Source organism: Etheostoma spectabile, unplaced genomic scaffold, assembly GCF_008692095.1.
Source record: "Etheostoma spectabile isolate EspeVRDwgs_2016 unplaced genomic scaffold, UIUC_Espe_1.0 scaffold00018922, whole genome shotgun sequence".
Lineage (NCBI taxonomy): Eukaryota > Metazoa > Chordata > Actinopteri > Perciformes > Percidae > Etheostoma > Etheostoma spectabile.
The window spans coordinates 872-72960 of record NW_022604570.1 but is presented as its reverse complement, the minus strand read 5'-3'; the positions used below and the strand labels follow the sequence as shown (position 1 = coordinate 72960).

Genomic DNA, 72089 nt, shown 5'->3' with positions numbered 1-72089 from the left:
AAATCATTATCCACTGTACAACAATTAACCAACGTCACCTAATCTGAGAATGCAAACTAGACTGCAAAGAACTCCCAATGCTGTAGGGGAGCAGTCAGCAGGGCTCTACTTATAGTTCCTGGCATCTTTGTAGTTCTCGCAGAGCGCTGCATGTCAGAGTGTGTTCTAGTGGTGTTGTGGGTGCACTTTGAGAACGGCCTTAGGTAGTAGACTGGATTCCATACTTGAATACCAAATGTGAGCATTATGGTATAAATTATGGCTTTCCAGCCTATTTACCATCCTTTTTTAATAAGCAGTTAGTTTGTAAACATTATGTTGGCTGATTAAGTTTAATGAGAATACTTTTCATGTTCCATCCCTTACTTAAAAGGAGAGGACAATTTTTATGTTAATTGTGATCTCTATAATATGCAAAAACTTTTGATTGAAACCCCCCCCCCCGACCTGAATTGGTGCAGGCAACACTGAGTAGCTACAGCTATGTGTACACGCTTCACTGAGCTAAAACAGAAGTTACGGGGCAAGTTTTAGAGCCTTTGTGCCTCTTAACAGACACACAATGCAATTTAATATTCAAACAACATTAACAATTAATATGTCTGTACAACATGACCAGGGCCCTTACGTAACATCCAGATACGTTTTAAACTCAGACATTGTTTTAAAAAGTCAAATTTATAGAAATGAAATGAGCAGTGAATCAGATAAATAGGGTTTTTCCCATAATCTTGGCTGTTGTCTATTCTTCATAGTGCATATTTTTTAAAAAGTTTCTATCCCGCTTAATCATGCTACTGAGTTACTGTTCACCTGATTTCCAAAAGAGCTAAAGAGCCAGGGCCCTACCCTCCTACACCCAGTTTTCTTATTAAAAAAACCTAAAGTGTAAGAGCCCCATTGAAAACAGGTGAATTTAATGTTTGTAGAATATTATATTACATTATTGTATCACATTTAAATTCCACCTTATTACCTGGCGTTGGGTTTAGTAGGTACTCCATGTTCCCAGGTAAGAGGCATTATGATGCCCCTCAGGCGGTTGGAAGCGTTCCTTCAGCCTGACATAGGCTGCACTCTACCTGCAAATGGTTAAACACAAACTTCATGTAACATCTGCATCCCATTGTTCTTTACATCATTTCATATGTCTAATTTGAAGGGTGCCCAGTAGTCGCTCTACAGTTAAGTTTTCATTGAGTAACAAATAACAAGGTTATGTTTGCAGCTTGTGGAGATAACAAATCAAGTCCATGCTTAAGAGAAAAATTCCTTTCTTAGAGATGGTTTAGAGATGATAATTAGGCTTGAATGACGTTTATGGACTCTTATGAGTCTGTTTACCTGCAGTTACTAACAGATTAAATGTGACCATGTCAGAACAGACAGCACGGCACATGTTGATGATGATGAAAGCAGAGATCTTTACAGAAGCAATGCCTCCTCAGATTTAAAATAACAGCAACCAGACTGAAACTTAACCCCACATCAGCCTGTAGAAGTCTAATAAGTCTGTTTCCACCACTTCACATTTGACTGACTGGTACATTCAGACACATGTTGCACTGAGTCTGTCTACCTAGCCCAGTCTTAATATTACCACAGCATCAATATTAACTCTAGTCCTGAACCCTCTGTGTCTACATCTATATAGTATAACTTAGAAAAGTTGAGACCAGCCAGTAACGCAGCAAAAGCAGTACATAACCAAAAACATGATGAAATACTAGCTCAAAAGTTTAAAATTTGCTATGCTAATACTGTAACACTAGCCCGTGAGAAGCTAACTAGCTATTGTTAGCACTGGCAAACCATGCTAGCTAATATAAAATGAGCTGCAAAAATAGACTGCAAACACGTTAACCAGTGCTTAGTCTAATTATAATGACTAAAACAGTGTTACCTTACTTACCTAACGTTAGTTTCCATCAGTTTCTTCGTCCATTAGCGTCTGTAGCTCCGTCTGTCTGTGCTGCTGCCAGCGTGTGCTCTGCTCGTTCCTACTAACTGCACGTGCAGGTTGACCCGCCCACTCAGCCACTCAGGCACCGTGTGGGTGGGGGATTGCACAGGTGAGGTGGGACCGGGGAGTCAGGAACAGTGTGTTCTAAGGATCGGCAGCTGAATCCCGTAGGCTGGGACAGGAGGGAGGCAGGCCCAGGGTACGCTGGGACCGGGGGAGTCAGGAAAGGTGTATTTCTCCCTTACCTCTTTGATCCACTGTGGGCTGGGTAGCAATCTATTTTATGGTATTGCTGGATTGTGTTCACTAAATTATAATTTCATCCAAAAGAAAAATAGTTGTATTCACTTTAAAAATCCTTAATTATAGGGTTAATGGTTTTGCCAGAGTTTACATTTAGGAATTTTGAATTGAGCGGTGTTGCATTCAGGCCCTGTTTTCTTATAATTTAAAGCTTTAGACCATAGTAACTATTCATTACCTTATACACAAAAGCCTGAAATAAAACTAATAAACTGATAGCTGGTGACACGGACGGAAGCCTTCATTTCAAACGCTGCCATGACACAGAGCAGATTTTAAAATCAGCTATGTATCCCCACTATACTTAGAATATTTTCAGCACTTGATGCCAGACAACCGTTTACAACAAGAGCTGACGCCGTTATCTCTGCTCTCTTTCAAGCCAGTAGTCTCTTTTGACAAAAACTGTAATTTTACATCACAAAACACGAGTTGCAGCTTTATCTCTGCCTCAAGTGGTTAGTTTGTTTTATTGTGTGGCTTTCTTAACTGTTAAGCAAAAGTAATGTGATTATCTGAGCTAGCTGCTGGTAAAGGATAACGTGTCCTGTGCTGTGCTCCATCACAACTGCCTTGATATGTGCAGGCAATCAGCCCTGGAGGGCCTATTTTATTGAGGGTATTATTATTATTTAAATAATAAATTAGAATGTGACGATTTGGTCATTTGTCACCACCACTTCTCTTCTGTCATATTACAGTCTAATTGAGTCTGACCAACGTTACCCTTAGACGATGCAAGCTTTTCATGTCGTTGCTACTGTGAGTTATACTGCTGCACCAGAACACTGCCTTGGGTCGTAAAGTTGGTGCTGGGGTAATAGGATTGGTGGGGTACTGCTGGTTTGGGCAACTGTGCTACGAGGCAACTGGCATAGGAGGTACTGGGACGAGGAGCAGGCCCGTGAGACCCCATGGAGCTTGCCCTTATTGACTGCTGCTCCTAAACAGTGACATTGAGGTTGCAAAGTTTAACAACCAGAAGTCTGTGCATGACAGAGAGGACAAAACCTGGCAAAATAAACTAAAACTGTGAAAAATCTTGAACTAGAGTTATAGTATAGAAACTTGCAGCTAGCTGAGAGCAGCTACCTGTCTCTGTCAGCTAACGAATGTTAGCCACAAAGTACTGGATGCAACTTGCAAGTAATGTTATTGCTGGCATTAACGGATTTTATAACAATTAAATCTCAGTGCGAGAGAAAAGAAGCAAAGCACAGAGAGAGAAACCAATAAAAGTGTGACTTCCACCAGTAGGCTACAGTACAGGCAGGCTGTGTACAGCAACCAAGTTTACTGATCAGGAGGACACCGCTCTCTCTTACTGGTGTTGGTGGAGCAGACTGAGCAATTAAATGGGCATTGCAAGCTTAGAACACAGCACGGTTCCACTGTACTATTTCTAGCAATGCTAACGGCATCTTCAGTTTGTATAGGCTAACAGAGCACTGCTAACTGCAGAATCACTTTATATAGGCTAACAGAGCACTGCTTAATGCAAACTCACCTTTGTATAGGCTAACCGAGCACTGCTTAATGCAAACTCACTTTGTATAGGCTAACAGAGCACTGCTTAATGCAAACTCACTTTGTATAGGCTAACAGAGCACTGCTTAATGCAAACTCACTTTGTATAGGCTAACAGAGCACTGCTAACTTCAGACTCACTTTGTATAGGTTAAGAGAACTGCTTAATGCAACTCACTTTGTATAGGCTAACAGAGCACTGCTACTTCAGACTCACTTTGTATAGGTTAAGAGAACTGCTTAATGCAAACTCACTTTGTATAGGCCAGGGGTCGGCAACCTTTACCACTCAAAGAGCCATTTAGACCCTTTCACACAGTAAAGAAAACACTGGGAGCCACAAAACTCTTTTGAAATTTTAAATGAAATAACACTATATAACGTTTTTTTTTTGCCTTTGTGCTATGTATAAACAAACTATACTGTGTTACATTTATGAAATCAATGAACGACTGCAGAGAAAATGAAATAACATTTCTGCATGCAACAAATCATTTTTAACTCCAAAAAAAAACAAAAGACGTTGGGTTAACGGTTATTCCTCTTGCTCTTAAACAATTCTAGACAGCCTCAGAGACATCCCCCCCGTGTTTGGCCTTTTAGTGGTATCAACTGGATCATTTCTTCTTGTGGCCCAGTCGAGTTTACATACCGGCAGAACAGCGCTGTTTGTTTAATATCATCTTAGTCTTTAGATTCATCACAGCAATTGAGAAGGCCCCACCTAACTTGATGTCTTTAATTTGCTGTATGAACTAAAATAAAATACATTTTAATTAATATTCATTAAGTATTTTTTTTAAAAGCTGAGCCGCATCAGAGGGATCAAAGAGCCGCATGCGGCTCCGGAGCCACAGGTTGCCGACCCCTGGTATAGGCTAACAGAGCACTGCTAACTGCATAATCACTTTGTATAGGCTAAGAGATAACTGCTAACTGCTGCCTCACTTTGTATGGGCTAACAGAGCACTGCTAACTGCTGCCTCACTTTGTATGGGCTAACAGAGCACTGCTAACTGCTGCCTCAGTTTGTATAGGCTAACAGAGCACTGCTATCTGCTGCCTCACTTTGTATAGGCTAACAGAGCACTGCTAACTGCTGCCTCACTTTGTATAGGCTAACAGAGCACTGCTAACTGCAGAATCACTTTGTATAGGCTAGAGAGCACTGCTAACTGCAGAATCACTTTGTATAGGCTAACAGAGCACTGCTAACTGCAGAATCACTTTGTATAGGCTAACAGAGCACTGCTAACTGCTGACTCACTTTGTATAGGCTAACAGAGCACTGCTAACTGCTGCCTCACTTTGTATAGGCTAACAGAGCACTGCTAACTGCTGCCTCACTTTGTATAGGCTAAGAGAGCACTGCTAACTTAGCAGCCTCAGTTATTGTTTGTTCAGTCGGATCAATCAGTCAGTATTGGTATATTATGTCCTCCAGTTTCCCTCGGCTCTCTGATTACAGAGTTTCCTGGTGGACAGAAAGCTTTTCTTGTTGCTAATGTAACTGTAAACTCTAGCTACCATCAGATAGTTAGCTCAGTTAGCCATGCTGCCAAGATTGAGAGGTTGAAGCACTGGGGGAATGTTGGTGTTTACCTTGTTTGGAATTTAAATGTTATATGTGCTTAAACATTGTGTGTGATTTGCATTATACATTTAAACCAAAGGTAAAAGCATTATTTCAGCATAAATGAAGACATGTGGTCATGCATTAGGTTTGTTGTCATAGGTATATAGTTTGTTGTTTGTTATGTTAAGATGTTTTGCAATACTTCTGTTTTATGATATAAGATATTCTGGTATATTTTGTTATAATCCAGCTCTCCTAAATGTGTTAGAAGCAGAATTGATTGTTAGGGATGCTTCCTGAGTCTAGTTTCAGTCACTTTTACCTCCACTGATATTTTCCTGAATGAGGGTCATAAACCCTCAGTCACATTCCAATTGAAAGATAACAAATAGGCACACACACACACACCACTGTGGCCAAGAGACCCCACCCTTTGTGAATAAGACCAGGGGGTCCAGGAGCAGAGAGTCAGACAAATTTGGGGGAGAGCCGTGTTAGGTTGACTCTGTATTTGTCTCTAGGATGTCCTATGTAATAAAATGGATTCACACATCCACATCTGAGATTTTGATACTAAGTGACTGAACCCTGAGAATGGAGCAGGATTTAGCTCCAACACCTGCTAGCACATCTCGGTGGGAGGAAGAGGTTGTTAGGGCCAGGGCATAGGAAAAAAAAATGCTGGTGCAAAGAAACACTCATGTCATGCCAGAACCAGAGCCATGCAAGCAAGCATCAGAACCGGGTTCAGAAGCCTCTCAGACGTCATGGCAGAGACTGGGAGACAGAAGAGAAGACACTGAGAAAGCTAAGAAGACAAACGGAGAGAGTGACCAAGCAAGGGTACATCTCTGACTATTTTTTTGTTGTCGTTGTATTATTCTGCTGACAGTCTGTGAGTTGAGCATCTTGCTGTTGTACTAGTAAGAATTATATGCTGGTTTATGGTTGTGTTGTTCAATTGCTTTAGGTTTGGACTGAAATATTGGCTTAAGATATTTAACATGACAAATAGTATATTATGTTGTTGTTATTATGTATACAAAATATAATATATCATATAATAATATCGCTGTACATGTACAGATACAAGGAATATATGCTTAGCATTTAACCTATTCTAACTCGTTAGGAGCATTTTGCAGCCGTAGTCTGCAGTCCTCCCCTTAACCTGCAATTAGGCTGTGGCATTGGGATGAACCATGCTGGGGCCACACTGCTGTGAAAGGGCCACACTGCTGTGAAAGGGCCACACTGCTGTGAAAGGGCCACACTGCTGTGAAAGGGCCTTGAACGTCATTTATCAGAGTCTGGTTGGTCACCCTCTCCGTGACAGTCTGATCTGATCCATATCTTTATAATGGAGTAAACTGGAGATAATTTTTTTCTAACTGAATTTTCAGTTTTATTGGCCGTATCTATTTACTATATTTATGCTCTCAAGCTCAAATAAAATCTAACTATTTAATAAATTGGCTGTAAAAGTTTTAAACTACATTTCAGAGATGAGTGAAAGACAGGAATCTGCTCAGATGAGATCTTAATGAGTGCAACATAAACATGTTTATATAAAGCAGCTGCGTCTATTGGTATTAGGATCCCTAAACTTGGATTAAAACACTTAAAATAAAGTGTTATTACAAAATAAATGAACAAGACTTACCTTAAATAACCTTATTGTAATAAGATTTAAGTTGAGATTATAATAACATGTAATCCTCTGTATGGATCATGCTAAGGTTGCAGGGTTAAGGTGTAACACACATTTCTGCTCCGGGTAACACCGATCAGGTTTGGCATCGGCTCAACCAGACGTCCCACACGTAGGCCTGATCTCTTCCGTCATCTTTAGCTGTGGAACTAATTTTTAAATGTGCACGTGGCACCTGTTCACCAAAATGAAACATTGGTTCATTTTAGTTATTTATACCCCGTACACTTAACCAGTGTCCAAGTATCTACTATGTTAAAATGTTTTTTAATTTCTGCTCTCCTTTGAATTTCCTGGTAGTGTATCATTATAGAGAAAAAGAAATACCGTAATAAATTAAAACATATAAACACATATGTATATGTATATGTATACACATATGTGTAAGTAAACAAATATATAATAGTAATACCATATTAGAAATAATTGTTTATACTTAAAATTATTAATTGATATGCTTAGTGTTTTTTTCAAAGAATAAAGCCTAAATACATATGTATATAGTATATATATATATACACATGTGTACACAAACAAATTTAAAATAGTATCATATTAAAAATAATTTTTCATAATATAATTATTAATTGATATGTTTATAGTGTTTTTTTCAAAGAATAAAACCTTTTCAAAGGACGTTTGATGATTAAATGGTATTTTGGTAAAACTAATTTAATAACATTAAAGTTCTGATCACATTAAAGTGAATAGACCAAAGATTTCACAAAATATGAAGCTTATATGATATACACACTTATACACTTTGTCAGGTGAAAGACCCCACCAGTGCAGTTTCACACACTGTAATACCCCCTCTGACCACTAGGGCACACACACTTTGTGTGAAAATCAGACCGATGGGGACCATTTTTTTTTTTTCAAGAAATTGCACCAGGGCTATCAGCAGGCTGTTTTCTATTGATTCCAATGCTTGTGCCTCTGGGGACCGGGTTTCGGTCCCCACGGGAAAAACTGGTCCCCATGGGGTGAGTCATTTGTCAGGTCAGGGACCCCACCAGGATATAAGAACGCACACACATACACACACACACACACACACACACACACACACACACAGCAGATTTAATATGTTATACTATACATTATATTAACTGTTTAATCTGTTAAAGGAAGTTAAACTCTGAACACCACCGGATGAAGACCAAGCGTGTTACATGACGCTAAAGGAGACGACCAAGCGTCAATAACAACACCAAAGACACCAGAACAAGCATCTGTATTTTATAAGATGGAAGTGAGAATGTTTTAGGGAAACAGATTAATTGTTTGAAAAACTTTAGATTTTTTATATCATCACAATACGTTTATACACGATGCCCCCCAATACAGAAAAGGTAACCCTAACCCTCACTATTTCAGTTAATAGTTTATTGTTTTGATTTTAAGATGAATTTTGATATTTATTTACCTTAAGTTATAGGTTGATCATTTAAAAGTATTAAGGTAAATAAAGGCATGTTAATCCATAATGCGCCAATAGGGGGCAGTAGGAGCCCCCGGTTCCCTTCATCATCCAGCTGAATGGAGACAGAACAACATGTTATCCTGTCTCACTGCTTTCTGTCCGTGGTGGTACACCATAGACAGCATGTTACACAGTGAGACTTCATTGCCTTTAGTTGTACACATTTGTATTTACCTTCGCAGACCACACCAGCATCCTCATTGTGATTACAGTCGTGGGATCCAACCCCATTGTGGCTGCACTCGCTGAGCTTTGATTCGCTGCCTGTGCAATTGACATCATCCAACCAGATGGGCCCACTGCCCTGTCCAAAGCGTGCACGTTGTGGTGCTGACATGGCCCTGCCACAGCCCAGCTGTCTACACACCACCTGAGCATCAACCAGGTCCCAGGAATCGTCACAAACCGTCCCCCACAGTCCACGTAGGAAGATCTCTACTCTGCCAGAACAGGAGCTGTTTCCTCCATTGGCCAGATGGACCTGCCCCTCAACTGCTGTGCTGTTGGGTTCTGGTTGAATTGAAAAAAAAGTCTCTGTGAACTCACATGACAACTACAGCCTTTAACTGCCATCAGCAGTACAGTAATTAGGGAAAGCTTAACTTTCTTTATAACCAGTAGGATATTTGAGGGAATATGCCATCCCCTTGTTAGCAAAATGACCCAAATGCCCCTTGTTTACCTGTCATCCCCACTCTCCATCCCCTAGTAGCAGACAAATGTCAGGGGCAGAGGGGTTGTTGAGTTGAATGTGTTAGTTTAGTCTTCTTGACGCATTGATCGTTTATCTGACTGAGGATCGTGCAAGTTAGAATCTATGGCCACGACCATGGCTCTAAAATATCAGTAGCCTAACTGTGCTGTGTATGATAAATCTATAGCGCTGTTTGTAATGTTGAAGTAGCGGACAGATTTGTAATCATGACTTTTTTTTCTGAGTTCCACCCTAGTCTTGGTTCTATAATACTCTCTAAACTATATAGCTAGCATCGGGTGAATAAAACAAAGCAGGCCTGTCCCCCTGTTGAATGTGAAGAATACGTCTACTGGATACACAGATCATGTTGTTGTTGTGCACAAAACTTCATTCATGTTTTTAATACAAACTTATCTTTTACTGTACATTTGACTTATCATCTACAAAACAATATCTATTGTTTGTAGCAAATATTAAAACTTACTGAATAGACCGTTTTTCTAGTTAAATGGACTTCTTGAAGACGATGCTGTCTTTGAAAAACTACACACAACAGCTATTTTAGGCTACAGAGCATGCAAGTAATTAAGAGAACTATAAAGCACATTTTTTATATTTCTGTAACAAGTGGTTACTAAAATCCTCTCATCTGTTAAATGGTACACCATAGACAGCATGTTACACAGTGAGACTTCATTGCCTTTAGTTGTACACATTTGTATTTACCTTCGCAGACCACACCAGCATCCTCATTGTGATTACAGTCGTGCAATCCAACCCCCCTGTGGCTGCACTCGCTGAGCTTTGATTCGCTGCCTGTGCAATTGACATTATCCAACCAGATGGGCCCACTGCCCTGTCCAAAGCGTGCACTTTGTGGTGCTGACATGGCCCTACCACAGCCCAGCTGTCTACACACCACCTGAGCATCAACCAGGTCCCAGGAATCGTCACAAACCGTCCCCCACTGTCCACGTAGGAAGATCTCTACTCTGCCAGAACAGGAGCTGGTTCCTCCATTGGCCAGATGGACCGGCCCCTCAACGGCTGTGCTGTTGGGTTCTGGTTGAATTGAAAAAAAAGTCTCTGTGAACTCACATGACAACTACAGCCTTTACTCCCATCAGCATTACAGTAATTAGGTAAAGCTTAACTTTCTTTATAACCAGTAGGATATTTGAGGGAATAGTCCATCCCCCTGGTTAGCAAAAGGACCCAAATGCCCCTTGTTTACCTGTCATCCCCACTCTCCATCCCCTAGTAGCAGACAAATGTCAGGGGCAGAGGGGTTGTTGAGTTGAATGTGTTAGTTTAGTCTTCTTGACGCATTGATCGTTTATCTGACTGAGGATTGTGCAAGTTAGAATCTATGGCCACGACCATGGCTGTAAAATATCAGTAGCCTAACTGTGCTGTGTATGATAAATCTATAGCGCTGTTTGTAATGTTGAAGTAGCGGACAGATTTGTCATCATGACTTTTTGTTCTGAGTTCCACCCTAGTCTTGGTTCTATAATACTCTCTAAACTATATAGCTAGCATCGGGTGAATAAAACAAAGCAGGCCTGTCCCCCTGTTGAATGTGAAGAATACGTCTACTGGATACACAGATCATGTTGTTGTTGTGCACAAAACTTCATTCATGTTTTTAATACAAACTTATCTTTTACTGTACATTTGACTTATCATCTACAAAACAATATCTATTGTTTGTAGCAAATATTAAAACTTACTGAATAGACCGTTTTTCTAGTTAAATGGACTTCTTGAAGACGATGCTGTCTTTGAAAAACTACACACAACAGCTATTTTAGGCTACAGAGCATGCAAGTAATAAAGAACTATAAAGCACATTTTTTATATTTCTGTAACAAGTGGTTACTAAAATCCTCTCATCTGTTAAATGGTACACCATAGACAGCATGTTACACAGTGAGACTTCATTGCCTTTAGTTGTACACATTTGTATTTACCTTCGCAGACCACACCAGCATCCTCATTGTGATTACAGTCGTGCAATCCAACCCCCCTGTGGCTGCACTCGCTGAGCTTGATTCGCTGCCTGTGCAATTGACATTATCCAACCAGATGGGCCCACTGCCCTGTCCAAAGCGTGCACTTTGTGGTGCTGACATGGCCCTACCACAGCCCAGCTGTCTACACACCACCTGAGCATCAACCAGGTCCCAGGAATCGTCACAAACCGTCCCCCACTGTCCACGAAGGAAGATCGCTACTCTGCCAGAACAGGAGCTGTTTCCTCCATTGGCCAATGGACCTGCCCCTCAACTGCTGTGCTGTTGGGTTCTGGTTGAACTGAAAGAAAAGTCTCTGTGAACTCACATGACAACTACAGCCTTTACTGCCATCAGCATTACAGTATTTAGAGAAGGCTTAACTTTCTTTATAACCAGTAGGCAATTTGAGGGAATATGCCATCCCCTTGTTAGCAAATGACCCAAATGCCCCTTGTTTACCTGTCATCCCCACGCTCCATCCCCTAGTAGCAGACAAATGTCAGGGGCAGAGGGGTTGTTGAGTTGAATGTGTTAGTTTAGTCTTCCTGACGCATTGATCGTTTATCTGACTGAGGATTGTGCAAGGTAGAATCTATGGCCACGACCCTGGCTCTAAGACAGCTAGAATGTTTCATTTTATGTCATGGTGCTGTCATAAAAATGGCATCTTAATATTTAAGTAAATGTAACAATGAAATCTCTTCAGTTAATCACCAGAATAGAAACATGCAACGTTGAAAGTACCCACAATAAAAATCTATTTACATTAAGGTTGTTGGTCTTTTCAAAAGGGAAAGTACAATTGCACCGTAAATATGTGTTATAATAAAATGACATTGTTTTCCGCTTATGCCTTGAAGACATTTTGTATAATCTGTTGAATGCCCATCCCCAAGTTCTAACCTATATGGTGGTCTTTCATTGAACATATTAGAAGAGAGAAGTGTCAACCTGGGAAAAATTGTATTTGACTGTATTTAGAAGTAACATGTTTACCCCAAGATGTAAGACTGTTTACCTGAAACGCCTTCTGAAAAACTCAGAATGAGGAGCCACAACAAACCCCCGGGCACCCCCATTATGGACCACATCCACAGCAACTTGCTGGAAAAGACCAAAGAGATGTCTTAAAACCCTATTTTCAAATGATGCAGCCATGCACTACTTTGTCAGTATTTGTACTTACATTAGAAAGACTGTGTCAGAATCCAGACGTTGGTGAAAAGTTGAAAGTGAAACTCTCCCGGCAAATGAAAGAATTTATAGGTCGGTTTGTGTGTTCAAAGGACCATACAAAGCAATGACTGGTGAAACACATAAAAGGGTCAGTGTGAGTACTGATTACATCAAAAGAGTTACTTATTAATCAAAACAAGACAAAATTAAGATAAAATCAATACATTTTATGGTAGGCTACCATAATCAATCTCAGGTTAGTTGTAAAACATAATGGAGACATTTTGGTCTTCATAGGTTTGTACATGCTAACATTATTGTGTCTTGGCAAGCCCATTCATGACCACCTTTTGTCAACAGTAGTGATTGAAATATCAGAGAGTACATTCAGTTAATTACAGCTCTTGTAAAAAGTATTTTGACCAAATAATCTTGACTCAAGGTCTACTTACTTGCTTTTTTTTAGGTGGACAATGACTTATAATCATTTTTCAGATAAACCTCGAAGAAGAAGTATGGACATGCAGCCATAAATGGATTCCCTTGATGTAACATCAGGTGAATCTTGTCGTCATGCCTGACATGAACTGGCACTCTACATCTCATAAAGTCATTATTACTGTATAGCATGCATGTGTTGGACCCCATCTCATGTTTCTACATTATGTATTTCTCTGACTTTGATAAGTTTTTTTTTTTTTTCATCAAACAGGTATCTTTGCACCGCACAGAGTACAGAGTACTCTAGAAGTACACTAGAAATTGATGGCCTTTCTCACAATCTCAATTTGATTTATTGTGTTCTATTACTTAAGTGTGTCACTTCTTATAATTATTTACTGGAATCATTGTGGCCCTTCCCTTTATTCTTTGTCTAATATATTTCTAAACTCACTTCTCCTTTAGTGTTTCATTACTCCGAGGACAAATTTGACACAGTTCGTTTTTCTATAACAAGACAAGAGTGCTGATAATATTTAATTAAGTACAGTGGTGTGAAAAAGTGTTTGCCCCCTTCCTCATTTCCTGTTCCTTTGCATGTTTGTCACACTTAAGTGTTTCGGAACATCAAACCAATTTAAACAATAGTCAAGGACAACACAAGTAAACACAAAATGCAATTTGTAAATGAAGGTGTTTATTATTAAAAGGTGAAAAAAAATCCAAACCATCATGGCCCTGTGTGAAAAAGTGATTGCCCCCTAAACCTAATAAATGGTTGGGCCACCCTTAGCAGCAACAACTGCAATCAAGCGTTTGCGATAACGGGCAATGAGGCTTTTACAGCGTCCTGGAGGAATTTTGGCCCACTCATCTTTGCAGGATTGTCCTAATTCCGTTACATTAGAGGGTTTTCGAGCATGAACGGCCTTTTTAAGGTCATACCACAACATCTCAATAGGATTCAGGTCAGGACTTTGGCTAGGCCACTCCAAAGTCTTCATTTTGTTTTTCTTCAGCCATTCGGTGGTGGACTTGCTGGTGTGTTTAGGATCATTGTCCTGCTGCAGAACCCAAGTTCGTTTCAGCTTGAGTACACAAACAGATGGTCGGACATTCTCCTTCAGGATCTCTTGGTAGACAGCAGAATTCATAGTTCCTTTTATCACGGCAAGTCTTCCAGGTCCTGAAGCAGCAAAACAGCCCCAGACCATCACACTACCACCACCATATTTTACTGTTGGTATAATGTTCTTTTTATAAAATGCAGTGTTCCTTCTACGCCAGATATACTTGGACACACACCTTCCAAAGAGTTACACTTTTGTCTCATCGGTCCACAGAATGTTGTCCCAAAAGTCTTGGGGATCATCAAGATGTGTTGTTGAGAAATTGAGACGAGCTTTGATGTTTTTTTTGCTCAGCAGTGGTTTTCTCCTTGGAACTCTGCCATGCAGGCCATTTTTGCCCAGTCTTTTCCTGATGGTGGAGGCATGAACGCTGACCTTAACTGAGGCAAGTGAGGCCTGCAGTTCTTTGAACGTTGTTGTGGGGTCTTTTGTGACCTCTTGGATGAGTCTTCGCTGCGCTCTTGGGGTAATTTTGGGCGGCCGGCCACTCCTGGGAAGGTTCACCACTGTTCCATGTCTTCGCCATTTGTGGATAATGGCTCTCACTGTGGTTCGCTGGATTCCCAAAGCTTTGGAAATGGCTTTATAACCCTTTCCAGACTGATAGATCTCAATTACTTTCTTTCTCAATTGTTCCTGAATTTCTTTAGGTCTCGGCATGATATGTAGCTTTTAAGGATCTTCTGGTGGACTTTACTGTGTCAAGCAGCTCCTATTTAAGTGATGCCTTGATTGTGAACAGGTGTGGCAATAAGCAGGCCTGGGTTTGGCTAGAGAAATTGAACTCAGGTGTGGACAACCACAGTTATAGTATGTTTTAACAAGGGGGGCAATCACTTTTTCACACAGGACCATGATGGTTAGGATTTTTTTTCACCTTTAATAATAAACACCTTCATTTACCAATTGCATTTTGTGTTTACTTGTGTTGTCCTTGACTATTGTTTAAATTGGTTTGATGTTCCGAAACACTTAAGTGTGACAAACATGCAAAGGAACAGGAAATGGGGGGCAAACACTTTTTCACACCACTGTATATGTGCACTAGCAGTATGCTACAAATCAATCAAACACTTCCTTGAAACGTTGGGCATCATTCAAAAAGAAAGCTTAATACAGCTTTCAGTCACACAGGTAGAAACATTACTAAAAAAAGCATATTTGGTTTGTTTACCTCTCAGAATGTTTCTGAGTACTAGCTATTAGTAGTGTAGTGACTATGACCAGCACTTAGTTGCTAATTTGGATTATTGTTTCTAACAATTATTGTTTCTAACGTGTACTCAGAATAACAATGTCCAGTCTTTTTCAGTAGTTTGAATTTAAGGCATTTATTTTCTGTAGCCTTACTACGTCCACTTTACTCAAATAAAGTCCTAAAAACCACAACATAATCCGAGCACAGATAAAAACTGTTGTCTTTTTCAATTAACACCACCTCTTTGCATCAATAGAGGAACTTAAATTACCCAAGGCCAGCCTTGGCCTTGACAAAACAATGCAATACATTGCCCCCTGTGGCTTGGAGGAAACCCACTTGTATGGCTCCTACAAGTATTAGTAGTATTAGCTCAAACACTTCACTGATGAAATCAAATAATCTCTTGACCAGGGTCCTTGCTGTGTTATGGAAGTTTCTGTTGCAGAACTGTTTTTGAGAGTGAAACAAAAATAGGAGTGTTGAGAACTAAAACTAAATTTTGGTCTTTGTATTTTATTTATACCTGCAGGTATAAGGATAACAATTTCACACAGCACAGCAGCACAATGTAGAAAAGTCTTTCACAAGATATAAGAAAAAACGGGGTTATATACTGTACATCCCAGAGCGTAATGAGCCCCCCTTTGTTAACATGACTCAGCATTTCTGAAAGCCAATCTAACCTCTTTAGAGACACTTGAAAATACATCATTTTCTCGCCTAAATTTTTACCCCCAAAAAAGTGCTGCAGTTTCCACATACTTTGGCCCTCTGGGATGACCCTGAGGTCAATGGGAAGTTAACACTCTCAACTTTTAGTTTCTATGGGCATTGTGACACGAGACCTTACTGATACAGTGCTACAGAGGTTAGAACAGAGAATTTCTATTTCCGTCCAAGTAAATCATCTGAAAAATTAATAAAAAACGCTAGTGTAAGCATATAAGATGGGCTACATACAAAAATAGTACCCTAGCCACATGTCTCAACTTAGAACAGAACAAATCCAGAAAAAAATGACTTAGAAAATGGATTTTATATGAATGTAATTCTACAGATATGTCTTTGAGTTTTTCTGATTTCTTATTTCTAAAAAAGCCCAAAAAGTGAAAAATGCAATACTTCTGAAATACAAAAACACTTCCACATCACTCACACATATACCTGAAAGAACTACATGCATAGATTTATAGAAATAAGTAATCATAATTTGATGAAATGGTGAAATGCCATAAGAAGGCCTTATTTTTGCTTTGACACAGCTGGAGCCATCACAGGGTTACATTTTTCTGGCCATGTTTGGTATCAATCAACTCGTCTTCTTATTGGCTACACAGGGAGGCTGGTTTCATAATATTAGGTTGTAATTAGATAGAGTAGCTTTCAATATTTAACCAGGACCCTCCTCTGTAAACCCTGCGACTTTATTGGCTTCCATAAAGGAGAACCCAGCCTACAGTGGACGGATTGGCTTATTTCAGTTGTCAATCAAAAGCTTGGGCTTTAGCCTTTTCCTCTGTTTGCAAAGAAACAATGTGGCTGCGTCAGGACAGACAGCAGAAGCGATCAAAGTCCAAAAATGAAGGACTTTGTTTACGAGGAAACTCAGCCAGAATTTACAAGATTGTGAGGGGACCAGCTCGTTTTGGATTAAAAGGATTGGATGTACTTATTCTTTGAACTGTTGGCGATGTAGCAAAAAAAGGTTTATGACGATCTTTCACAGCTGTGTATAAAGACACAAGGACAAAGGTAGGGATGCACGCTCGACTTTAGACAGAAACGGTGGAGAATCTTTCTGTGTTTCTTTACTTCATAGCGTGATTATAATGGTTATAACTTTGTGTTTGGGCTCAATGGAATCATGAGACTTTAAGCTTTCTAATGATGTGCTGCATGACCGTGTTTGTGATGATTTAATGCTTGCAATTCATGAATGAAAACAGGTACCGGCATAGAAACCGTGCTCTGAGAGAGGCTAAACACAGGAGACAGTCTGGTGCCGCCCTGCTTCTTCCTACTATGCACACCATTAAGCCAGAGGTTACAAATCTTGTTAACTCAACTGCCAAGGAGAGAAAGAATGTACAGGGAGAGATAGTTTACTGTGACCTTGTACTTTATCTTGTCCCATATATACTGTACATCCCAGAGCGTAATGAGCCCCCCTTTGTTAACATGACTCAGCATTTCTGATAGCCAGTCTAAACACAGGAGACAGTCTGGTGCCACCCTGCTTCTTCCCGCTATGCACACCATTAAGCCAGAGGTTACAAATCTTGTTAACACAACTGCCAAGGAGAGAAAGAATGTACAGGGAGAGATAGTTTACTGTGACCTTGTACTTTATCTAGTCCAGTACATAAAACAAAAGTCACACAAAAGAAGACTATAAAAAGAAGCAAAAACAGAAGATCATTATTAGAATGTAATTTTCCCATTGCAGCTGTGTCTCCTCTTTGGAGAGATCATGTGCCACTCTAGTCACAAGCGATTTACAAGCAGAGGTCTTAAAGCCCCTGAAAACATGGTTTTATTATAATAATAAGTTTTAATGTTTCTTGATAACGTAAATATTATTGCATCATTTATAATACTAAATGATTAACAATGAAAGATCAAGTTCTGAACAAAATGTAATTATTTATTAGGAGTTAATGTCTTAATAGAAACACTTGAAAATCCATCCTTTTCTCCCCTAAATTTTTACCCCCAAAAAAGTGATGCAGTTTCCACATACTTTTGCCCTCTGGGATGACCCTGAGGTCATTGGGAAGTTAACACTCTCAATTTGTTGTTTCTATTGGCAGTGTGACACTAGGCCTTACTGACACAGAGCTAAAGAGGTTAAAACAGAGAATTTCTATTTCCGTCCAAGTAAATCATCTGAAAAATGATGAAAAAACACAGATGTAAGCATATTACATAGGCTACATACAAAAATAGTACCCTAGCCACATGTCTCAACTTAAAACAAAAAAAATCCAGAAAAAATGACTTGGAACGAAATGGATTTTATATGAATTTATTTCTACAGATATGTCTGTGCGTTTTTCTCATTTCCTTTCAGAAAAAAAGCCCAAAAAGTGCAAAATACAAAACTTCTCAAATTAAAAAACACAAAAATTTAAAAACACATCCACATCACTCATATATGAATAAGTTATTATAAATTGATGAAATGGTGAAATGCCATAAGAAGGCCATATTTTTGCTTTGAAACAGCTGGAGCCATCACAGGGTTAACATTCTCTGGTCATGTTTGGGATCAATCAGCTTGTCTTCTGATTGGCTACACAGGGAGGCTGGTTTTATAATGTTTGGTTCTAACTGGTTGGAATAGCTGTCAATCTTTCCCAGGTCCCTCCTCTTTAAACACTGCGACTTGATTGGATTCCATAAGGGATAACTCAGGTTCCAGTAGACGGATTGGCTGAAGCTGTCACTCAATTTCTTAGGCTTCAGGCTATTCGGCTGTGTAAAAAGATACAATGTGGCAGCTTCAGGGCAGACGGCAGGAGCGATCAAAATCCAAAAATGATGGACTGTTCAGCTTTGTTTACGAGGAAACTCGGCCAGAAATTAAAAGATTGTGAGGGGACCAGCTCGTTTTGGATTAAAAGGATTGGATCTACTTATTCTTTGAACTGTTGGCTATGTAGGAAAAAAAAGTTAAGAGTAGAAAATATTTTGTAAATATTTCGGATCCGGTAATGTGACTTCTGACAGATACTGCTTCATTTGTTCTGTTGTTGTCTGCTGATATCATTGATACTATAAATAAAATTGAATTGAAATGAATTGAATATCAGACAGGGGGACTTACGTTCTGCTGTAAGAAATTATTTTTTTTTCCTCGGGTAACATTCTCTTCTTGCAAGATGGTGCTGTGTCGTGCGGCAGCCTGTTGCAGCAGCTCCTGATTGTATGCGTGTTTTTGTGTGTTTTAGTCACTTTACTTCTAGTTATTTTTATTTTTTAAGTGCTGTACAGCTGTGTGAAGGATGGGGCCTGTACATTTCGGAACTTTTCTTTTAGTTTTATTCTTACTTTGGTGATGTTTTGTGACTTCATGTTACGCTCAAGGCAACGGGGCCATTGTTTACACACGCGATCAGCTGATAGCGCTGTGTGGACCTGTGCTGCTGCCGGGGGCCAAACATGAAGTCCCGAAGGAACTACGAAGGAGACGCCGGGGTTGCAGAGGAGGAATAAAGCGTTAAGAAAAAAGAAGAAAACACAAGCCTGCCGTCCCTGCGATCATTATGGGGAACGTACGGTCTCTGGGGAATAAGACGGACAAACTAGCAGTGCTCATCAGAACCCAGAGGGAGTTCCGCGAGTGCAGTTTACTGTGTTTTACCGAGACATGGCTGCACTCGCACATCCCGGACTATGGTGTGGCGGTACCCGGCTTTTTGACTGTTCGGGCGGACAGGAACGTTACAGAAAGCGGTAAGAGGATTGGAGGGGGGGTTGCACTGTATGTGAATGAAAAGTGGTGCAACCCGGGACATGTGAATGTGAAGGAACGTTTCTGTAGCCCGGACATTGAACTGCTGGCTGTGGGGTTCCGTCCGTACTATTTACCGAGGGAGTTTACGTCCGCCATAATGATCGCGGTCTACATCCCACCGTCTGCTGATGCAGAGGCAGCTGCTGACGTCATTCACACCACGGTCTCACGACTTCAGACGCAGCAGCCCAACGCCTTCATCGCTATCTCTGGGGATTTTAATCATGCTTCTCTGGATAAATCCCTCCCGGACTTTAAACAATACATTAACTTCCCCACAAGAGAAAATAAAACTTTGGACCTCCTGTATGCAAATGCTAAGGATGCATACAGTGCCACTGCCCTCCCCCCCCCCTTGGCAAATCAGATCACAATCTTGTGTTGCTGTCTCCTATGTATGTTCCTTGTGTCCTGCGGCAGCCTGTCCACAAAAGGACTGTGAGGAGGTGGACTCAGGAGGCTGAGGAGGCACTGCAGGACTGCTTGGAGTCTACAGACTGGAGCGTGCTCTGTGAGCCACATGGGGAGGACATCAACAACATGGCTGACTGTATCACAGAATACATTAAGTTGTGTGAGTTCACATGGTGGAGGATTGCAGATACCTGGGTGTCAACATCGACAGCAGGCTGAACTGGAAGACCAACAGCACTGCTGTTTACAAGAAGGGGATGAGCAGACTCTTTTTTCTGAGGAAGCTGAGATCCTTCAACGTGTGCAGCAGGATGTTGGAGATCTTCTACCAGTCTGTTGTGGCCAGCGCTCTGTTCTCCTCCGCCATCTGCTGGGGGGGCAGCAGCATCGGAGCCAGCAAACAAACTCTGATCAGGAAGGCTGGCTCCGTGATCGGCTGCAAACTGGACACTTTTGAAGCTGTGGTGGAGAGGAGGTCACTGAACAAACTGCTATCTATCATGGATAACCCTGACCACCCTCTCCACCCCACACTGGTCCACCAGAGGAGCAGCTTCTCAAAGAGGCTCAGACAGTTTAAATGCCGCACGGACCGCTACAGGAAATCATTCCTACCACAGACAATAAAACTCTTCAACACATCATCCCTGGGGGGTAGATGAGCCTCTGAGACACCACCATATTACATTAAAGAAAAGTTGCACGATTGGGTCATTTACATTTTAGCATGCTCATACTCAAACAGTTGCACATTTTGTTTTTGTTTTTTTCCCCATCTTGTATATATTTAAATACTTGTTCTTATATTTTATTCTTATATTTTGTTATTATTATTATTATTATTATTATTATTATTATTATTATTATTATTTCATGTATATTGTATGTATGTATATTTGGTGTGCTGCTGTAACACTGTAATTTCCCATATTTTTGGGATCAATAAATATCTATCTATCTATCTATCTATCTATCTATCTATCTATCTATCTATCTATCTAACATGCATGAAACTCATCCACAAACAGCAGAACATGTACCTTCAAAAAACGTTGATTATGCTAATAATTACATGCACTGTTGGCAGTGGTTGTTTTTGTTTAGCATTGCAGAATAACAATTGTATTGTTCAAGTATTTTTTAAGCTGAGCTAAAAAAACAGCTTTAGTTGCTGGGTCCTGGGTCGGAAAACATGTTTGTAAATGAAACTTACCCTCATACACAGCAGAACAAATAGCAATATATAGTAATATGCAGACTATTACGATTATGATTATTCTAATGATGATGATGACATCTCACAAATGTGCATAGATGGTATTTTATTAGGATGAAATTGACAAAAGGTTTGTGAAGAAGGGTAAGTGAATCAGACTTGTAGGAGGAAACCTCACAGAAGAAAGTGAGATTCAGGATAAGAATGGAAAAATGTGTTTGCATAAGGCCCACTACGCCCTAGCAGGGTACGAATGCTAACTTTGCATTAAAAGTGTCCAAATTTACCGAATGACACTTAATAACAACATTCATGAACACTCAATGACTCCTTCATGTTCATGACAGGGGTGTTGTCATAATAATGATGGTGTCATGCCAGTCTTCTGCCCACCCCTGCAAATAAAGTGTTTCTCAAAGTCTTTTATATCAGAAACATTTCTTACAACAACATTGCCCCAAAATAATTTGGATGCATGTGTGTTTTATGGAACACAAGTAACGTTCTTTGCCGTGAAAAAGCTGAAGTAAAAAAGAGGATGGCTTCTACAAATGGATAATGATCCTAAACACACCTCAAAATCCACGGTGGATTACGTCAAGAGGCGTAAACTGAAGGTTTTGCCATGGCCTTCACAATCTCCTGACCTCAACATAATTTAAAATCTATGGATAGACCTTAAAAGAGCAGAAATCTCAAAGAACTGGAAGACTTTTGGAAGAAGAATGGTCGAAGATACCTCAAACAAGAATTGAAAGTCTCTTGGCTGGCTACAAGAAGCGATTACAAGCTGTGATACTTGCCAAAGGGGGGTTATTAACTCTGCAAGGTGCCCAAACCTTTGCAGACCCCATTTTTTTGTTTTGTTATTTTGAAAGTTTAAATGATGGAAATAAAATCTAACTTTTTGTGACATAGAATATGAATGTCTAATCTATCATTTGATGCCTTCTTCATGCACATTAATAAAAACTTTTACCTGGGGTGCCAAAACTTTCAAACCTCACTGTATATAGATGGAGGCCTGAGAATGAGAAGAAGAAAGGGAACTGCTGTAAGACAACCTTTGAAAATTTCAAAGGTTGAAATTGATTTCCCATCAAACAAAACCAATGACTAAATGCCTTTTTTGGCAGCTACATTGGACCTCATAAACTGTTGGGCAACATCACAAACAACTGATCACATTTTCCCATGATTGCTTGACCCCTAGTAATAAATTGGCATAACCAAAGTTATTACATATCATCCTGAGTGAAAAAAGAATTTGGCGACAGTACATCCAATAGTTGGACCATGAATGTTAGTAAACCATTTAATGACAATTGATCTAATAGTTGATATATTTCAGTCGGGGCCAAATTGGTAGACTAACCCATCGACAATGCCATCCCAAAATAAAAAAAAGAACTGAAAATCATTAAGTTATTAATGAACACCCACCTTGTCAGCAGTGTTTGTTTGTGATTGTCCTTCTCTTGCATCTCCAAACAAACAGAATGCTGTTCACTCGGTCTAGGTCCAAATATAACAATGCTTTTGCATGTTTGGGTTTCCGTGTGTCAGAGTGACAGATGGAAGCAGAAAGTGTTTTGCATGATTTAAAACAAATTCATGATGACTCTCGACTGTAAATAAAGTAGGCAAATTTTCCTTTCATATCTTTTCAGGACACAGGGTCAGCTGTAGAACAACACCATTGATAGTGATCTAGACGGTCATAGGGGGTCTTAGTGTAGTAGCAGATCAGAAAGGTATTTTGGACCTAAACCGTTTTGTGATTTATAAACTAAAAAAGTATTTTGAAATCCATTATTTGGAGCTCATAAACTGTTGGGCAACATCACAAACAACTGATCACATTTTCCCATGATTGTTAGACCCCTGTAATAAATTGGGATAACCAAAGTTATTACAAGTTATCCTTAACCAACTAAGTGCATTGTACAAATTAAAGGCTGGATGTGCCAGAACTTTCTGAAATTAAATGAAGGAAAAACTGAGGTGGTTGTTTTTGGAGCAAAAGAGGAACGATTAAAAGTCTGCACTCAGCTTCAAGCAACAATGTTAAAAACAACAGACAAAGCCAGAAATCTTGGTGTAGTCATGGACTCAGACCTGAATTTTAACAGCCACATTAAGACAATTACAAAGTCAGCCTACTATCACCTTAAGAATATATCAAGGGTTAAAGGACTTATGTGTCAACAGGATTTGGAAAAACCTTGTCCATGCTTTCATCTTCAGTAGACTTGACTACTGTAACGGGGTCTTTACAGGTCTCCCTAAAAAATCAATCAGACAGCTGCAGCTGATTCAGAACGCTGCTGCTCGAGTCCTCACTAAGACCAAGAGACTGGATCACATCACTCCAGTTCTGAACTTTTTACACTAGGGTGACCAGACGTCCCCGGTTTCCGGGGACAGTCCCCAGTTTTGGGAACCTGTCCCCGGCTGGACCTGTCCCCGGAAATGTCCCTGGTTTTTACTGTGAATGACAGACCCGAAATTGGAAAAAAAAGAAAACACTGAGCAAACGTAGCCGATAGTCGAATACCTAACACCTGCAAGCTCCAGACCGCCAGAGCCAGTGTTGCTCAGAGCTCAGAGATATTTTAGAAAGCAATATTTTATGATGCTTTACATAGAGTCTGGTGGGTTTAGCAAACGCAATTTCGCAGACTTTTATTTTTTTTTAAAGGATCTTAATCTTTAACAGAAAGGTCGACCTCCTTAGAAATCCTTTCCATTATGTTGTCAGACACTTAGAATATTAATCTGAGTCTGTCAGCAGCAAAACAAGCACTTTATGAACATAAATACAAACTGGAAAATTATCCTATTAACTTACATTGTAGCTTGTTTCTCTGCTGCCGACTGCAGCAATCTCGTTTAATACTGCATCACTGTCAAAGGAAAATATGTCCTCAATAGTTTTTATTGTATCCGATACTCCGATACGATACAGAAACAAGCCTGAAGCAATAAAGCAAAAGCTGTCAGATAAATGTAGATGAGTGAACATTACAACATTATGAAATATTAAGACTTTTTACCTTGAAATATTAGGACTTTTTATCTTGAAATACCAAGACTTTTTATCTTGAAATATTAGAACTTTCGGCTCAGCCCCTAATGAGAACAGCTCTAGGTTTAGTGTCCCCGTTTTAAGTTTTACAAAAATAAAAACATGACGTGTTTTGGAGGTAAATACGCTTCTGAGCTGAAAATGTCCCCGGATTTTGTCTGAGAAATCTGGAAACCTTACTTTACACTGGCTTCCTGTGCCTCAAAGAATTTCAAAGTACTTTTGCTAGTTTATAGATCACTAAATGGTTTAGGGCCAAAATACACTTCTGATCTGCTACTACACTATGAACCACCCAGACCTCTCAGGTCATCTGGGACAGGTCTACTTTCTGTCCCCAGAGTCAGAACTAAACAGGGTGAAGCAGCTTTCAGTTTCTATGCTCCTCATATCTGGAATAAACTCCCAGAAACCTGCAGATCCGCTGCTACTCTCAGTTCTTTTAAATCAAGGCTGAAGATCTTTCTTTTTGATGCTGCCTTTCTTTAAATGATTGTTAATTTCTTTAATGTTTAATTTCTTATGCTGCACTGTAACTCTTATTCTTGTGTTTTACCTGTTTTTATTTTTAACTGTTCTTTGACTGTTTTTGTGTAAAGCACTTTGAATTGCCCTGTTGCTGAAATGTGCTCTACAAATAAAGCTGCCTCGCCTTGCCTTGAGGGAAAACAGAATTTGGCGACAGTAAATACAATAGTTGGACCATGAATGTTAGTAAACCATTTTTTGACAATTGATCTAATAGTTGAGATATTTCAGTCTGGGCCAAATTGGTAGACTAACCCATCGACAATGCCATCTCTCTTGAGCCATTTCAAATAAAAAAGAACTGAAAATCATGAAGTTATTAATGAACCCCCACCTTGTCAGCAGTGTTTGTTTGTGATCGTCCTTCTCTTGCATCTCCAAACAAACAGACTGCTGTTCACTCGGTCTAGGTCCAAATATAACAATGCTTTTGCATTTTTGGGTATCCATGTGTCAGAGTGACAGGTGGAAGAAGAAGGTGTTTTGCATGATTTAAAACAAATTCATGATGACTCTCGACTGTAAATAAAGTAGGCAAATTTTCCTCTCACATAGTTTCAGGACACAGGGTCAGCAGTAGAACAACACCATTGATAGTGATCTAGGAAGTCATAGGGGGTCATAGTGTACAGTCCCTGACAAAAGTCTTGTCGCTTGTGTACAAATTGACCTGAAGTGCCGCTGAAATATATTTCTAATCAAGATTTATTTTTAAAAGAAATGGCTCATTTTAATCCCAACAGCTTTTGTAATAATGTTTCAGTGCAAAACGAAACTGTCAAAAAGTTTTCTAATATTCACAGCTTGGTAAAGCCCATTGAGTCAATTTTTGCAAAGACATAAGTGTTGTCGCCTTGTCATATGAGCTTCACCTGTGACTAATAATGGATCAATTAGGTCTCAGGTGTGTATAAAAACAACCCCAGTACACTAGACCTTCACATCAGCTGCAACTAGACCTCTGCAAACATGCCTAAGATTCACCCTGAGACTAAAGTTTGGATTATCAAGAGGCTGAAGACCAGATCCACTGCTGATGTGGCAGACACCTTCAATGTGTCTCAGCGTCAAGGACAGAGGATAAAAAAAACATTTGAAGACACTGGAGACGTTTTTGACAAGCCCAGGTCAGGCAGACCCCGCAAGAAAACTGCTCGAGAGGACCGTTTGTTGGCTCGAAAATCCAAGGCCAGCCCATTTTCCACTACAATAGAGCTCCACCAGACCTGGTCCCCTGAAGTCCCTGTGTCAACCAGAACACTTTGTCGGATTCTGTCTCGAAATGGCCTCCATGGTCGAATCAGTGCCCAGAAGCCAGCACTAAACAAAAGACAATTGAAAAACCGTGTGGCATTTGCCAAGGCCCACAGCTTGCTAAAAGGATGGATGCTGGAAAAGTGGAAGAAAGTGGATTTTTCAGATGAATCTTCTGTTGAATTACACCACAGTTGCCGCAAATATTGCAGGAGACCTACTGGAGCCCGCATGGATCCAAGATTCACCCAGAAAACAGTGAAGTTTGGTGGCGGAAAAATCATGGTCTGGGGTTACATCCAGTATGGGGTGTGCGAGAGAAGGCAACATCAATAGTCTCAAATACCAAGACATCTTAGCTACCTCTTATATTCCCAACCATAAAAGAGGCCAAATTCTCCAGCAGGATGGTGCTCCATCGCATACTTCCATCTCCACTTCAAAGTTCCTCAAGGCGAAGAAGATCAAGATGCTCCAGGATTGGCCGGCCCAGTCACCAGACATTAACATCATGGAGCAGATGTGGGGTAGGATGAAAGAGGAAGCATGGAAGACCAAACCAAAGAATATTGATGAACTCTGAGAGGCCGATAACTCTCGTTATCGGCTGCAAACAGGACACTTTTGAAGCTGTGGTGGAGAGGAGGTCACTGAACAAACTGTTATCTATCATGGATAACCCTGACCACCCTCTCCACCCCACACTGGTCCACCAGAGGAGCAGCTTCTCAAAGAGGCTCAGACAGTTTAAATGCCGCACGGACCGCTACCGGAAATCATTCCTACCTCAGTCTATAAAACTCTTCAACACGTCATCCCTGGGTGCTAGATGAGACTCTGAGACACACAATATTACAATAAGGGCAACCGGCACGACTGGGTCATTTACATTTTTTTTAGCATACTTATATTTACAAAAGCTGCACATTTTTGTTTTGTTTTTTCCCATCTTGTATATACTTAAATATTTGTTCTTACATTCTTATATTTTTATTCTTATATTTTGTTAATATAATTATTATTATTTCATGTATATTGTATGTATGTATATTTTGTGTGCTGCTGTAACACTGTAATTTCCCATTTTTTGGGATCAATAAATATCTATCTATCTATCTATCTATTCCTGATGACTTCATCAACACGTGGTCTGAATCCTTGCTAAACCACATGGATGCAGTCCTTCAAACTCATGGAAGTCATGCAAGATATTAAATTTGGATCTCACAGCACCACTATTTAATTTGCTGACATATTTTATTATTTGTAGTAAATTCGTTCAATTTCTGTATAGGCGACAAGACTTTTGTCTTGCCAAAATTTGACCTTTCTGTCTTGTTTAAATTATAAATCTTTTTTCAGTGAAACTAATTTATTTCAGTGCATTGAACATCATTTGGGAGGGTTTTAGCTTTTCATATGAGCTATTTCTTACACCAATTGATTAATTAAAAGTCAGGTTAATAGCAGGCGTTTCTACAAAATAGATAAGCAACAAGACTTTTGTTAGGGACTGTACTGTCAACTGTTGTCAGAGGACGCAGGGGAGGGAAACAAGAAATAAAAACACAAACTCTCAAAACCCAAACTGCAGATCCGCTCACTGACAGTCATGAAGTCGTTTCCTGTATATCGGTAGTTTAATGTAAAAGAAATACAGATACTTTAGGATCCTTTTCTGTGTGAAAGGACCGCACACACACGACGTAAAAAACCTACAGACTGTCGTGTTAGTCCGCTTGTAGAGCAGATAGTTAAGTTCTGGCTGTAATAGGCCTGTGTGGTTAACTCAGCTGCAAACCCAGTAATAGATCTCTTTGGTTGGTCTGGAGTCCGGTCAGGTCTACCCGGCAGCAGAGTTAAAACACTTCTATTGGAGGATTATAATATAATATATGGTCTATTGGTGAAGCATCATTAATCACTTTGGGGGGGGGCACATTTAGCCCCCACCGGGCCTAAAATAATTCAGCAGAGTCAGGTACATGTAAACCAGAAAGGGGGTAATCCCATAGACCGATAATATTAATAATATAATCAATATCTATACAGTCTATGGGTAATCCCATGCATCCCCTTTATTTCTTTCAGCTAGAATATAAAGTGCAGCTTCCAGCATGAAGCGTATCCCACAATCCACTGCAACATGAGGTCACACAGGTGCGACGCCGCCTGTGCTCCAGAGACCCGGCGACAAATGTGAGTAGATATTAAATTAATTTCTAACACCGCTGCTTTTGCTGTGTTGATTTGCGAGCTGCAGTCAGGAGAAAGATGCTTTTATTGTTTTAATTTGGAGATATTCTCCTCACCCAAGAGGGAGGAAGCGGTTTATGTAAAGGTAAATGTCAGACAAAAACAAGCAGTGTTAAAAATATATATTATGGTAGTAAATATTAACAGCTAAATGTACTTTAAGTATCAAAGTAATATGTCACATGGAGGCCCCTTGGAGAGATACCTGCTGCTGTACAAGTTGCTGATGTTCAGCTCATTAGATGGTCAGTTAGCTCCATCTAGTGGACAGATAGTAGAACTCCATCATCTGATGGAACTCAGTACACAGAGACCTCAAACTGTCTGACAACAACAGGAAGGTGACAAATGTGAAGGAGGATCAGTCATATCCTGATCATCCAGACAGATTTGACTTCTGGCCTCAGCTGCTGTGTAGAGATGGTCTGACTGGTCGCTGTTACTGGGAGGTCGAGAGGAGAGGAGAGGTTGATATATCAGTGAGTTACAGAGGAATCAGAAGGAAAGGAGACAGTGAAGACTGTGTGTTTGGATATAATGATCATTCCTGGAGTCTGTTCTGTTCTGATGAACATGGTTACTCTGTCAGGCACAATAACAGAGAAACAGACCTCACTTCCTGCTCTGTCTCTAACAGAGTAGCAGTGTATGTGGACGTTCCTGCTGGCTCTCTGTCCTTCTACACAGTCTCCTCTGACTCACTGATCCACCTCCACACCTTCAACACCACATTCACTCAGCCTCTCTATCCTGGGTTTGGGGTCTGGTCTGGTTCCTCAGTGTCTCTGTGTCCTCTGCAGGACTGAGAGTCTCTCCTGTGGACAGAAACACTGACTGAAGACCAGCTGCTGAAATCAAAGTTCAGTCTGTTCACCATCACACACACTCTGCACTGTGAAGCAGATCTGAGACTCAAACACAAAAACATTCATCTGATTTCATCTCTGGTTATCAACATTTGAACTGTTTGACTAAAACACTTCATGATATTCAATTTCAATTCAATTCAATTCAATATTATTAATAGTATCAATTTATGACAAGAATTATCTTGAGACACTTTACCCATGTTGAACCCAAGGTCCCCCCCCCACCTAAGGTGGATCTCATCATGTTATTTTGCCTCACAAAGTCATGATTAAAGTCAGAAAGTCAAAGTGATAACTACTAGGGGTGGCAGTAGCTCAGACCGTAGGGAGTTAGATTGGCGTCAGTGATCGACTTGTTTTAAATGTCGGGGAATGTGGAACAACTTAATGCAAAATGAGTTCAATAAAACAAGGCCACATGCTGATTATTTGATGCATGTATTCTTCCAGTTCCAGTAAAGTTTCCGTCCACTAAAGGTTCTGTTGTTGTTTCTGACAGACTCAGTATATTATTCTAAGAGTCTGCCAACATTATGGGATGGATCCCTACAGAGATAGACCTTTAGTTAAAGAGTAAGATCCTTTTAGTTTAACATGAAACAACCCCGAAATCACCATCACCAAACCCACCAGACTCCATGTAAATAATCACTACTTTTAGCATGTATAGAGCAGCATATCTCCACCAGACTCCATGTGAATAATCACTACTTTTACAGGGCTGCCAACTCTCACGCATTGGCCGTGAGACACACGCATTCGACTGGTTTCACACGCTCACACGCCACACTCCCGATTTCTCACGCTGAAGTGTCAACCCGGTCGGTCAAATTTCTGAAAGATGAGTTTATCTATAGATCAGGCTGTTGAACCACTTATGATCGACTAGTTGTGCTTTCAGAGACTGTGAGGGGGTCAAGAGCGCTCCCTGTCTGTGAAAGTTTTGAATTGTCGCAAACTGAGAAATTTTTTTTTACGATCCATCCCATTTCCCCGGCTCCAGGTATGAGCTCTGAGTATCACAGACCCGTCCGTCGCTTCGTGACCTCTCTCTCTGTAACAATAGAGGTGAGCAGCGCGGCTGGTAGCGTAGCAACTTCAGTTCATGTTAGTGGACTCGCTCTGGGGGGGCAGTGACGCGTTGGATCCGTGTAGTCCTCCGATAATGCGCAGCGTACAGCCGCCTATAAACTTTGTCAGCGACCACAGACCCAAATGGGCATCTGTGTCCGTCAGACAATCAGAGTGAGATCCACCATCAGCGGAGCAATAACACGCACAGCAGACTATATTACAACTCTCCTAATCTCGGACAACAGAGATGGAGGAGTTATATTTAGAATGTGCACAAAGTTGTAAACATGAGCAGGAATCTGATGAAACACATCTGAGCTATACTATATATACTATACTATATATACTATATATATACACTATACTATATATACTATACTGCAACGTTGGGCCACTATTGTGCTTCTTTAACCTCGGTGCATCTCTAAATGTAACTGTAAATAATTAATTTGATGTTTTATAAAATGAACAAATAGTCTTTTTTCCCCAAAAAGTAAATCCAGTAAGTTAGGGCCCAGAGGATGAGGGCCAAACATTACTGAACCTTGGCACAAAGGTTAAAGGATAAGAATTTATGTAGATCAGTGGTTCTTATTCTTTAGAATTTCAGTGGTCTTAGTTGATCCCTCAACATTAATTTAACTTTGGGTCCCTGGTCCCTACACCAGGGACCCCTGAACCTGTTCCCCACAGACCCAAATCTTCTCAGCTGTTGTTGACATATGCTCCTGTCTCCTCATGTGGCTCATTATGTTTGGCACATTGTCTGGGTCAGTTCTTATATCATAAGAAGTTAATAATGTATATAATGTAAATGCTGAATGCCCTAAAACCTGTTGATACTACAACAATGCAAAGGCTCTTAACCCTAGTTTTGCACATATCATGTAAGACTTGATTTCTCCATTTTTATGCAAAAAAAACTCTCCAGAAAGTGCCATTTAATGGTTTATTTTTCAATTTTTTTCCTGGGGGGGCATACCCCCAGACCCCCCTAGGGAGTCCCCCATCCCCCCACATATACCAAATCACAATTTAAACCCTAAAGGATAAAGACCCAAAGAAATTGCTTTGTACGTGGCAAAATATGGGTTGGCCCCCCCAAATCTCACTCCAAGGTTTTGGGAAAAGTTGGCAGCCCTGCTTTTAGCATGTATAGAGCAGCATATCTCCACCAGACTCCATGTAAATAATCACTACTTTAAGCGTGTAGAACAGCATATCTCCACCAGTCTCCATGTAAATAATCACTACTTTTAGCGTGTATAGAGCAGCATATCTCCACCAGACTCCATGTAAATAATCACTACTTTTAGCATGTATAGAGCAGCATATCACCACCAGACTCCATGTAAATAATCACTACTTTAAGCGTGTAGAGCAGCATATCTCCACCAGTCTCCATGTAAATAATCACTACTTTTAGCGTGTATAGAGCAGCATATCACCACCAGACTCCATGTAAATAATCACTACTTTAAGCGTGTAGAGCAGCATATCTCCACCAGACTCCATGTAAATAATCACTACTTTTAGCGTGTATAGAGCAGCATATCTCCACCAGACTCCATGTAAATAATCACTACTTTTAGCATGTATAGAGCAGCATATCACCACCAGACTCCATGTAAATAATCACTACTTTAAGCGTGTAGAGCAGCATATCTCCACCAGGCTCCATGTAAATAATCACTACTTTTAGCGTGTATAGAGCAGTATATCTCCACCAGACTCCATGTAAATAATCACTACTTTTAGCGTGTATGGAGCAACAAATCTCAACATGTAATTGGGTGAATTAAGAGTTATTTCAACCAGACCAGAGTGTTGATTGTTGGAACGGTGCAAAGATGAACCAAGATGGCATTTTATATAATTTTTTCTTTTTCTATCAACTATAAATGAAACGTTTAATATTCATAAAATTGCTGTTATTTAAATGTTGCCTGATGGAAACATACATTGAAATGCTTACATTATATTTAGTTATTTCTTTTTATACTTACACACGTTTTAAATCAGAATCAGAATCAGAATCAGCTTTATTCGCCAGGTATGAGGACACATACGAGGAATTTGTCTTTGGAGCATTGCTCACACTGTGCTTACACATACATATCAACCAAAACAGAAATATACACACTAATATATACACAATATATACATACTAATATATACACACTAATATATACACACTCTAAACAGAAATAAGATAGAGGCATGAGTGCAATGAAATACAATTATTTAAATGTGCGTAGTGCAAGGGTACTGGGTTAAAATAGTATTATGTTATTATATTACAATATGAACAGTATGAACAGTATGAACATATGAACAGTGAGAAAATGAGAATGATGAATAAATAATAATAAGTGAGATGTGAGAGTGGGAATGATACAGTTGCTGTAGACCGTGTTACAGTGTTATTGACCAGAACTGAGCCTGACACTGTGGGTCAGAAGTCAGCTGTTCATCAGAGACCGTGTTACAAATATTTAAGTAATGTACATTATTTGATACTCAAGTAAAGTACAAGTACCTGGAGTTAAGTCCAGTTGTTGAGTAAATGTCCTCAGTCCCAGTCCACCTCTAACTGATTCATTAAGTGAATGTGGAGCTGTTGTTCCCCTCCTGACCTCCAGGCGGCGACCTTCTTTCATTTTGAACTTTATTCTGGAAAACCCTGACTTGGAAGAAACCGGAAGTCTCGTTGCTTCACTGTGATCTCGGGCTGGCGGCGGGATAGCTGTGTTCTTTGTTCTTAGTGAGTTTTAAGAAGACAGAGCTCCAGGTGAACCCGCACACACTCAGGTAAACTCTTTAACAACTGCTCTTTACTCGCCAGTGTGTTGTAGCTTTTGTGTGTGTTGAGGCGTTTGTGTGTATTGTAACTTTTGTGTGTGTGTTGTAGCTTTTGTGTGTATAGTAACTTTTGTGTGTGTGTGTTTTGTATCTTTTGTGTGTGCTTTGTAGCTTTTGTGTGCGTGTTGTAGCTTTTGTGTGAGTGTTGTAGCGTTTGTATGGTTGTGTGTTGTAGCGTTTGTATGTGTGTGTGTAGTAGCTTTGTGTGTGTGTGTAGTTGCTTTGTGTGTGTTGTAGCTTTGTGTGTGTGTTTTAGCTTTGTGTGTGTGATGTAAGGTAAGGCAGTAATGTAGAGATTTTTTGTGTGTGTGTTGAGCAGGGCGAGGGGGGGGAGGGGCTGGTGGGCTTATTGTTATTGATGTTGAGGGTCGTTGAAGGTGGCAGGCTGGGGGGGGGGGGGGAGTGGGTTAGGGGAGGTGTGAAAGAGGGGGCTGGGGGGTGAAGAAGGCAAGGAGACAGTCCAATCTGTTAAAACCAGATTCAGCTCATCTGCCCAGTCCTGGTCTCCGCTGGCTTGGTTCCCCCCCCCCACCTCTGCTGTGGCCTGAGATGTTCTGCAGCCCTCTCCAAACGTCCCTAGCGTTGTTCTGCTCCAGACTCTTTTCTAATTTCCTCCCGTAGATGACCTCTCCCCTCCTGATCCTAAGCTGGAGTTCCTTCTGGACTCTTTGCTGCTTCTCTCTGTCCCCTGATGCAAAGACCCTCTTCTTCTCATTCAGCAGGGCCTTAATCTCAGAGGTCCCCCAGGTTTTGTTGTTGGGAAAACCCTAGACCAACTTGGAGGGCCCAGTGTTCTCCACACAGAAGTTGATCCAGTCTGTGATGCATTGGGTCATGCTGTCAGTGTCGGTGCCGTGGGGGGGGTAGAGTGCTTCCCAGTCTGTAGTTTCAAAGCAGTTTCTGAGCCTATCAGGGACCTCCTCAGACCACTGCTTCACAAGCCTCTCCGCAGGTTGTTGTTTGGTCCCCACAGGGGGGTAGTCTGGGACCAGGTGGACCAGGTTGTGATGTGAGCGGCCGAGTGGGGGGAGGGGGGGAGGTGTATGCATCTTTGATGTTTGCATACAGTAAATCCAAAGTTGTGACGACCCTGGTGTGGCATTTAACATACTGGGTGAAGGGGGGGGGAGCAGAGGACAGGGAAACATGATTGAAGTCCCTGGAGATGAGGAGGAGGGAATGGGGGTGCTGGTTTTGAAGTTGAGAGACAACAGTCTGAATCTGATCTGTAGCTGCAGCAGCAAACGTTCACACAGCCACGTCTCGGTGAAGCACATGAGGCTGCACCCCCGCTACTCCCTCTGCAGCCGGGTCAGCGCCGTCAGCTCTTCCATCTTGTGTGTGCGCGTGTTGTATCTTTTGTGTGTGTGTGTGTGTGTTCTATCTGTTGTGTGTGTGTGTGTGTGTGTGTGTGTGTGTGTTGAACCGTGTGGGCCACCGTAGCAGTGTGAGGGGAAATGACCTAATAAAGTTGTGTGTGTTAACTCCAAAGTCCATGTTTTCCCTTTAGATTTATTCCCGGTGTAAGAAGCCACAGTGGAGATCTGCTGGACTTCAGGACCAGAGAGGAATGGAGGAGGACAAGCAGGACCAGGAGCAGAGGAGGAACGAGGTCCCCAGAAGACCAGCAGCAGACTGGGCCTCTGATAGCAGCCACGTTCAGGTCAGTGTTCTCCTATCATATAACCTTACTGGCTTGGCCCTGGTGTCTGCCACTGTTCACCCAAATGCTTGCTTGTGTCCAATGGTTGTCTCTTTGTAAAGTAGATAATGTGGCGTACCCCTACTAGATCTGTCCTGAGAGGACTCCTGCTGGAATTTGACTCTGGAAATGAAATGTCTGCTGCAAATCAGCTGATGCGACCAAGTTGTTGCCAGTTTTATTTAGGGATGCACTGATCTGACTCTTTCAGCCCCGGTCCCGATGCCTGGGCTGTGTGGATCTGTCGATACCCAATACCGTTGTTAATTAATAATGAACTGTAGACCTTCCACCTTATACCATCAAAATAAAAAGTACAAAACAATACCTTTTAAGGAACAAAAGCTCGTCACTGGGTGGTACCCTCAAAGGTACATTGTGGTACCTTGAATAAGAGGATCAAATTTGTACCTTACCTGTTTGTTCCTTCTAAGGGACAATATTATACCTTTGAGGATCAATAATGTACCTTAAACCAAGGTACAACAAAGTACCTTTAGAAAAGGTACCATGTTGTCCCGTTAAGGTACCGCCCCAGTGACAAAGCCATTTTGTACCTTTTTAGTTGCAAAAAAGTTCCTTTTTAACTCCTGAAATAAAAAAAAAGGCAAACAACTAAGTGAACATTAGAGATTTATTTTAGTCCTTAAAATGGAAATGTTTCATTCACAGGTTCGCAAACATAACATGTAATATCCCAAAATAAAATGCAAAAATGTTTTAGGATATCATGTCCAATATAGAAAAATGTTAACCCTCGGGTCAAATTCGACCCATTGTCAGTTTTTTCATCACAAAAAATGGGCCTTCAAAATAAGCTGAAAATGTCATCATCAGAAGTAACAAACAACATTGGAAAAAAACATTAAAAAGGACCCACTACATTGAGAGTGACAAAAATGTCAGAAAATGCAATAACTTTTTTTGTATTTAAAAAAAACACACACACACGTTCTGTGTTGTCAAGAAGAAAACTTTTGATTTGAATACAGCAAAACATGGTAAGCTAGAATTCACTCACACCTCCCATTAGTTCTTCTAACCCTTGTATCATTATCGCTGCATGTTCCCCCCCCCCCTACCCCCTTAGGTCTACCAAAGGCGTCCTCAGCAGACAGTAAGCTGGCGACCAGAGCAGGAAAGGAGGAGCAGCCTGCAGCAGCAGTGAAGGAGGAGGAAGAAGAGGAGTATGTGGTGGAGAAGGTTTTGGACCGCAGAGTGGTGAAGGGAAGAGTAGAGTTTCTGCTGAAATGGAAGGGGTTCTCAGAGTAAGTATGAGTCTAGAATATTAATACTTGGTGTTCTTGGTCCTGAGATATATAATATATTTACATATTGCAAATAAGTGTCAGCATGGTATCGTGCCCTCAAAGTTAAAGTTTGGTATTTTGACTCTACGTTGCAGACCCACAAATAACCTTACAAGATGGTAATAGAAAAGAATAATAGGAATGATAATTAGAGTGAGAATGGATTGTCTAAAAACAAAGTGTGAGGAGATGTTCTTCTGTCTGCACTCACCTTTCCAGTGAGGAGAACACATGGGAGCCACAAGACAACCTGGACCTGGACCTTATCAGAGTACATGCAGAAACACAAGGAGACGGAGGAGAAGAAGAAGAAGGAGGGCAAGAGGAAAGGTGTCAGGGAGGAGGAGGTGAGTGAAGGAAAGAGGGTACTCCAGATTGAAGAGTCCCAGAAATCTAATCTCAATATTAATGAATGCACACAGAGGGTTTCACAAATGTCTTTTAGGATTGATATATTATACCGTAATTCCTCAAAGAAAAACCGTTAACCGTTAGTCAATTAAACTGCGGCCCTCTGATAGTGGCCGGGGGGGCAACACGGATAAATAAAGGCCGGGAAAATCAGAGTGGATAATCTCCTCAGTGCCTTTCATATAATGTACAGTCACGTTTATCGTAATGTACATTTCTACCAATTTAAATTAACAGATTCAACAATATATTCACACTTTGTTTTTCTGGATTATGGTTCTCATGTAAAGTATTTTTTTTGTGATCCAATTTTTTTATTTTTGATCTAATTAAGAAAAACAAAGCGTGCCAACCAATCCCCTGAGTCTGAGAGGCTGATGACCCCTACAGATACTAGATCAAGGTCAACTGGGAATCAGACACTCCCACAAAGAAAAGTTTCCAGCACTACCAATCCCAGACCATCCCCCGGTTGGTACGCCTGGCTCAAGGTGAAACTGTGGGGAACCTTTTCATACTAGTTACCTTAAAAAACACCAGCGCATTCACACCACTGGAGAGAAGCCGTATGGTGGAACAATGTGGGGAAACTTTTGCTCGTGGGATGCCCTTAAAACTCACCAGCGATTCACACTGGAGAGAAGCGTACAGCTGTGAACAATGTGGGAAAACCTTTTCTCGTAGTAGTACCCTTAAAACTCACCAACGCATTTACACTGCATGTTGTGAAAATGTTTCAGAGCCAAGTGTTTCCTCCTCCTCATGCCCTGATAGCTGTGGTGTTATATTCTGATCTTCTCTCCACATTGAAGGCTGACCAGCAGTAAATTTATCTTCTGATCAACATGTATGTTATTGTGGATCAGCTGGACTGTTTTCTGCCTGTCCTCAGAACCCTTTCCCTTAGGCACCAGAATGGTGCCTGAACCCATCCCTTTGAAAACACTTTTTTAAATGTATATATTTAAAAAAAAGGAGCCAAAAAGACAGTCAGCAAATTAAGAACAGCTTGTTTATTGCTATATGTCCAAATTAAATGTTAAAAAAAGCAATATTCTCCAGAAATTGCTGATGAATGACAAAAAACAAAGAAGATGGAAAAAAGGCAGCGTGGTGTGTTCGTAGCACCGAAATGAGGCCCCAAAATCCCTGTTACTTTTCGATAGATACCGGTGTTAAGGCACGGTGCCGTACTAGTACGGGTTTCAGGTACCCAACCCTAACCACAATGTACCCACCGTGGGAAGGAGAAGGCCCCAAAGGAGAAACATTAAGACGTTTAAAGACATGGTTTGTTGGAAAACGTAGACATGTTTGAAACTTTTTTATTTCGTAAAAACTCTCTCTCATCTCTAGAAACTTAATAAAACTGGTAGTGACAGGGAGTCAGTGTAATTTTATTTTAGGAATACATTTTTGTCACCTGCGTTTTGTCACCATGGCCAATATAGAAGTTGGCCATTTTTATTGTACGCTCTCAAGTTATTGTTTTGTAGTTTAACAGGTTCTACTTTGTGGAATTTCATTTAATAATCTTTGTTGACATTTCATATTTCTGTGACTGAATGGGGTTTTAAATCTGTTGCGGTTCTGTCAGACTGATGTAAAGACACTGAGGATGTTTTACAAAATCAGGAAAATAGAAAGTAACTTGTAAAATAACATCAATGATTGAATTAAATGTTTGCAATGTGGAACAATTTAATACAAAATAAAAGAAATAAAATGAGACCTCATGCTGATTATTTGAGACTTGATTTGGTGGATTTATCCTTCCTGCCGTTCTGTGGTTTAAACTGCTTGATAAGAAGAACGTTCCATCCGCTAAAAGTGCTGAAGACTCAGATTATATTCTAAGTGTGTTGCAACATTATGGGATGGTCCTACAGAGATAGACCTTTTAGTAGAAAAATGAAGTGATATAGCAAATTGTCTCAATGATTATTTATCAATAAAATAAATAATCTTAAAAATACTACACCGCTACACAACACGGCTTTGTCAAAAAACATTGATAAATAAGATCATGGAAAGTAAAACATGTAGCTTCTGATGAAGTAAAACAAACACTGGTGGGACTAGCTTGAATATAAGTGGATTAAGCCAAAGTTCAGTTTCAATCATTGTTCCACTATGCTCATATAATTAATATGTGTTTTATGGAAAATATAGTCTGCAAGCATGGAAGATATGTAAAGTTGTGCCAATACCAAAGAATAAGAAAATGCCTTTCTCTGGATCAAGCAGTAGACCAATAAGCTTATTACCAATTCTCTGTAAATAATGGAAAGAATTGTTTATGAACAGATTCAGTTTTATTTTTTAATACTTAATACTTGCATACATACAGAGGAAAACACTCAACTGCCATGCCCTGACTCAGATGGTTGATGAGGTTTAAGGATATGGACGAGAGGAAAGTAATAGGTGTTGTGATGCTTGATTTTACTGCGCATTTTGATATAATTGACCAACTTACTGTTAAAAAAATTGAATATTATGGTTTTCACAAACCGCATTATTATGGATGGAAAGTTTATTTGACTGATAGGAGACAATTATTTTACTTTAATGGAAGTTTTTCAGGCTTGTGGAACATGGAGTTCCTCAGGAAGTTGTCTTGGGCCACCCTCTACACAATCTTACTAATGATTACCATCTGTTTTAGATAAAGCGAGCATTTCAATGTTTGCTGATGAGTCTACTATAATTTATCAGGAACTGATATTGGTAATCTAAATACTAAACTACAGAGAAAGCTACAGTCAGTGGTGGACTGGATCCGGAGTAACAAACTGATCTCAATGGATCTAAAACTACTAGTTAGTGGTTGGAACTCCTTTTTTTAATCTCCAAACCGAAACTTGAACTCAGTATAGAGCAAACATCTGTAGAGCAAAGAGAAGAGGCTAAACTTTTGGGTGTGATAATTGACAATAGATTGTGTTGGGGACAAACACATTCAGAAGCTGGTAACTAAAATGGGCAACACCTTGTCAGTTATTAAAAGGTGTGCAAACAGTCTCACACACAGATAGGTGAAAAAGTTCTTCATGTTTTTTTTTCCACATCTGGATTACTGCTCAGTGGTGTGGTCCAGCACTTCAGCAATTAATGTGAAAAAATTACAAGTGATTCAGAATAAAGTGCATGTGTGGCTCTCTCGTGTGGGTTTAGATCAAATGTTGCTAACATGCATGAACAACCTCATGGTTTAAAGTTAAAAAAAGATTTGTGTATTTGCTAATGTTTTTTTACATAACGTATAACAAAACAAAACACCTTTATTTATACAGAAAAACTACCTTAGTACTGCGACACATCATCATCCAACGAGGCGTGCAGTAGGAAGGAGTTTTATTTTACCTAAAGTGAAAACTAAATCAATACAAGTGATAGTAAAATTGTGATGAATTTTCCACGCTGATGACCTCTTCCATCGCATTCAATATAAACCAGATATTCAATCCATGCGGCACTTCTGTGCAAAGAGTCTCATCCGGACCACTGCACCCAACATGAGAATCATACCCATAGATCAACGAGCCATGAAACACAGAGTTCTAGCAATTTCCATCAAGGAAATGTGGCTGTGATCTGTCAGTGAATAGAAAGGCAATGGTCAAGTAGTTTGTTTGGCATGTAGTGTTCTTTGGGTTCACTGCCAGATTGAGCTGTCTGATTATATTTACCAACAGACTACTTTTGACAAACATTTTAACAAACATGCAAACTTGTAAAAAACTTTAATTTTTCTATTAAACATGACAGCAGAATTGTAATGAACTTGCACATTTTGTAACTGTGATCAACTCAGATAAGCTTTCTAGCGAGAATCATACCACTCATCCAAGACCCATCGCACCCTAAGCAAGAATCATAAACCTAGACCAATGAACAAGGAGAGTCATGTCCTGCTCGTTGTTCTTAATATTTTTCCCAGGTTTTCTGTTGCGTGCAGTTGAAGGCAGGATATGAAAAATTGCCAACATGCTCTAATACAATTTTGCTTGCTCCTAATCAGGGTTAATTTAATGATAAACTGGATTTTAAATTACAGAGTAGGGTGTGTAACAGCTCCTGCATCAGGGTTCGAAGGGAGATGAACCGGGACCTCTTACACCGAAGCGAGAATCATACCCCTAGACCAACGAGCCACATAAAAACATCATAAGAAATTTTCCACAAGTAAATGTGATCAGCCAGTGTGTAAGGCCATTGTTAAGTAGTTGTTTGGCATGTAGTGTTTTATGGCTCCACTGCCAGACTGAGCTTTCGATATAGTGGACAAAAGAATACTTTTTGAAGCAAAACATTTTACCAACATTGGACTTGAAATTTTGGTAAAAAGGAAATGCAGCTTGGATTGTCATGATTGAAAGACTATGGTCAAGTAGATGGCATGGGGTCTTTTCATGGGTCCACTGCCTGATTCAGCTTTCCGATCTCATTTGACAACAGGAAACATTTGATACAAAAATATTTTTGTAGACACTGACTTGATTTTGTCAGTAAAAAGTGAAAGTAAAATCGGGGTAGGGGGAATTTTCAAGCCCCACCTGCCCCATCACCCCAACACAATGCTAATGAAATGAGCAACAAGCTTAAAATGCTTCCCCTGTTTAGTTCTGACTCTGGGGACAGACGGCAGACCTGTCCCCAGATGACCTGAAAGTTGGGGGGGGCGGTCATAGTGTAGTAGCAGATCAGAAATGTATTTTGGCCCTAACCGTTTAGTCATTTATAAACTAGCAAAAGTACTTTGAAATCAATACTTTGAGGTACAGGAAGCCAGTGTAAAGACTTCAGAACTGGAGTGATGTGATCCAGTCTCTTGGTCTTAGTGAGGACTCGAGCAGCAGCGTTCTGAATCAGCTGCAGCTGTCTGATTGATTTTTTAGGGAGACCTGTAAAGACCCCGTTACAGTAGTCAAGTCTACTGAAGATGAAGCATGGACAGGTTTTCCAAATCCTGTTGACACATAAGTCCTTAACCCTTGATATATTCTTAAGGTGATAGTAGGCGACTTTGTAATTGTCTTAATGTGGCTGTTAAAATTCAGGTCTGAGTCCATGACTACACCAGATTTCTGACTTTGTCTGTTGTTTTCAACATTATTGTTTGAAGCTGAGCGCAGACTTTTAATCGTTCCTCTTTTGCTCCAAAACAGCCCCTCAGTTTTTCCTTCATTTAATTTCAGAAAGTTCTGGCACATACAGCCGTTAATTTGTTCAATGCATTTAGTCAGTTTATGTATGGACTATAGTCCCCTGGCGATAAGGTTATGTAAATTAGTGTGTCGTCCGCATAACTATGGTAACTTATTTTGTTTTCCATAATCTGAGCCAGTGGAAGCATGTTAAGAACCAGTATTAATGCAAAGAAAGGACTGGAGCATTTATTGTAGAGAATAAGTAGGCTGACACTGAAGTATTGAGACAACAGTGACTGAAAATCTAATTCAATCTACATATCGGTCTTCTTAAAGATCTAAATAGATTTTCTCACCTCAGAGTCATTTGGAGCATGTAACGATTAGCTTCTGTCCCTCGAACCCTGAGTGACAATCACTCTGCAGTGAATGAGATGCAGTTCCCCCCCCCCCCCCCAGTCTAACCAAGACTATACTTTCAGGGATCATTTCTAGAGTTTCTGACTTGAGGAATGTGTTTTTTAAAATGTTTGGTCTCACTGACCACGATGATGAATTGTGATATTCCTTCTGAGCGTGTGAAGCTGACAGAGAGTAATGATTCACTTCATATGCTCTCTGTCGTTGATGATTGTTCTTTGCTTCTTCAGGAGTGTTGAGGAAGGGAATATGATCAGAGTGGTAGTAGCTGATATGTGGAAAACTAACATGAGTACCTACTAAGCTTTCTAATTAACTGAAGTTAGTCAGTCTTGAAGTATGTTTAGTCATGGTGGACAAAGTTACTTAAAAGGGTTAACACCTACTTTCTTGACTTTGTTATGCCTTATGTCCAGTGTAAAAATATAAACAGAGTAAGCTGTTAATTCATTTTTATTTCTACCTTTGCTTTTCCTACTTTGACATATCAAAAAGGTGCATTATTTGAAAGCCCATCGCTACACATCCATGTTCCACTCCCACAGACTCCCACAGAAATCCAGGCTAAATCCTATGGTGGGAATCAAGATCCACCAATGTTTCTGTCCACAATGTCCACCTGAATCCAGAAATGTCCCTGCCAGATGGGAAATAGACTGACAATTGGGTCAAAATTGTGCAATTATCTTCAAAATGTCCAACTGAGTCCACAAGTATACCTGCTAGATGGGAAATAAACTGATAGCTGTCTTCATGGTCTGAACGTGTCAAATATTGCCGGCCAACGCCCACATTGAATCCAGGTGTGTCCGTTTTGGTTCCTGATCCATGCTATGACCCCAAGAGTGCACAATTTACAATTGAAAGCTGTGGGGAAAGGGGGGTTTCAAAGCTAATAGACCATTTAACAAGCAATTCTGATGCACTATACTGGCCCACTCAGGATGAGCACTGCATACTGTGACTGCAGCAACACAAGTTCAAATTTCAGTGATACCTAATTTTTATGGTGATTACAAGACTGAATGCAAAGTGATCTGTTTAATGGGTAGCAGGGGGATTAGGTGGACATGATGATGGTATGCAAACTGAGGTAATCTCTGCAACAACAAGGTTCTGCTGGGATTTGAGCCCAGGATCTCCTGTTTACTAGACAGGCACTTTAACCAACTAAGCCACAGCACCTCCATTAGGAGGTGTAATGTTAATTCTCAATTTCTCTTTTACCTAGAATAAGCTAAATATACAGTTTACTGACTGGCAGTATTGGAAGTAACGTGTTACAAAAGTAACGCAAAAAAGTACTGTATTACTTTTTGCTTTAACACAGTAATATAACGTATTACCAATTACATTTCAGTAATATTATACTTGTTTAAACAACAAGAAACACAAACATTAAACTACAGCCAGTGATGCTCAGTCCACCAGGTGGACCAGTCACCATTTGAACCAGACTGAGGTGGACGCTTCAGGGCCCAGCACTCTTCCAGATCGTTGAGAAGCTCTAGCAGCTGGGTGTGCTGCAATACAAAAATGAGAATTGGTGACCAGGTCAAGATGCCTCGTGGGGCCTCCCTAGGGAGGTAGTCCAGGCACGTCCACCTGGGAGTAGGTCTTGGGTAAGACCCAGGACTAGGTGGAGGGATTATATCTCCAACCTGGCCTGGGAACGCCTCGAGATCACCAGTTGCTCTGAAAAGGGAAGTTTGGGGTCCCCTGCTGGAGCTGCTTGACAAAGATGGATGGTTGGAACCCTGTTCCCTAGTTCATTGTAATCTTACATGACAGGCAAACCTGTAGGAGGCGCTGTAGCTTAGTGGTTAAAGCACCTGTCTTGTAAACAGGAGATCCTGGGTCCAAATCCCAGCAGTGCCTGATAATCAGTTAATACTTTTGTTATCAGCACTACAAAGAGTGTATACATTTGTTATTTATTTTTGCTATAGTGCTTAACAAGCATTATTTAATTTTGCCCAGTTGTGGCCTGTTGAGGGGCAATACATATCTGAAGGGAAATGGATTGGACCTAATTTTAATGCTTTCAAAACCTTGTTTTGTTGGGGCTGAACGTGGCCCAGGTGTACACCATGACCCTGTGACATCACTGTCGGGTGGGGTTTCAGGTGCATGTGATGCTGACTGAAGTCAGAGGTGAAATAAACATGAACTTTACCAGCCAAGGCACTTTGGGCGCTGACTGCCTGATTTTAACGTCTTCGATGCTGCTGGAATGAAAATTAATATATTGATGATTTGATATTAGTTGACTAAATCGCGATATTCAACTGAAGGAAGATTCACCGGGTCGTCATGGATCTAAGAAGGAGCCAACTCGTAAGGATCTGCACTACCAATAACCTGTAATTTCTCAAAATATCATCCTCCCCTAAATGTGACTGAATACTTATTTATTGTGTAGTTAGAAATCGCTGTGAGCAGGGTTTGAACCTGCGCAGGGAGACCCCATTGGATTTCAAGTCCAACGCCTTAACCACTCGGCCATCACAGCTGTATGATATTTTCTTTTTTTTACAGCGGAGACCCCCTGAGGCTTGACAGATTCCATTACAGTTGGTACCATCAATCAGACAAAGATAGAGCCTATCTCACAAGTACCTTGGGCAGTTCTGAATGACTGATGGGGATTACCAAGCACTTCAGGTCCAAAGGATCATTCAAATCTTGAGGGTATTTCAGGTGTAATGTGGGTAGTTAATCCACCCCCTTTAGATGATCTGATTCATTTCCAAACCAGTCCAGATTAATAATTAACAAGTTATTGAATCACACATCAATGAGAAACATACATGTGTACAGACAAGGCTAGCAGCAACAGCGCTGCATCAGAAAATGTTTTGGTGTGCAAAGACCAAGAAAATGCCACGCAACAGAAATGCCATGCTCACACCACACAGGCAGTGTGCAGGAGGCCTTACCCCTGACTTCCACCAACTGCGGATCCACTCCGCTTCGTGTCTGCTCCGTGATCCGCAGTCCGTCAACACCCACCAGGTCCGGATTTGTTGCAGGCCATGACGGGCCACTGAAGTCACAAGGACCCACTGGATTTCGTGAATTCATGTATGATCACGCGATATAACAGGATGTAGTTTATATAAACAGAACCACAAAACCTGATGAGTGAACTAGCATTGCTCTGAATTTCATGTGTTTTTTATGTATCATCTTGAGTCTGTGTTGATGTAGCGTTTCTGTGTAAATGTAACATGCCTTTTTCATTTGCTACCATGGCTTAATGAGTAGCATGGGGATTGGGTAGACATGATGATGGGATGCAAACAGAGGTAAGGACTGCAACAACAAGGTGCTGCAGGGATTTGAACCCTGGATCTCCTGTTTACTAGACAGGCACTTTAACCAGCTAAGCCACAGCACCTCCTTGAGTACTACTCCCAAACAAAACAACAAACTTACTCTTATTCAGAAGCCATAGAAGAGCGGTGCAAATATTTCATCAGAGTGATGCCTTGTGGTAAGAAATTGGTCCTGATTCAGTTGGTTTTGGCGTGAAGTGCTCTGTAGCGCCTACCAGAGGGAAGGAGCTGGAACAGGTTGTGTACGGGGTGAGATGGGTGAGAGGGCGTGAGGCCATCCGTCATCACCTGCACACTTGATGAGTGTCATCGGTGGAAATCTAAACCAGTGATTCCCAAAATGGCTGACCTAACATTGTGCAGCCCACCTGCATCTATGAAAGCATTCCACTCCACTGGTATAGACTGTTTTCAGCCACATATATGCTATAAGACAACATCACATGTCACTTTTGTTCTCTGGAAAATCATGCAACTGGTAACTTTGTTGCACCTGTAAGAATCACAAATCATAGCAGAACCAGGCGCTGCAGGGATTCAGACCCAGGATCTCCTGTTTACAAGACAGGCGCTTTAACCACTAAGCTACAGCACCTTCTACAGAGCAGCCTGTCTTGCAAGAATACAATGAGCTAATGAACAGGGTTGCTTCCATCCATCCATCTTCGTCCAGCAGCTACAGCAGGGGACCCCTACGAACTCTGGCAAATGAAAACAGCTGGACATGTCCTTGAGCAACGCCTCAGGATTCACTGTTCATAGGCAGGCCTACCGAGAACCACAGAAGTCCAATGCAAGGTCCTTGAGAGATGAGAGACCCTTTCCCCACAGCCCTGGTAAAATCCAGCCTCCATGCCATAAGTCCCTCATCACAAAGGTCATAACAACTCCCTCCGGTCAGGCATGTTCCATCAACACTGAAAACAGCTGTTATCAGGCCATTTCTCATGGAAAGCCATGAAAAGCTTAAAACACAGTCTTAATTTAGTCCTCCTCAACAGTTAACATAGCATTTGCTGTGTGGCATGTCTGTTTTATTTTCCCATGTTAACAGTATTGACCAATACGGTAGGCATTCTAACCTCAGCTGACACGCTCATTGTGTGCAGGCAGTGTGCAGGAGCCCTAAGCTTCCAAGGTAAGACTGAAATTCATGATAATAAAAACTTTATAATCTTCACACTAAAGTTGCAAAAACACCTCCAACAAAAGGCTTTCATTCGCTTTACATGGACACATGTAATGTTATGGTACAAAACAACATCACATGTCACTTTAGTGATCTAGAAAATCAGGCTTCATTTTGTTGCACATGTTAAGTATCACGAACCATGTGGAAACACTTTATTAAGTGATAACCAGGCACTGCTGGGATTTGGACCCAGGATCTCCTGTTTACGAGACAGGCGCTTTAACCACTAAGCTACAGCGCCTCCTGCAGCAAAGTCTGTCTTGCAAAAATATAATGACCTAGTGAAAATATCTTTAATATGTTCAATTAAGTCTAAATTTGGAGCTCTTTTAGGTTAAAAAGAAGTACAGGTCACAGTTCAACCAGCCACCACCAACATACTGTTTTCAGTCAAACAGCCAAGAACCCGTTAGCCTAGATGTGGACAGTGTAGAGGTTGATTGTTTTATTTCACCAGTACTCCGGCTTAAAACCAGGTTCCACCGAGACTTGAACTCGGATCACTGGATTCAAAGTCCAGAGTGCTTACCATTACACCATGGAACCACTGTTCTGAAAGGCAACATTGGTTTGCCATGCAGCTTCTTCCATAATATTAACACTTATGCTATTGAAGGCACACAACAATTACAGGCTAACTTAAGTCATTTAGTAAGCTAAGCGTTTACACAGGATGTGGAACAAGGCAAGTCAAGAATAGGTTTTAAAGCTCTTGCCACAAACAATGAATACAGCAGTAGATAGGTCTACTGTGTACACATGGTAACTTTACATGGGTTGATAATGCAGATGCTCACAAAAGGTGCGGCTGTACTTTCAATTCAGTATCTTGCGCAAATTAATGTCCACTATAATGTAGAGAATAGCTGAATTCAAGCTTCCCAATACCATGTCTCTGAAATTAGTTCTAGAAGGAAACAATTCATGTAAGAAGTGGGATTTGAATCCAAGCCCCAAGTGGAGACTGCGACCTGAAAGCAGAGCCTTGGAACGCTCAGCCATCCTATCTTTATCTTGTTTATCCTTATCTTCTTTAATAGTTTTTTTAATACATTAATTCATAAAAAATATGACTAACATGTGATTATTTTTAATGTTATATTAATAAATGATGTTACAATTATATGGCTAAGTAAGCAATAAAACCTATAAATGAGCCCTTCTTGTTGTTTTTTTGTTATGTCTCGGCAAGAAGTATTATGCTTTTGGGTCGGCTGTCCATCTCTACATCAGAATCAGAAATACTTGATTGATCCGTGAAGGGAAACTCTGGAAGACACTGCTTCTACCAACTGAGCTATTAAAGGTCAACAATGTTTATGAAAGCACTTCCCATTCTTGTTAATGTGATAACACAGGACCCCCTGGAGGGAATTTCTGACTGGGCCTGTAGCTCAGTGATAGAGCGCACTTCACAGTCTCAATGCCCAGATGTATTACAAGATTTGAAGTGAACATTCCATCGTCCAGCTATGGTGGTGTAGTGGTGAGCATAGCTGCCTTCCAAGCAGTTGACCTGGGTTTGATTTCCAGCCATCACAGTAGCTTTCTTTGAGTGATGTTACTTGCTTTTTTAACAAGAAGTCAGCAGAAAGGTTACTTGTCCAACCTGGTTGGATTAAACATTAGATCTCTTTGGGCTGCACGATTATGGCCAAAGTGATAATCACGATTATTTTGATCAATATGGAGATCACGATTAATTATCACAATTATTTTTTGATTTTCTACTCCAAAGTGCTGGAAAGGTAGGTTTCACCAATTGTTTAACCTCAGGTTGACAAGGAACAATCTCAGCAAGGTGATTGATGGATGATTCTAGTTACTTTTCCTAGTTCAGCCCAAACGACACAGCTGCAAGACATCACCTTGGTTGGCTTCCAGCTATGTAATAGATGCAAATGGCAGTGGTGGGATTTGAACCCACGCCTCCAGAGAGACTGGAGTCTTAATCCAGCGCCTTAGACCACTAGGCCACACTACCTGCAAATAACAGGTAACTTGGCGGAGGATTGGCTGAAGCTTACTTTCCACCACCTTGGAGTAGACCAGGGAGGCTGAGCAGAGTGATACGCAAGTTGCAAGGTCTACAAAATGTTAAACTTTGCCACCCATAAGCTGTTGGAACCTTTGTTGCCACCTTCCCTCAAAATGTGAATCACAGAATTTTCCATCCCTTGAGCCCAAACAGCAAAGCAGAGTGGCGCAGCGGAAGCGTGCTGGGCCCATAACCCAGAGGTCGATGGATTGAAACCATCCTCTGCTAAATCTCATCATTTGTATCAGCACTAAGTCTATTTCCAGTCTGTGGATGTTTAGCAAAGCAAGTGTCTGGGATGTAAGGTTTCCATCTGCTGAAGAGTAAACCTAATAGCATGTCCAGTTTATTTCATCTATAAAAATGGAAACTACAGTGCTCATACCTGCTGTAACACCTCTAAAAACTGGAGCATAATACTATAAACATACTACAGTTTAAGTGCATAAATACAGTAAAATAGAGACTGTAAACATGTGCATTTAAAGTGCTTGTTGCGCTGTCTGATAGTCTGAGGTTTAAAAGAAAGAGCACACCGCTTAGTTTGTGTGACAGGAGGTCTTAGTCTACCACTACGTTCTATAACCCTACCAGCCAGATTACCACAGGAGGTAATATCTTCTGCAGCTCTTTTAAAGACTCTACCATAATACCTGCTGGAGATGCCAGGTCCTCATACATGTAAAGCATGAGCTCTACCACTGAGCTACATCCCCTGAAGATTTTCAGTTTTTTAAAACTATTTTCTGAGATTGACTTAGACTTATCTTTATTAATCCTTTTACTTACTTAGGGTGCTTTAGGTAACTGCCTTCCAAGCACTTGACCTGGGTTTGATTCCCAGCCTTTGCAGTAGTTTTCGTTGAGTGATGTTACTTACTCTATTTGTCAAGAAGTAACCAGAAAGGTTACTTGCCCAACCTGGTTTAATACAATATTAGATCTCTGTTATGGTACAAATAAGGCAGTATATCAATCAATCAAGCTTCCTCCATAAGGATCCACAGACTGAGGCAGTCTACTACAATTTGCACTTTCTACTCCTTACATTTTACAAAATTGGCTTGTTACTTTAGTTTTGTACTAAAAGTCGTATATCAGGTGTGATTGTGAGAGAAAAGAGCAAGAGACTAGTTGTCCGGAGGATAACCAGCTGAGATTGTGTGTGCGTCTTTTAGAACTGTAAGTCCTAGAACTGATGTTGTCAGTTCATTTAAGCCTGTTGTTGTATTGGTCTGTAGTTCTGGCAAATTTAAAAGTTAGCTTGTTTGTGTTCTTCACTTGTTACCTAGGTTACACCTGTTAGCTAGCTTATACCTGCCTGATTCGATATAATGGCCATTGTTAAATGTCCTTGCTCATTAAGATAATGTAATAGATATTGGGTTTATTGTTATTATTTACTAGCATATATGATTCCTATGCCTTGTGTATGGTAGCCTTTACAATGTTATGTATTTCTTTTATTACCACAGCCATAGCAGAGCCCCCCCCCATGTATATCCTGATGCTTGATTGTAATAATGCTTCAACAAAGAGAAGTTGTCTCTGTTCATGTTTTAACAGACAGCCATAAAGCAAATGCTTGTGGCTTAAAGATCGAGCTACCGCTCATAAAACCTCAGACAGGCGCAGTCTCTGTGGCGCAATAGGTCAGCGCAGTAGGCTGTTAACCGAAAGGATGGTGGTTCAAGTCCACCCAGGGACGTTTGTTGCTTAAGTAACATGGAGAGAGACAAATCTGGTCTTTACACTTCTGCAGAAGACCATAGAGCAGCACAAAGATAACCCAAGTGGTCTTATGTCTATTAGAAGGTACAGTTCTGCAAGCCATGTACATATTAATCTTTGCAGTCATTGGTATGCAGGTCACTTGATGTAATACAAGCAAACATATAAGGCCCCACCCAACAGTTCTGTGATACGTGGCGTGCAACTGTCTGTCAATGATCAAGCTTGTTGCTGTGACCAAGAAACCACCAGCACAATGACTGATACATCATCAGTTCTGAAACTTTCTTGGATGCCAAATATTTGAATTGAAAGTCAGAATCCAATTGACATGTAAGAACAATACAATGCACGTCCAGCTTCTACATTTCCACATGAGTCAGCTTCCCCAAATTCTGAGTAACAGGAAAATAGCCTGATAATCTAATAAGCAGACATGTGCAGCACAACCTCAAAAAGCCATAAAGCAAATGCTGAAGCACACTGGAAAATATATGATTTTCTCGCCTAAATTTTTACCCCCTAAAACATGCTGCAGTTTCCACATGCTTTGGCCCTCTGGGATGACCCTGAGTTCATTGTGAAGCTAACACTCTCAGCTTGTTGTTTCTAGTGGCATTGTGACACTAGGCCTTATTGACACAGAGCTACAGAGGTTAGAACACAGAATTTCTATTTCCGTCCAAGTAAATCATCTAAAAAATTAATAAAAATCACTACTGTAAGCATATTACAACTGCTATATACTAAAATAGTACCCTAGCAACATGTCTCAACTTAGAACAGAAAAAATCCAGAAGAAAATTGCTTATAAAATGGATTTTATATGAATGTTTTTCTACAGATATGTCTGTGCGTTTGTCTAATTTCTTATTTCTAAAAAAGCCCAAAAAGTGCTAAATACATAACTTCTGAAATACAAAAACACATCCACATCACTCACACACATGCCTAAAATAAGTAGATACATAGATTTATAGGAATAAGTAATCATAATTTGATGAAATGTTGAAATGCTATAAGAAGGCCATATTTTTGGCTTTCAGACAGTTGGAGTGAACTCAGGGATAGGTTTTTGTTGGCCATGTCTGGTACCATTCAACTCGTCTCTTTACTGGCTATACAGGGATGCCAGTTTTATGCCCTTATGTTCTAATTGGTGGCTTCTACTGTCATTCTTTCCCACGTGGGCCCAATGGGAGCTGTACGATATGATTGGCTTAGTTTGAGTGTATCTCTTGATAGAATCATGCTCGGACATGCTGGCACCACAGATTACAATGATGTCTCGGCATGATTCCTAGCGCGCACAGGGAAAAAGTTACACGCGATCAAAACCGAGAAATGATGCACTATCTAGATTTCTTGCGTCGAAACTTGGCCAGAAACTACAAGATTGTGAGGGGACCAGATAATTATGGATTACAATGCTTGGATATTCTAATAGTTTGACATGTTTACGAAGGAGGAAAACAACGTTTTCGGCGATCTTTCACCGCTGTGATTAAAGACACAAGCAGACAGGTATGGATGCAGATTCATTTTATACTTAAATCTGTCTGTCTTGCTTTACTTCAGAACATGATTATAACCGTTGTGAGTCACCTTATTGCTTGTGTGTGGGCTCGATGGAATCATGAGACTTTAAGCTTTCTAACGATGTATGACTTGAGCGTGTTTATGACGGTTTAATGCAAGTAATAACGTCCTTTTATGGTGCGTTCCAATTTCGAACCACCAGTGTCACATTGTACACTTAACAGATCGAGCTCCCGCTCATAAAACATCAGACAGGCGCAGTCTCTGTGGCGCCATAGGTCAGCGCAGTCGACTGTTAACCAAAAGGATGGTGGTTCAAGTCCATCCAGGGACGATTGTTGTTTAAATAACCTGGAGTGAGCCAACTCTGGGACTTATCCTTCTGCAGAAGACCATAGAGCAGCCCAAAGATAACCCAACTGGCCTTATGTCTGGTGATATTAACAAATGTAATGTTAGTCACAGTCCCTGTGTGTGTCATGTGGAGAGCTGTTATATTATACTTTCACTTTTTAGTGACAAAATCAAGTCTTTGTTTTGGTAAAATATTTTGTATCAAATTCTTCCTGTTGTCAAATGAGATTGTTAAGCTGAGTCGGGCAGTGGAGCCATGAAAAGACCCCATGCCAATCTACCTGACCATAGTCTTTCAAGTCAGTGACAAATCCAAGCTGCATTTCCTCTTTCAAACTGCATTTCTTTTTTACCAATATTAAATTTCTAATTTTGACAAAAGTAGTCTGTCGTCCAATAGATGGTGGAAACTAGGCTTATCTGCTGTCACTTTTGACCAAAAAATTCAAGCTCCAATGTTGGTAAAATGTTTTGCTTCAAAAGTAGTCTTTCGTCCAATATAATCAGAAAGCTCAGTCTGGCAGTGTTGCCATAAAACACCACATGCCAAACAAACTTCTTAACGGTTGGCTTTCGAGTCACTGACTGGTCACATTTACTTGATGGGAAAGTGCTAATAAGCTATGCTTACGTGGCTCGTTGGTCTAGGGGTATGATTCTAGCTTCGGGTGCGAGAGGTCCCGGGTTCAACTCCCGGATGAGCCCTGAAGCAAGGTGCTGTTCCAACCCAAATCTGTACTTTAAATCCAGTTTATTGTTAAATTAACCCAGATTAGGAGCCAGCACAATTGTAGTACAGCATGTTGGCATTTTTCATATCCTGCTTCAACTGCACGCAATAGAAAAAAACTGTGAAAAGATATGAGGAACAATGAGCAGGACATGACTCTCCTGGTTCATTGGTCTAGGTTTATGATTCTCGCTTAGGGTGCTTTAGGTCCTGGATGAGACTACTTTGCATATAAGTAGAGGAATGGATTGAATAATCTGGTTTATTTATGGAATATGATGGAAAAGAGTGTCACGCGCGAGGCTAATTCATCACAATACTACTATCACTTCTTAGTGGCAAAATCAAGTCGCTTTCCAGCCGCTGCATTTATCAATGTACGATCATTCTTACGCTCTGATTGGCTTGATACTAACGTTTCATGAATATCACGTGAAGCCTGTCGTAAAAGGATTTCTGCGCTCATATCTACCCCACCTCTTTTTTTTGTTTCATGTTATGTCTCGGCAAGAAGTATTATGCTTTTGGGTCGTCCGTCCATCTCTACATCAGAATTGGAAATACTTTATTGATCCCTGAAGGGAAACTCTGGAAAAGAGAGCTCCTTTGAACCAGTGACCCAAAGATTTCAGCTTTATGCCTCTATAGTCCTCCGCTCTACCAACTGAGCTATCAAAGGGAGCTAGCACACATACACACGCACTTCCCATTCTTGTGAATGTGATAACACAGGACCCCCTGGAGGGACTTCCAGTCTCAATGCCCAGATGTATTACAAGATTTGAAGTGAACATTGTGTTCCCAGTGATGGTGGTATAGTGGTGAGCATAGCTACCTTCCAAGCAGTTGACTGGGTTCGATTCCCAGCCATCGCAGTAGCTTTCTTTGAGTTGTGTAGTTGCTTTTTTTACAAGAAGTTAGCAGAAAGGTTACTTGCCCAATCTGGTTTGATAAAATCTCTTTTAGCTGCACGATTATGGCCAAAATGATAACGACAATTAGAGATCACGATTAACTATAGCAATTATTTGTTGATTTTCTACTCCAAAGTGCTGGAAAGGAAGGTTTCACCAATCGTTGAACCTCAGGTTAACAAGGAACAATCTCAGCAAGGTGATTGATGGATGATTCTAGTTACTTCACCAAGTTCAGCCCAAATGACACAGCTGTAAGAGACCACATTGCTTGGCTTCCAGCTATGTAATATTTGCAAAAGGCAGTGGTGGGATTCGAACCCACGCCTCCAGATAGACTGGAGCTTAATCCAGCACCTTAGACCACTCGGCCACACTACCTGCAAGTATCAGCTCTCCACATTGTGACAATCACAGGCACCGTAACTAACGGTATGCTTGTAAATGTTATTGGGAAAAAAAACCTTTGCAAGGAAAAAGCCAATGCTTTATTAAAATTTTTATCACACTTTGTCATATTCCTTTGGCATTGTTGATTATTAGAATCATGTAACCAGCATTAAGTGAGTAGGTGGGGAACAGAGCCTTCAGCTGCTCTGCTCCCCAGCTCTGGACCTCACTCCCACCTGTCCTCCGCAGTATCGTCTCTCTCCCCTGTTCAAAACCAGACTCAAAACCCACCTGTTCCAGCTTTCTTATTTGTAAATACACTCTTCCTGTCATTTTTTCATAACTGTTTATACTTTCAGTTGCTGTATCTGTCTTTTTTTTGTCTGTAAAGCGACCCTGAGTGCTTAGAAAGGCGCTGTTAAATAAAATGTATTATATTTTTATTATTTTTCAATAAAGTAATTGTTTTTGCCTTGCGAAAGTTTTGTTCCAATAACATTAGAATTGTGGGTGTGGGACGCCAGGTAGCTCAGTTGGTGAAGAAGGCGTTTGCTGCATGTCATTCCCTCTCTCTCTGCCCTTACAGTCTTCAGCTGTCCTATATAAACAACAGGAGTTGGTGCAGATTGAGGGATATGAACTGTCACTCATCAATAGAAACAATCAAAGGGTGGGGGGGTTGCATTTTATATGACAAAGATTTCAATGTCAAATAGTTACTAAATGCTTTTGTTTAGATACAGTGATTACTTACATGGAGTCTGGTGGAGATATGCTGCTCTATCACGCTAAAAATAGTGATTATTTAAATGGAGTCTGGTGGGTTTGGTGATGTTTTATGATAAACTAAAATTACCTTACTCTTAACTAAAAGCTCTATCTCTGTAGGGATCCATCCCATAATGTTGTCACACACTTAGATAATAATCTGAGTCTTTCAGCACTTTTAGTGGATGGAAACGTTCTCTTATCAAGGAGTTTAAACACAGAAACAGCAGGAAGGATAAATCCACCAAATCAAGTCACAACCCAGCCAACATTTTTATGCGGGCCCATGTGGGTAAAAAGTGGGCAGAATCATGGGCCCCATGTGGGATTGTCAGATCATACCCATATGGGATTGTCCGCGGGTTCCATGTTGGCCCCAAGCCAATTGCCCATGTGGGTTTAAGGCAGGATTACACCAGGTTGTAGATGGGCCCCAGCTGGGCTAAACAGACAAGACCCATCTTGGTCCCAGCTTTAAGTCCTATGTGGGGCCTACATGGGGCCAGTATGGGCTGAAATATGGGGGATTGTCTGCAGATTCCATGTTGGCCCCAAGCCAATTGCCCATGTGGGTTTAAGGCAGGATTACACCAGGTTGTAGATGGGCCCCAGCTGGGCTAAACAGACAAGACCCATCTTGGTCCCAGCTTTAAGTCCTATGTGGGGCCTACATGGGGCCAGTATGGGCTGAAATATGGGGGATTGTCTGCAGATTCCATGTTGGCCCCAAGCCAATTGCCCATGTGGGTTTAAGGCAGGATCACACCAGGTTTTAGATGGGCCCCAGCTGGGCAAAACAGACAAGACCCATCTTGGTCCTAGCTTTAAGTCCTATGTGGGGCCTACATGGGGACAGTATGGGCTAAAATATGGGTTGCAAGTGGGATTGTCCGCAGTTTCCATGTTGGCCCCAAGCCACTTGCCCATGTGGGTCGAAAGCAGGATTACACCAGGTTTTAAACTGGCCCCAGATGGGCGACGCAGACAAGACCCATCTTGGTCCCAGCTTTAAATCTTATGTGGGGCCTACATGGGGAAGTATGAGCTGAAATATGGGTTGCAAATGGGATTGTCCGCAGTTTCCATGTTGGCCCCAAGCCACTTGCCCATGTGGGTCTAAAGCAGGATTGCACCAGGTTTTAAACTGGCCCCAGATGGGCGACACAGACAAGACCCATCTTGGTCCCAGCTTTAAAACTTTATGTGGGGCCTACATGGGGAAGTATGAGCTGAAATATGGGTTGCAAGTGGGATTGTCCAAGGGTTCCATGGCCCCGGGCCAATTGCCCATGTGGGTCTAAGGCAGGATTACATCAGGTTTTAGATGGGCCCCAGCTAGGCAAGACATGTTTTTAAAAATCCTAATTGAGTACTCAGTACAATTTGATTAAACCATCCTAGAGCTGCAACAATTAATAAAAAAAAAATTACCAGTTTGAGTCAGGTTCTTTAAAAATGGCCACATTCTCTGATTTCAACTTTTTATTTAGAAAGTTTTTGTTGATAGACAAAATGATCAATATTCATTAATGAAAATAACAGTGTGTCAATATTTTTTAACATGTGATAAAAATATTGATGAAAAATTATAAATATTTTAACAGTTTAAATCTACTTTTAGCTGAATACAAATGTTCTGCACTCACATTCCACCACTGCTCAGTTCTGTTTAATTTGGCACTGGCTGTCTAGATAACCTTCGTCCTCCTCTGTCTCTTGCCCCAGTGAACCATTTCGACAGTGCCCTCTCTGCCTCCTGCTGGTTCACCTGTGCAGTCAACGAATTCTTCTTAAGAGCCTCTGTAAAACAAATTTGGTTGACAGTATGAGTTAACATTAAAAATACTCTTTAAACACCATTTAGAATTAGAAAATTGCCAAATTCAGTGCTATATTAGCAAAAGTATGAAGGATATGTTATGTATTTATGAAGTATTTGAACTTAAAACAGTTTCCCTCATAATCATAATTAATATCTAGGAGCTTTGTTAGGTGTGTACAAATAATTTTGTCACATTAAAATGCCAAAATACATTAAAAGCAATAGCTGATACACTTTAGTTGAGGCTTCAATTGTAAAATGCAGGCTTCAGGTTTGAAATGCCAATATAACCAGCATTATTTGTATAAAAAGATTGCTATTTATATGTTGATTTAAACATATTTAGTATTAAAAATAATTAGATGAGCAGTTCTCAAAATAGTGCAGTCCAGGATGTTCCTTGCATTTAATCTTGTGAAAAATGTTTCCTCTAATTTACTTTAATTTGAAAATGCCACCGTGCTCCCTACCTTACTGGTGCGTATTCAAAATAATGTAAGTCCATACAATGAAATGTGGGCCGCAAACAGATACAGGGATTAAAGCAAGAAAAAATATTTCACTGAAAAAAAGTAATACCTAAGTACTACACAGATAAGAACATCTGCACCACCACCACCAAGGGAACAAAAAAATAACTAAATATTTAAATGCACGACACTGTTGTCAAAACCCACACAATCAACATATAGACACACTTACAGACAGCATCTTGGAAGTTTGTGATCAATACTGTATGATGATTTAAAAAAAGTGGTGTCCCATTTCATAGGGGTATGTTTTCACTCCTAGCCCTTACCACTCGGTGTCAAGGGCCAAGGGCTAGTGGTAAGGAGTAAGGGGCAGGGGTAAGATGGAGAAATAGGATTCAGCCTTAATCCTTGCAGATGGAATGTTTTTCAACAAATTATTTTCAATAGTTGTAGAACTTCTCTGATTTACTTACCATACAGAACGTTGAAAAGACACAAGTCCTTAAACTTCTTTTTCCCGTGACGGCCAAACATGTTGTAGTCCAATGCCAGCTCGTTTGACAGAATGTATTTCATCATTCGTCTCGTTGCGTCATCTACATTTGTGCCCCCTATGTCTGCCACCATGGCAACCTAGGAATGAGAACCAAAAGGAGAAAAAAAGGCTTACAATAACTGCCAAGACCATAAGGAAATAAATAAATAAATAAATACCTACAACAGCAGACATTAGACTGCGGTCCCCCAGTAGCTCCTCAAGCGCCTCAACGTCTGCTTGAGTTTGCAGTGGGAAAACCACACCATCAGGAACCTCCATCACTGATGTATCTTGCTTCTTCAGCAAGGCATTTAGCATCTTACCATGAACCTTCTGGGTCTCCTTAATTTCTTCTACAATTGTAAGAAGTTTAGAGAACATGGCTTCACAACTGGGGCTGGCAACTCGCTGGGCAGTGGGGCTGGCGATCTGCTGGACGGTGGCACTGGCAACTCGCTGGGCAGTGGGGCTGGCGATCTGCTGGACGGTGGCACTGGCAACTCGCTGGGCAGTGGGGCTGGCGATCTGCTGGACGGTGGCACTGGCAACTCGCTGGGCAGTGGGGCTGGCGATCTGGTGGACAGTGGAACTGGCAACTCGCTGGGCAGTGGGGCTGGTAATCTGGCTGGTCATTTTATTTGCTGCTGGCCAAAGGTGTTTTTCTGGGGGAGTGGGTGGAAGTTCGTCCTCTGAATCAGAATGCTCACTTGATTCTAGTTGCTTGCTCTGACTCTGGAAGAGTTTTGACCTTGCCCTAGAGAGGTTAATATGAAGATATTTAAGGTAAACCATACCTACTGACTATATTATGGAAATTACATTTAACCTGTATTCCCCCACAAACACCTACTTTCTCTTTATCAAGCCATCTTCGGTGTCTGTCAGGTCGGATGTATACTCGGCTTGATGAAGCTTTACCCTGGCCTCCGCATAAGTAGCTGTAAAATACAATGACCACTGTAAAATACAATCACTGCTGTAAATGTGCAAACTCATGGTCAGGAATTTACTTGATAGAAGTGTGACGGCTTATAAACTAGTCAGTCTTCCTCTTCTTCTACTGTCACACAGATATGAGCTGCAGAGAGTATCACAGTGCACATCTGTATGTAGCAGTATGAATTGAAAAAAAACATGCACATACAGTATACATAATATGAAGCAGATGTCTAATCTGCAGAGGGATAGTGTGGTTGCAGGTATGCAATCAAGAGCACACCGAGAGCAACTATGACATGTGTGAGGACTGAAATCAATTTAATTGGTTTGGTGTGATCTTGCCTGTTTGTAATGATGATTTAGAAATAGAGCAGTAGTTAATTAGGAAAATTAAAGTTACCTGCATTTCCCATCACACGCATATTACACAGAATCCAGTTTTGAGCTGGTGGTGTGCCCTCTTTCACGGCCTTGGTCACATTGAGCAATGTGGCTGGTGGCCACCAGCATAATTTTCCGTCGGTGCCCTCGAACCATTCGGATGGAATGATGTCCACCTTCTTGCAGCCATCAGGGTCAATTTCATCCACAAACTCCACCACACTGAATGAGGGCATCCTGCAAAGTTCATTATGTTATGTGCTGTGTAGTTGAGGCAACGCCACAAACATTTTCTGAAGAGGCAATAACAGCAGTGGTTTTGTAAAGTCTGTTACTGGAGCACTGGCAAGCTGACCAGACAGTTTTGATAGTAAACAAACTCCAAGACATGTCGAATCAATGGGGTAGTTGAAAAAACATGCCACTGTTTCAAAAAGTTCATACACTATATGTGTTTCTGCAGTGGAATGTACAATATTCCTCACAATTGCAACTCTGCCTCTCAGTTCAAAACAGTTGGAACCACTGGAGTTTGAGATGATTGTGTCTTTGAGTTTATACATTTTATATTGAACACCCTGATGCATGGAAAAATCTGCTGGCAGTGGTCCAGATACATGGGGCTGTTTCAGTTCAACACCTTCAGGAATGTCTTTTGAAACGTGAGGAAATAATTGCCTTTCATAGACACGTCTGACAATTTGTTGCACAGGACCCTGTGGTCTTCTCACCATTTTTTTCAACTGTCCCAAATAATTCTCAAAAGGAAAACATGAAACTGAATCCAGAGGGCCATATTTTTCAGCATCATCTGCTAAATGTATAAGACTGTGTGTGTTGTTAACCAGAAATTTAGTCCCATATATCTTAGCAAAGTTGGTAACAAAGAATCGTAACAATTTTCTGGCAAAACCACAGAACTCTCTACACAGAGGGGACAGAAGTATTCTCATAGCACATGACAAAACCATGAAGTTTTTGTAATGTTGATTGGGCAACCTTTGAAAAAGCACAACTGGCCCTGTATATAATAAGAACTGCCTGAATTCTGTAGCCTTCCACTGGCTGTACTCGGACAAAGACCTTGGCTTTCTGGAGAAGCTCCGGGGTAAGCTTTGTCTACACAGTTTCAAGTGATCAGAGATGGCGGAAAGGACAGAAGATGAAACCCGACATTGCAATGGCCCCTTAAACCACAGAGCAATCAATTTTCGCACAATGCCCAAGCAAATTAAATGCATGTAGTCCAGAGGAAAAGCAGAAACCATACCAATCCCTAACCCCTGGAGAGGTGATTTAGAGTGATGGTGGTCTTCATCAGACATTTGTTCAAACTGAGTGTCTGTCCTCAGGCTGCAATCCATATCTGGAAACACAACTCTATTGTCAACATAAATGCCATGTTGTGTGCAACGTTCACAAGAACTATAGCCACCATGACCTTTGATACATTTTAAAAAAGCTCTTGCTGGAGTGTCACAAATAAAAGCATCAGGAAGTGTGACATTGTACTGTTTCCCACTTAATATTACACCAGTTGTTGTGATGGCTTTTAAATCTTCAATAAAATCATGCATATAGTCATTTACAGATTCAGGTTTACAGGGACCTGCATATACACCTATGGTAAACACTTTTGCTTTTGGTAGTTCAACTATTTGACCTAATATAGGCCACAGCTGCATATTAGAGCTCCTTGAAAGCGGCAGCCCATCAACATTCACACGAATAGTCAATGTGTCTGTTGTCAGTTCATGCTCATTTGTCATTTTCAGTTCAGAGAGTATTGCACTTGCAAGCCCAAAGTGGTAGTAACTTCCCTTTCCCATGTCTTTGACCTTACAATCTTTCACTGTACCAAGGAGAGTTCTGGGATCCTTGGGTACATCCAGACCTGTCTCCAAGAGTATTGCTAGTAACTCTGACAGTGCAGAATGAGACACCTGACGGTTAGCTGCCCATTCAGCTAATTTCCTATTCAAATCAGAGTGGGGTTCCTCTTCAGTAAAATCACAGGCAGGATCTTCATCACTATCACTACACATATACAAGTCATCAACATCACTGTCAAAATCCAACTGCAGATTTATAGCCTCATCAGCATCGTTCTCCGTATATTCCTCAATCTGCACATCCGGATCCATTGTCTGCATTTCTTGGTCCACCGGATGCACTTCTTGATCCACCGGCTGCACTGCCTGGTCCACAGCCTGATCTGCCTGGTCCACCCCCAGCACTGCCTGGTCCACAGCCTGATCTGCCTGGTCCACAGCCTGATCTGCCTGGTCCACAGCCTGCACTGCCTGGTCCACAGCCTGATCTGCCTGGTCCACCCCCAGCACTGCCTGGTCCACAGCGTATTCTGCCTGGTCCACAGCCTCCATGGCAAGGGCCATTAAATGCTGCTGCACTCTAGCTTTGATTATCCTCCTCCTTGTCCTTGAATTGCCATGGAAGTAATCCATTTCACTACAATACATAGGACACAATAGTGTTTCCCACATGTAAAATGGCTTGTTTTACATCAACATTTCGTTGGTTTGAGGAAACGGGTAGGCCTCCCATGAAAAACAAAGCCCACTAAAAAAAAAAAAAAAATGTAAAATAGGTCTAATAATCTAAATTCAAATTCAAATCTTAGCCTTCTTTGAAGGGGTTCAACTTAACATCACTAACTGGGAAACTTAAAAGAAAATTACCCACTACTCAGTGGCTAAAATATTTGTGTTTATTTCACAAGGAAATCTGGTTGTATTTTCCAAAAATGGCATTAAACTGATAAAATTATTTTTGAAATTAATAAAATATAATAGCTATGATTGGGACATCAGTTGGTGAAAAGATCTGATTCAATAAAAGTGGAAAAACATAAAAATACTTTTACAGCACTTTAGGGGAACATTTTTTCAGAGAGGGATTTCTACATTACTTTTTTGAAGGGGTGCACAAGGGTTAAGATTAGTTCAGAAGTACGCTTAAACAAACAAAACTATTCTATCTAATTTAATCCAATTTTGTGGCCATCCATCAACACACTAGAACTGGACATTCTGCTGACCCTGTTCTTTCCTTCCTCATCTTACACACACATGCTTACAAAATGAATGAAAGTGAGCAGAGAGAGGCAGCCACTGTCCACCATCATGCACTTCACGTGGCCTAAAACAGTTTTTGAGCTTGCAAGTGCAATAATATCAGAACTGAAAAATGACCAATGAGCATTAACTGACAACAGATAAATCATGCATAAATGGGAAACTATTACATTTAAATTACTTACGTGGTAAAGAAGAACACTTTTCAACAGTGTTTGAACAACTGTGACCTGGACAAATCTAAATGTGACAGGAAGACAAAGGTTGAGAGAAGTCAACATGGAGTCTTTTATCTTTTAGAGTTCATGTTTTTGCACAGGTAAGTACTGTTTAAACATTCACCCACCCAATTTCAGGTTAAATTGACAATTTTAACACACTTGCAGATGAAAACGATATAGCTAGCCAAGAAATATTTGTCATATTTTTTCTTAGTAATTATGACAAGTGCATTCACACATATTACCTGATAAGACTATAATTAAACTCCTTGGCAGCTACATTAAGATGTTAAATAAGGGCACTCTCATAAATAAGAGCTAGGATGAACACTGATAGGCCTAGATATACTATTGCAGAAGAATGCTTCTGGATTTGAACTAAACTGAATGATTAATTTTAACAAAGAGCCAGCATGGCTGTTAAATGTCAGTCTAGTTAAATTGTCAGAAATATCCATTAACCAGGCCCTCCAGGATTTTGCAGCCTTTTTTGAGATTGTTGCAAATGAAAATGGCTGGTGGATTTTAGATTTTTTCCCCCACACTTAATACATGTATTGCATTTGCATTGCATTTATTTGCAGCAGTGATTGCATAAGGGTTGGGGAGACACTGTCATTACAACACACATTATGAAGTACACAAACAAGATTCCAGTAAAAAAAATGGAGACTTATTGAGTTTGCACTGAGAAAGACAGCATTTTCTTAAAAAGAATACCCACTCAGGAAAAACAAACTAGATTCATAGATTCAAACCTAGATTCATACAACTGCAGCTGAAACGGATATAGCTTAAACAATTACTTTATGTAACACAAGCTTCATCACAGCTTACACAGCTTGTTTTGTACAATATTAACAAATGTCTTTTAACTAATTCACACAAAACTAAAAAGAAAAAAGCGGCAGAGGCAAAAAAAAAAAAGAGCCGCCCAATGTGGCTGCTGAGCTAATTCAGCTTGCATTTTTGTATTCAAAATGGTTTAGAATACTGCCTCCAAATAGTTTATTCTGCCATTGGTTTCGAGAGGGGCTGTATAAAACCAGTAACGTTATGTCGACTAACTGGGTTGATTAGGCCTAACTACTAACGTTAGCTAAAGTCAGCTAGCTAAAACACTCAACATTAGCTTAGTTCTAACAAGCATTTTTGTAAATTCCCCATTGTTTTAAACTAGCTCACATTACTTCGATAGATAGTAATGATGGTGTAATGCAAGACGTCTACATTATTTTACATAACAGAGAGACAGGTATGCTACTCACCAGTGTTGAGAGCGAGCTGCTGCTGCGACGTCTGCTCTGCTACTGCTGCTGTCGGCGCTGATCCGTTAAAATTCAAAATAAAAGCGCGCAGTGTGACCGTTATAGTATGTTGCAATACGCATGCGTTTAAACTGAACTCTTATTTTTAAAAAGCCTGGCCAGCATATATATATATATATAAAACAAAAGAAAAAAATAATAATTGATACGTATTACGTTCGTATATGTACGTAATACGTATCAATTATTCTTTTTTTTTCTTTTGTTTTATTCTTGTCTATACAATTATTACTGTGAAATCTATAGGCTATCCAGTGGCTTAATACTGAACAGCCATGACGGTCATTTTGACTGCTTTTAAATTTATATATGAAATAACTTTGCTGGATGAAAAAATACAATCCTGCCGGTATCTGACTTTTCACAGAAAGTCTATATTTTCATTTAAAACAGTTTGTTTATACATTAGCCTTCACACAAGGCAAACAAAATAAAATCACTTTCTCCTATTTCTGCCATACACTGTCATATTTGCTTGGTAACTATAAGCGTCTCTATCAGAGAAACTTTAAGCGGTGTAGAGCAACAAGTGTGAGCATCAGCGATAGACCGAAGGCAAAGCCAGAGTCGGCAAAGCAGGATACCACAATAAATACGGTGTAAATGGACTCTGTTCTGAATCAGAAGGCAGCGCCGGGCGCTCTCTCTGTGGAAGGAGCGGTAGGCTCCATGTAGCTAGGTGGCCGGTGGTTGCCTACGTGTTTATATAACTTCACACATCCTCAAACTGGCTGGATTCACTGCACACATCCGCTCCAATGAGTGCACCAACAGTAAATTTATTCAGAGAAATTTCATGAAGCTGAGAGCCGAGTTTATAGAAGGGAAAAGGGCACTGGGCCACGGTCCGAGCAGCGCTGCCACCACAGCAGAAGCCAACATAGGCAGTGCCAGGCTAGGTTAGGATATAAATGTTCAAATAAGATACTTTTTTTGCCTGTTATGAGTTATGTTGAATGAATTTCGATACCATCTTTTTTCAGATATGAAAATAATTACATTTTACTAGGCCATGATATGAATTATTGACACCTGGGCTACTCAGTGTATAATTGAACTCGATAAATTGTACATTTTGGTGTTATTTCGTTTTTCTAAAAGATATATTATCTTGAGAGATTATAGAGTTTGGAATCTGGCGGTCAAAATGCATTGGCCTACAGAATCCCGGCCCTTCTATAGTGTTGAGGAATTGCTGTTGTAGACAATTGTCAGCTTCAACCTGCCTGGCCATTCCATTCCGCTTCAGCCCCATAGAACTGCAGCTGCTTACTTGTGTTGTGTTTTCCCCCCGCAATGTGATGTGTCAGAGGTAAGAGAGCACTAAAATCCTAGTAAAAGAGTTTAATCAGGTCTGGCCAACCACAGAACCAGCTCTCCTTACAAGCCTGTCCAACCACACGCTAGGCCTACCTGCCAAACATGCCACAGCAGACAATGCTGATGACAATGCTGTCACGTTGTTTTGCAAGTTTGACTGTAATATTGACTGTATGAATACAGAGCAATCCAGTCTAACACCAACGGCAGTCCACCTTGTTACAGCACTCCTGAATTTTGTTGCTTTCATGTCTACAGTCACAGAGTTATTAAGAAGGAAATTATAACCTGTAGATCTTAATCAGGGTTTATACCCTGATTTATTCTGAACTGAGAATGTTTCACATGTCCATGTAAGCCTATCATATGTCTGTATTTACATTAATTATGATTATAAAAGATAGTCCACCAATGTTTAACTGGGATTTAGATGTTTTTAAGATGCAAAAAATAACAGAGTTCTGTAGAAAAAAAACATTAAAAAAACAACAACACAGCATCAGAAAGCTGCCTAACCTTTGGCCAGTAGTGCTCTAAAAATAAGAGGAACATGTAACATGTCCGCCTACTTCCATCCCATGCCCACTTCTCCCACTCATATCCCCTTTGGGGCCCTTAGAGTTGGCCCACAAGGGCTTTCCATTTGGGTCTCATGTTGGTAACCCACATGGGCCCACATAAATCGCCTACTTCCATCCCATGCCCACTTTGCCCACTCATATCCCCTATGGGCCCTTAGAGTTGGCCCTCATGGGCTTTCCATGTGGGTCTCATGTTAGGTAACCCACATGGGGCCCACATAAATCGCCTACTTCCATCCCATGACCACTTTGCCCACTCATATCCCCTATGGGGCCCTTAGAGTTGGCCCTCATGGGCTTTCCATGTGGATCTCATGTTAGGTAACCCACATGGGGCCCACATAAATCGCCTACTTCCATCCCATGACCACTTTGCCCACTCATATCCCCTATGGGGCCCTTAGAGTTGGCCCTCATGGGCTTTCCATGTGGATCTCATGTTAGGTAACCCACATGGGGCCCACATAAATCGCCTACTTCCATCCCATGACCACTTTGCCCACTCATATCCCCTATGGGGCCCTTAGAGTTGGCCCTCATGGGTTCCATGTGGGTCTCATGTTAGGTAACCCACATGGGGCCCACATAAATCGCCTACTTCCATCCCATGACCACTTTGCCCACTCATATCCCCTATGGGGCCCTTAGAGTTGGCCCTCATGGGCTTTCCATGTGGGTCTCATGTTAGGTAACCCACATGGGGCCCACATAAATCGCCTACTTCCATCCCATGCCCACTTTGCCCACTCATATCCCCTATGGGGCCCTTAGAGTTGGCCCTCATGGGCTTTCCATGTGGATCTCATGTTAGGTAACCCACATGGGGCCCACATAACTCGCCTACTTCCATCCCATGCCCACTTTGCCCACTCATATCCCCTATGGGGCCCTTAGAGTTGGCCCTCATGGGCTTTCCATGTGGGTCTCATGTTAGGTAACCCACATGGGCCCACATAACTCGCCTACTTCCATCCCATGCCCACTTTGCCCACTCATATCCCCTATGGGGCCCTTAGAGTTGGCCCTCATGGGCTTTCCATGTGGGTCTCATGTTAGGTAACCCACATGGGCCCACATAAATCGCCTACTTCCATCCCATGACCACTTTGCCCACTCATATCCCCTATGGGGCCCTTAGAGTTGGCCCTCATGGGCTTTCCATGTGGGTCTCATGTTAGGTAACCCACATGGGGCCCACATAACTCGCCTACTTCCATCCCATGCCCACTTTGCCACCTCACATCCCCTATGGGGCCCTTAGAGTTGGCCCTCATGGGCTTTCCATGTGGGTCTCATGTTAGGTAACCCACATGGGGCCCACATAAATCGCCTACTTCCATCCCATGCCCACTTTGCCCACTCATATCCCCTATGGGGCCCTCAGAGTTGGCCCTCATGGGCTTTCCATGTGGGTCTCATGTTAGGTAACCCACATGGGGCCCACATAAATCGCCTACTTCCATCCCATGCCCACTTTGCCCACTCATATCCCCTATGGGGCCCTTAGAGTTGGCCCTCATGGGCTTTCCATGTGGGTCTCATGTTAGGTAACCCACATGGGGCCCACATAAATCGCCTACTTCCATCCCATGCCCACTTTGCCCACTCATATCCCCTATGGGGCCCAGACATTTTGCCCAGTTAAAGCCCATGCCCACTTGGTACCCATTGAGCCCATTTGTAACCCATATGGGGCCCATATGTACATGTTGGCTGGGAAATAATCAGCACGAGGCCTTGTTTAATTTTTTTAATGTATTTAATTGTTCCACATTACAAAACATTTAAAACAATTCAATCCTTGATGTTATTTACAAGTTTGCTTTCTATTATCTGATTTTGTAAAACATCATCAGGGTCTTTAATTTCAGTCTGAACAGACCTCAATAGATTTAAAACCACATTCAGTCACGGAAAATATGAAATGTCAGACAAAGATTATTAAATGAAATTCCACCAAGTTGGAAAACATGTTAAACTACAAAACAATAATTTGAGAGCGTACAATTCAAAATGGCTGACTTCTAGTATGTTGGTAATGAGGAGAGGACAATTTAAACAAATATTGAATTTGCGCTTATTAAACTCAATGCTCAAAGGTTAGAGTTTTTACCAACTTTTGGGAGTTTAGAAATATATAAGGGTGACAAAAATGTATTCCTTAAAAGAAAATTACACTGACTTCTTGTCAGCCCAAAATTTTTTTTATATTTATAGAGATGAGAAGAAAGTTTTTACCAAAATAAAAGTTTCAAACATGTCTACGTTTTCAACAAAACATCTTTAAATGTCTTAATGTTTCTCCTTTGGGCCTTCTCCTTCCACGGTGGGTACATTGTGGTTAGGGTTGGGTACCGAAACCTGGTGCTAGTACGGCGCCGGTGCCTTAACACCCGGTATCTATCGGACGAATAGTAACGGGGATTTGGTGCTACTGAAACACCAGCGCTGCCTTTCCATATAGTGGTTATTTTTGTCATTGACCAGCAATTTACTGGAGAAATATTACTTTTTTTTTTTACATTTCATTTGGACCATATAGTAATAGTAGTAATAAACAAGCAGTTCTTAACTTTAGCTGACTGTCTTTTTGTGCTCCTTTTTTTATTTAAATATATACATTTAAAAAAAGTATTTTTTAAAAGGATGGGTTCAGGCACCGATTCTGGTGCCTAAATGGTAAAGGGTTCTGAGGAAAGGCAGAAAACAGTCCAACTGATCCACAATAACATACATGCTGCTCAGAAGATAAAGTTACTGCTGGTCACCTTCCATGTGGAGAGAAGATCAGAATATAACAACACAGCTATCAGGGCATGAGGAGGAGGAAACAGCTTGGCTCTGAAACATGGTTCACAACGAGGCAGTGTGAAAGCGCTGGTGTCTTTTAAGGTTACTACTCTGAGAAAGGTTTCCCCACATTGTTCACACCAGTACGGCTTCTCTCCAGTGTGAATGCGCTGGTGTTTTTTAAGGTTACTACTCTGAGAAAAGGTTTCCCCACATGTTCACACCAGTACGGCTTCTCTCCAGTGTGAATGCGCTGGTGAGTTTTAAGGGTACTACTATGAGAAAAGGTTTCCCCACATTGTTCACAGCTGTATGGCTTCTCTCCAGTGTGAATGCGCTGGTGAGATTTAAGGTTACTACTGTGAGAAAACGTTTCACCACATTGTTCACACCTGTACGGCTTCTCTCCAGTGTGAATGCGCTGATGTTTTTTAAGGCTATCATTATGAGAAAGGTTTCCCCACATTGTTCACAGTTGTACGGCTTCTCTCCAGTGTGAATGCGCTGGTGAGTTTTAAGGCTACCACTCTGAGAAAATGTTTCCCCACATTGATCACAGCTGTACGGTTTCTCTCCAGTGTGAACTCTCTGATGATCTTTAAATTTCCTGATGTTGTGAAGGATTTGTCACAGTGCTGACAGCGGTGACGTTTGACTCCTCTTCCTCTCCGTTTCTATCAACAGAGAAAAACCAAGAGAGTGAGTTAGTGAGGTGCCATGCTGTAGAGCTCTATCTTAACCCGTTTGCGCCGGATGCTTCGCGACGACACATCTACCGCCGGTTACTGCGTTGCGCAACTCTGACCCTCCTGCCGGCTGCTGCGTGGCGCAGCATTTTGTACTGGTCGGTCTTTCCATGACGCGTGCGGCAGAGAACGCACTGTCATTGGTTCAAATACACATGAGCGGGTCTTGTTGGCTATTCCAAGCCACGTGACCACCAAAATGTACCGTAGTTTGCTGAAAATCACGTCAATCAACCAGACAAACATGTGCGTTTGTTTATGGAGTTTTGAGAGACGAGTGAGAAAACGGCTCCGACAGAGGAAGTGGTAGATTATGATGAAGACATTCTCCCTCCCAACTCCTCACTATCTTCCACCTCAACGTCCCCGCCCTCGCTGTCTAAATCCTCCTGATTGCCTCGGAGCCGTTTTCTCGCTCGTCTCTCAAACATTCATAAACAAACGCATATGTACGTCTAGTTGATTGACGTGATTTTCAGCAACCTACAGTACATTTTAGTGGTCACATGGCCAACAAGACCCGCCTCATGTGTATTTGAACCAATGACGTTCTCTGCTGCACACGTCATGAAAGACGACAAATACAAAACGCTGAGCCACGCAGCAGCCGGCGGGAGGGTCAGAGTTGCGCAACGCAGTAACTGGCGGTAGATGGTCGTCGCGAAGCATCCGGCGCAAACGGGTTTAAACTAGAAACAACATTTATGTCTATGGAACATTGTTTGACTGACGCAATACTTTTCTTAACCCTTGTGTTGTCTTCCCGTTAAAATTGAAAATCAACACTTTTGTTGAGGCTTTGTATGAATGTTTAAATTTCCTTCAGTTTTTGTCACTTTTTTGACCTTTAACAATACATTACACCAACTTATAACTTTGACTTTGTTACAGTTATTTTTGGAATTTATGGTCAATAAACCTCATTTATAGGAAATTATACCTAATGTTTGAGTGAGAAAAGCAGAAATTAGGAATTATTTAGAATAAAATTAGAGGAATGGATGTTGATGATAATCACAGACTGGAATATGTCAACTTTTACTCAAAACTATTAAAAAAACACTTTGTTTTCTCCAAATGCTATAAAATTGAATAAGACACCCCAATATTAATGAAAGTAGAGATTTGTACTTGGCAAAGAGCGTTGTGTGGAATCAATCATGTTATTTTGGGTAATTAAAAAGAACACTGATGTAGGACAACGGGTCATTTTGACCCGAGGACGACATGAGGGTTAATATCTGCCAACATCACTATTATGGAGTTGCATTATGGTAATCCATGCATCCATTGTTGGGTTAGTTTGTGATAAATAAACTACTTTTGATCAATTTATGTGTGGCCTCCATTTGTTGCCAGCCTTTAGCCAGCGGTAACAAATTGGGGGTCATCCGGGACTCTTTGTGAGGGCGGGAAAGTTGTAAATGTAACATTTTCCCACAGATTTTTAGCTTTCACTGGTATCTGTAGGGGTTACCGTGTTGTCTTCATGTTGCTGGAACAGCTCTACTCCAGTAAAGTAAATTGGAACCATTGTTCCTGATGGTATTAGCAATGAGGGGCACCAGTTGACCTTTGACCTTTTGTTTGAGGTTGTTTTTTGCTAAATCAAACTTGTATAGCCAGCAGTATTGTGTAAGTAAGTAATATGGTAGTGTAATGTGGTATTGTCCACACAAGCTACATTTCCTCAAGCATTTCTGAAGCTCAGCAGAGCTTTCTGCTGTGCTCTGGAATAAAACTGCTGAACATCACTGATGCCTCTGAAAACACAGGCGCATATGTCGTGGTCATGGACGTTTAAAAAATAGCTTGATGTACAGTTGTGTTCAAATAATGCATCACTAAACTCATGAATCATTTTTTGGGAAAAAGTGATATTTCTACATGCAAATAATTTACTAGTAAGTGTTGTAGAGTCCTAGAAAACCAACAGTCATGACAGCATGCTGCTCATTCTGTAGAATTGAATCTGTAATTGAAAGGAGCATGTTCATAATAATAGCAGTGTTGTGTTCAATTAGTGAGCTGATTGATTCTGTGAAGAAACAGGTGTCAGTTATGGCCCATATTTAATCTATATACTGTATATATAAATATTTAAGAAAGAAGGAAGCACATGTTGTGCATGCTGGTTATAGTGCATTTCACACTGAAATACTCAGCAAAATGGCTCGTTCCAGACATTGCTCTGAGGAACAGAAGACTTTGATTAAAAAGTTGATATGAGAGGGGAAAACATATAAAGAAGTGCAGAAGATTATAAGTGCTCTGCCAAAATCATTTCAAAGCCTTGAAATGGCATCAAAGCCTGACCGACATGGGAAAAACCCAAAGGACACATTGACTGGCCAACAGAGAAATGGAAAGGGCAACCTTCTGGGGACTGATGAGAGGGAAACTGTTCTTTTTGGGTCTAGGAGCCGCAGACAGTTTGTCCTCCGACCCCCCTGCACTGAAATCAAGCCCCAGTCCACTGTGAAGACAGTAAAGCATGCTGGTTATGGGATGTTTCTCATACTGTGGTATGGGATGTTTCTCATAAAAAATGGTTCTTAA

At 40.9% G+C, this 72089-nt stretch overlaps 2 protein-coding genes and 9 non-coding genes across 12 annotated transcripts; 3 read left to right on the top strand and 8 right to left on the bottom strand.

Annotated features, from left to right (window-relative positions):
- Positions 1-8651: 8651 nt before the first annotated feature.
- On the bottom strand, positions 8652-10504 carry LOC116683327 (scavenger receptor cysteine-rich domain-containing group B protein). The gene is made up of 3 exons (XM_032509837.1): positions 10498-10504; positions 9990-10325; positions 8652-9076 (listed from the first exon to the last, which is right to left on the bottom strand). Exons 1-3 carry the CDS (start codon positions 10502-10504, stop codon positions 8652-8654), a joined length of 768 nt encoding a protein of 255 aa, XP_032365728.1.
- Positions 10505-42348: 31844 nt separating this feature from the next.
- On the top strand, positions 42349-42565 carry LOC116683330 (small nucleolar RNA U3). Its single transcript, XR_004330538.1, has one exon. It is a non-coding gene; the product is annotated as a small nucleolar RNA U3 (small nucleolar RNA).
- A 1542-nt stretch (positions 42566-44107) lies between these two features.
- trnat-ugu (transfer RNA threonine (anticodon UGU)) lies at positions 44108-44180 on the top strand. Its single transcript has one exon. It is a non-coding gene; the product is annotated as a tRNA-Thr (tRNA).
- Positions 44181-44732: 552 nt separating this feature from the next.
- Positions 44733-44814, bottom strand: trnas-uga (transfer RNA serine (anticodon UGA)). Its single transcript has one exon. It is a non-coding gene; the product is annotated as a tRNA-Ser (tRNA).
- An 814-nt stretch (positions 44815-45628) lies between these two features.
- trnat-agu (transfer RNA threonine (anticodon AGU)) lies at positions 45629-45702 on the bottom strand. The gene has a single exon. It is a non-coding gene; the product is annotated as a tRNA-Thr (tRNA).
- Positions 45703-46162: 460 nt separating this feature from the next.
- trnat-ugu (transfer RNA threonine (anticodon UGU)) lies at positions 46163-46235 on the bottom strand. Its single transcript has one exon. It is a non-coding gene; the product is annotated as a tRNA-Thr (tRNA).
- Positions 46236-47000: 765 nt separating this feature from the next.
- Positions 47001-47073, bottom strand: trnat-cgu (transfer RNA threonine (anticodon CGU)). The gene has a single exon. It is a non-coding gene; the product is annotated as a tRNA-Thr (tRNA).
- Positions 47074-47306: 233 nt separating this feature from the next.
- trnaq-uug (transfer RNA glutamine (anticodon UUG)) lies at positions 47307-47378 on the bottom strand. The gene has a single exon. It is a non-coding gene; the product is annotated as a tRNA-Gln (tRNA).
- Positions 47379-48734: 1356 nt separating this feature from the next.
- trnal-aag (transfer RNA leucine (anticodon AAG)) lies at positions 48735-48816 on the bottom strand. Its single transcript has one exon. It is a non-coding gene; the product is annotated as a tRNA-Leu (tRNA).
- A 4311-nt stretch (positions 48817-53127) lies between these two features.
- Positions 53128-53199, top strand: trnap-cgg (transfer RNA proline (anticodon CGG)). The gene has a single exon. It is a non-coding gene; the product is annotated as a tRNA-Pro (tRNA).
- A 2384-nt stretch (positions 53200-55583) lies between these two features.
- On the bottom strand, positions 55584-62809 carry LOC116683328 (uncharacterized). 2 transcript variants are annotated; one of them, XM_032509839.1, is made up of 7 exons: positions 62730-62809; positions 59469-59686; positions 58980-59067; positions 58726-58883; positions 58310-58533; positions 58065-58224; positions 55584-57096 (listed from the first exon to the last, which is right to left on the bottom strand). In XM_032509839.1, the coding sequence occupies exons 2-7, from the start codon at positions 59683-59685 to the stop codon at positions 56966-56968; spliced, it is 978 nt and encodes a 325-aa protein (XP_032365730.1). In that variant the 5' UTR covers position 59686; positions 62730-62809; the 3' UTR covers positions 55584-56965. The 2 variants fall into 2 exon arrangements, with proteins under 2 accessions (XP_032365730.1, XP_032365729.1); XM_032509838.1 differs by having other exon boundaries at positions 58310-58883.
- Between the last annotated feature and the right edge of the window lie 9280 nt (positions 62810-72089).

What these genes read in the sequence shown, in the direction of transcription:
- LOC116683327 (XM_032509837.1), bottom strand. An exon ending in TGCTGGTGTGGTCTGCGAAG is followed by an intron (nt 9,077 to 9,989) that starts GTAAATACAAAT and finishes CAATTCAACCAG; the next exon opens with AACCCAACAGCACAGCAGTT.
- LOC116683328 (XM_032509838.1), bottom strand. Translation starts at nt 59,685, where the DNA reads ATGCCCTCATTCAGTGTGGTGGAGTTTGTGGATGAAATTGACCCTGAT. An exon ending in GATGGCTTGATAAAGAGAAA is followed by an intron (nt 58,884 to 58,979) that starts GTAGGTGTTTGT and finishes TAACCTCTCTAG; the next exon opens with GGCAAGGTCAAAACTCTTCC. An exon ending in GCAGTCTAATGTCTGCTGTT is followed by an intron (nt 58,225 to 58,309) that starts GTAGGTATTTAT and finishes TCTCATTCCTAG; the next exon opens with GTTGCCATGGTGGCAGACAT.